General features: G+C 37.3%; 3 protein-coding genes across 3 annotated transcripts; all 3 read left to right on the forward strand.

Moving 5' to 3' along the window:
* The first annotated feature begins 13,777 nt into the window (after window positions 1–13,777).
* LOC133851209 (zinc finger CCCH domain-containing protein ZFN-like) lies at window positions 13,778–30,018 on the forward strand. Its single transcript, XM_062287538.1, has 7 exons — window positions 13,778–14,162; window positions 16,035–16,192; window positions 16,908–16,970; window positions 20,789–20,908; window positions 21,210–21,500; window positions 25,620–25,949; window positions 29,314–30,018. Exons 1-7 carry the CDS (start codon window positions 14,060–14,062, stop codon window positions 29,593–29,595), a joined length of 1,347 nt encoding a protein of 448 aa, XP_062143522.1. The 5' UTR covers window positions 13,778–14,059; the 3' UTR covers window positions 29,596–30,018.
* Window positions 30,019–45,779: 15,761 nt separating this feature from the next.
* LOC133852769 (uncharacterized) lies at window positions 45,780–46,873 on the forward strand. Its single transcript, XM_062289521.1, has 3 exons — window positions 45,780–45,855; window positions 45,956–46,511; window positions 46,648–46,873. The coding sequence occupies exons 2-3, from the start codon at window positions 45,962–45,964 to the stop codon at window positions 46,701–46,703; spliced, it is 606 nt and encodes a 201-aa protein (XP_062145505.1). The 5' UTR covers window positions 45,780–45,855; window positions 45,956–45,961; the 3' UTR covers window positions 46,704–46,873.
* Window positions 46,874–63,346: 16,473 nt separating this feature from the next.
* LOC133851938 (uncharacterized) lies at window positions 63,347–64,546 on the forward strand. The gene is made up of 2 exons (XM_062288569.1): window positions 63,347–63,767; window positions 63,891–64,546. Exons 1-2 carry the CDS (start codon window positions 63,678–63,680, stop codon window positions 64,146–64,148), a joined length of 348 nt encoding a protein of 115 aa, XP_062144553.1. The 5' UTR covers window positions 63,347–63,677; the 3' UTR covers window positions 64,149–64,546.
* Window positions 64,547–72,089: the final 7,543 nt, after the last annotated feature.

Genomic DNA, 72,089 nt, shown 5'->3' on the forward strand with positions numbered 1-72,089 from the left:
TTAGGACACACTAGTACGAGTAGATTTTGGTAAAGTTGAGAGTTGGGACATGAAAATGGCCCAAAATGGGTTATGAACATTAAGTGATTGTTAGCCTCAGCCAGTGATCAATCACTGCTGGATGAATGATTGATCGCTACTCGATGAGTGATCAATCATCATCTACCAATGATGTTGGGATTATGCATATCATATGCACAATAGAATAACCCCAAGAACACTTCAAGAGAACATGGATAGATCATGCACAAAACATAAATAAATAAATAGTTCAAGAAGAGACACTTATATAGAAAGTTTTGGCTATCTTCAGTTTCAGTGGCTGAATTTGATGTCTTCTTTCTTTCCAAGAGCACGACTTAGATGAGGGATTTAGAACTTCTAAGACTTCTCTTCAATAACTAAATATGACAAAGAGAGTGGGTTCTTAAATTGAGTGTGAATCTTAAGCCCACACAAGCTCTCTATTTATAGGCACATGTAGGCTTGTGGAAGATGTTAGAATACCGACTTTGGTGTTTGAGTTATTTTTTAAAGACTGGTTTTGTGCATAGGGCAGTGTTAGGAAGTCTATTTGAGACTTGGAACGTGCTAGATAGGTTAAAAGGTATGACCTTTTGAAGTTTTGGGGTTTTTATCTAGAAAACGTTCGTACAATCCCATTAATGATTGAATGGTGCCAGGGGACAGTGCAAATTCTTAAGGTTTAGGCATTAAGATAGGTTTTTTAGATGGTACATTTCTAATTAAAGAAATTATGTGACACAATTATAGGTTTAACGTAAAGACTTTGAAAGGATATATAAGGGAACGATCACAACAATAAGACGATACACAACAGTGAGAATAGAATGGGAAGTTTAAGTGATCGAGGTAAGCAAAATACCCTTGTGCTAGTATTTTTATGATTATTAACCTAACGCATTTTATATAAAATGTTATCCAAGGTTTTTAAAGAAAAGCTCGGATCACCTTTTTGAGCATCACGAAAAGTATGAAAATATTCTTGTGCATGCAGTATGTGACTTGGATTCATTTTATAAATGTTGCCTCAAATGATGCATGAAATGTTTGAAGGGCTATTTTGGTATATTAAAATGTGATGGCTATGCGGTATTACAAATGATGTTATCTATGATAAATGTCAAGAAACTTGACAGCACTAGTACCATGTATATTTTAATATTTGTGGAGGTAGTGCAATACACCATTGTAACGCCAAAGAAAATAATCTTTTAAAATTAGATTGCAACTCTCTCTCTCTCTCTCTCTCTCTCTCTCTATATATATATATATATATATATATTACAACCGAAATAAAAATAACCGGTTTAAGATGGCGATTGATCCCAGCTGACGCTCGATCCCCAAATTGTGGTGCTCAATCCAAGCTAGCATTCGATCCACAATATATGGCGCTCGATCCACATAGAATTGCAGGAAACAAAACACACGTAACATCTGTCTTTTGATTTTTATCAAAACAATCATTACCCAGTTGATATTTTTCCTCCATGCACGAACCTAGTTCGTTAGTATTTAGCTCTTAACTGTGATAAAGACAAAAACTAGTTTTATTAAATGGAATCTTAGATATAATTAGTTAGAGTGTTAGTTTCCTTAAGTTAGAAATTAACTACTAGTTACTTAAAGATAATAGATATTAAGCAAATTAATGATGGTTTTCCCTTATCAATAATGACTCACCGACCACCTGCAAGCACCCTAGCCCTTGATTGGTTTAACCCACAACAAATCCAACCATCAAAGCTTCTATAAAAGGAAGCATGCATCACGTTCACTCCATCTTCTTGAGAAAAAAATAGAAGCTCTTAAACTCTCTTTCTCTGTGACCTCTCTCAATTCTTTGTAAGCAAAACAGAGAAGGAAACTCCCAAAAACCCACAATATTTCTCTCGACCAGCATCTCAAACACAGGAAAGAAAAACTCTCAAAAATTCTCTCTTTCTCTCTCTCAGACAGCTCACTCTCTTTTAAAGAAAAATAAAAGAACTCCCTTTCAAACTCTCACTCACTCTTTCCCTCTTGGCCAGGCAGTGCGTGGAGTTCAATATTTCAGCTCTTTTTCTAGAAGCTCTCGTTAAAATCTCTAAGCTTGGTTTTAGTTTTTGTAATTTTAAGTTATTAGGTTTCTTAAAAAAATTAGATATATGTGCTTAAAGAGTTTTTTCAAAAATGGTATATTTATTGTGATGCCTAAATTATTTTAAATACACCGTTATGTTGTCCAAAGTTTGTAAAACACTTTTAGCATTAGTTATACTAATACCATTATTCTGCCCAAATTTTATAAGATTATAATATGAATTATCTATATTTATGCCGTTATGCCATCCGTCTATTTTTAAAAATATTATACCCACTATTTATACTAATGGGATTACTATATCAGTTTTTGTACAAAAATATATAGCTTTTAAGCATACTGATGCTATCATAATGCCTGCTTTAGTTAAAAGTATTTTAAGCAAAAAACTAAATAAATGTCGTAATAATGCCTACATGAAAATATTTAGTAATATTATATACTTAGTTTTATACGCCAACATAATGTTTAGAAAAACATTAGGAACTATAATAAATTATTTAGAAGTCAAAAGTGACAAAAATGATAAAATAATCTCTTATCATTTTGTACTAATTTATTATTGCATGAACAAAACTATATTGCAGTAATCAAGTGTGTGAAAACTCTTTGGAAGCGGAAAACTGTAAGTATAAATTATTTATTGAGCATGATATTGATTTCCATAACATAATGATTGCAGATTTGTTTAAATATATGCGTGTGAATGGAACATTGCATATTGTGTATACTATTGTGATTAATGAATGTGTTAATAACAAAGTTGGTGAGTTATGGCTACCAATGGACCAGGTGTGTTATGACTACCTATGCCAAAAACAATAATAAGTAAAAGGTTGGTGAGTTATGGTTGCCAATGTACTAGAAAGTTATGGCTACTAGTACGGAAAAGCTAATAAAACATGGTGAGGGAGCAATGGCTCCAAGAATATCCGTTAACCGAGTAATGGCTCTAAACGAGTGGAGTGAAGGAACGAAAATAAATAAGACTTTGCATATTAAACTGTCACTGTATCACATCATTGCATTATGTGCTTCTAACGAAATCAGTAACTATTATATTATTGAAACAGTTGACTCACTTATTTGCATATGTGATTATGGTAATATCCACAATTACAAAGATGATTGTGCAAGACTAGAAGAGGAAGACCAGGATAATCAGGATCTTTGTACTGATCCTGATATATATGGATGAGTCCATCTATTGCCTCATTAGCCCGATAGACTACCTTGTCTAGTCTATCTTTTATATATGTCTGACTCATCTTTTATATGTTTCCTTTAATATGTAATATTTTTCCTTGTGGTTTGTAATATATTAATACTATGGTTACATAGTACCAATGCCACATGTAGCACATATGTTACTGTTTTAGTATGTGTTTATTATGTAAGAACATCTTGGTTATATTTATTTATTTTGAGGTATTTTAGACAGGCTTTAGTGTATCACGTGAGAATTATCCTTCTCTTTTCTTTTTCTTTTTTTTAAAAAAAAAGAATATACGTATTTTTCACTGCGAGATTTTATCGTTTCTGGTGTAGTAATGTCACGTGGTTGATTAGATATAACCACTTACGCCTTTTTATAAAAGGTGGGGTGTTACAACCATTAGTTGGGTTGTGGGCTTACTAGCCGTTAGTCTTAAGTAAAAGGGGCTGGGCCGATAGGGTTATGCAGAGATGGGGTTGTACAAACAAGTCTTTGCTGAAGGTGATATGTAGGACAAGCACAACCTTGCTCTAGGGTTTTACAGAGTTAATGATGTTTATATGGATACTTTATGTAAAGCTAGTATGTATGAATGATGGAAGCTTGCCTCATATTTATGTAGTTTCATAGATGCATAAAATGACTTTCATTGAATCATGATACTTACAAAGGGCTTTGTTTTAAAAATGAGCTAGCTAGGAATTGAGTAAGAAGGACCTCGAGGCAGATATGGTCGTTTGGTGTAATAATATTGATCTGGTTATCGCTTAAGGATTCATTGCATGATTTCGCAAGTTGCTCATAGTAATTAGTATTTTTGGGTGACGCTGCAGACTTAGTGTTTTGAGATTTGTTTATGTATTAAATTTTAGTATATATATACTTTATAGTGATGATGTATATATATTAAAGCATAGAACAAGTCTAATGTTTATCAACAACTCAAAGAGTCCTAGTGGAACTCTTAATAGAGTATCTAGTTGCTAAGAAGATGTATTATGATAAGGTTCAATGTGATTAGAATACTATCTAGGTTGTGTATTAGATTAGTGTTACTTATCTAGCTATACCTAAATACTAGGGATTAAATCATTGTAATCATAGTTATCTTGTAAACTCTATTTATACTTCAATACACGCTCACTAGATGAGCAAGAGAGAATCTGAGTTAATTAGTGAAAGTATTGTGTGATTCTATATGGTATCAGAGCCCTCATAGACTAACGTTTTCTCCTTTTTTTTTTCCTCCCGTCACCATTTCTGGTTCCACTGCCTCATCCTCTGCTTCTTCCCCCACTTGTTTTGAGCAAACTCACCCTTACAATCCTTCCTCTTCCAATGTGGTTTTCACTGTTCCGAACATGAATCCCAACCTAAATATTAAGCTCTCCAACAGAAACTTCACCAGCTGGAGAACTTCAATTTAGGCCTACATCAAAGATCAAGATGCGTATGGTTTCTTGGATGGTACCTCTCAACCTCTAGCCCAGACCATCCCGAATTCTAGCACTGCTGCAGGTGCACCCGCAACCACGGCAAATCTGGAGTACCTTGCTTGGTATCAACAGGACCAGATGATTCTCAGCGTGTTGATCTCCACGCTTACCGAGCCACTCGTAGTCCACGTAGTTGGCTATCTCACTTCTCACAATCTCTGGACAACATTAGTCACTATGTTTGCTTCTCAAGCACGTTCCAGAGTTATGTAGAATCACTATCAGCTTGCCACAGCCAAGAAATGTAGTTCTTACATTACTAAATATTTTCAGTCCATCAAATCTATGAGTGACAACCTTGCTGCTGCTGGACAGCATCTCAACGATTTTTAGAGTGTCTCCTATCTCCTTGCTGGACTCGGATCCGATTATTGATGAGTGCCAAATATTGTGTATTTGGACCCCTCGATTTACATTAGTTAGACCTTTAGCCTTGTTATTTTCTGATGCTTTGGTTAGTTTTTGTGTTTTTATGTTTTGTAGGTCAATAAGTGAGGAATGACAAAATTCATGTGGAATTGCTTGGAAAATTCGGAAGTTCTAAAGAACTCGATCAATCGAACTTAAATTCGATCGATCGAATTTTGCCCGAAGTCGATCGATCGAAAATTTCCAGAACTTACTTTTGCAGAAGCGTGCCAGAACACCCAATCAGGAGCTTCTCCATGACAAAAAGCAGTTCTTCCTCTGATTTTCGCAGCAGAACACGCTGGTTTCGTGACCTTGGTTGTCTCTAGCAAGAGAGGAACCCTAGAGGGGGTTAGAGGAGTCATTTTACATGGGTTTCTAGCCCTAATTTCCTTCTATAAAAGCCATAGCCATGCCTCCTTGTTGGGGAGTTAAGAGAGCAGTAGATAGGTTTAATTTCGTGCATTTTGTAGTGTATTCCAGTAACTTTTGTTCTTAGACACTTTCTCTTTGTAAAGCTTTTCTTTTATTTCCATGTTTGTTCTTCATTTTCTTGTGGTGTTCTTAGTCATAGAAGGCTAGTAACCTCAACTAAGGTTGAGGATGAAACCTTTTCAGTGATGACATTCACACTCTTGTTATACTACTTGCACATTTAATGATATATCATATTTGTTGTTCAAATTCTATTCATTTAATGCTTCATCTTTTGCAATGAATGTGGTTGGTGGTAGATATAGGACATTTAACGTGTTTCAACCGATGGATACATTGTTTTATCGGTTTGAATGATGATATCCATTGTGATTTGTTCATTGAATGGATACATTGGATGATTTGATTTCAAATGGGTACTCTTTGTGATTTATCTTTGAGTTGGATTCATTTAATGGTTCTAGAGTTAGTGGTTAAGACATTTGAATGACATCCAAAGCTTAATGTTCTTTGGGTGTTCAAGTGGAAACCAAGAGTGTGAGTTGTTGGATTTGGTTTGGTAGATTCCTTAGCCTTAGTTTCTTTTAATTTGCATATTTCATTTCATCTCTTTTATTTAGTCTTTTGTTCTTGAATCAATCCTCAAACCTTTGGAACTAGATTAAAATGAGGTTGATTAAGCAAGACACCAATATTTGACCATTTCCCTGTGGATTCGACCTCGCACTTGCACACACTATATTGCAAACGATTTGTGCACTTGCGAGTACTCATTAAAACACACATCAAGTATGATCCGTTTGTTACCTCTGTAACTACTCGGTTGGACCCTCTTTCCTTAGATGAATTGTATGGTCATCTCCTTGCTCATGAGATGAGGATTGAGCATCATCTCTCCTCCACCAAGCCCACCCTGCCAGCGGCTAACTTTTCAGCTCAGGCTCCCATGCCTCGTGGCCGTGGAACTCGTGGACATGGTCGCACCTTCTATCGTGGTAGAGGACCTCCTTTTGGTGGCCGTGGTTGAGGCCCCTATTTCCAGCATGATCCAGTAGTAGCACCCTCCCGACCTATATGCCAACTTTGTGGAAAGATTGGCCATACTGCTCCTCTGTGTTACCAACGTCTGGATCCAGCCTTGGTTGGTCCTCCTCCTCAAGCATATTACTCTTCTCGATCACTGCCTTCTGAGGAAAATTGGTATCCGGATACATTTGACACACATCACCTAACAAATGATCTTCAGAATCTGAACCTCTCTTCCGAGGAGTATACTGGACAAGATCAAATTCGTATAGGCAACGGTAAATGTTTGTCTATTAAACATTCTAGTTCTGCATCTATTACTCTCTCTCATCATAAATTCCTTCTTAAACAGCTACTTCATGTTCCACATATATGCAGAAATCTTCTTTCAGTACATCAATTTCCACATAATTTTGTTTTCTTTGAATTTTATCCTTCTCATTTTGTTATCAAGGACTGTAAGACCGGGATTCAAATCCACCAAGGCCAGTTTCAAAATGGTCTTTATCAACTCTTTCCTTCGCATGTGCATCCATCAATCCCTCAAGCACTCGTTGGTGAGAGAACTTCTTCACAATGTTGGCATAAACGATTGGGACATCCAGCCCTTCGGATTATCAACCTTATTCTATCCAAGTTCCAACTTCCAATTTCCAATAACAAAGCACTCCACCCTGCACAGCCTGTCCTCAGGCCAAGGGGCATCAATTGCCATTTTCTCTTTCAACTACAAGTATTTGTAATCCTTTGGAATTACTTTATTCGGATATTTGGGGACCTTCCCCAACTCATTTCTTTAAATGACAATCGTTATTATGTTTCATTTATTGATGCTTTTAGTAGGTTTACTTGGGTTTATCCTATGCAATCTAAATCTGAAGTTATGCCTATTTTTCTCAAGTTTCAAACCATGATTGAGCGATTACTCAATGCCAAAATAAAAAGTGTACAAATTGATAAGGGTGGCGAGTATCGCCCCCTCAATAAATATTTTCTATCCAATGGCATTATTCATCGTGTTTCCTATCCACACACCCATCAACAACAAGTATGTGTTGAAAGGAAATATCGACATCTAATAGAGACTACACTAGCCTACTAGATGATAGTTCTCTCCCCAAAACCTTTTGGGATGAAGCTTGTTTTGCTTCTTGTTACTTGATCAACTGGATTCCCACTACTTTGTTGAAAAATATCTCCCATTTTGAAAAACTCTTCTCTCGAGTCCCGGATTATAAATTCCTTAAAGTTTTTGGGTTTGCTTGCTTTCCTAATCTTAGACCCTACAATTCCCATAAGTTTTCTCTCCGATCCAAACAATGTGTGTTCTTAGGATATAGTTCACACCATAAATGCTACAAATTCTATCATCTTGAATATGGCCGTATGTATATTTCTCGGGATGTAGTCTTTCATGAAGATGTTTTTCCTTTCCTTCAAACCTCATCAATGTCAGTTCAATCTCCTTCATCTTCACCTACTTCCAGTTTTTTCTCCCTTCCAATTAATAATATCACTGTCTTGATTCCAACTCTTCCATCTCCATCTTTGTTAAATACAAATTCCAGCAACACTCACTCTCCTATCAACTCTTCCTCAATTCATGTAGCGCCAAGTGTTACTACTGTCCAGTCACTGGACACAGCACCTCCTAGACTTCACCCTATGTGAATCAGATCTCAGAACAATGTTAGACAAATCCGGCAACTCACAAATGGTATGGTTAGACATCCTCTACCTCGAGCTTTACTCTCAGAAGCTGCACTACTTGAACCCACTTGCTTCTCCAATGTTGTCAAGGTCAGTGAATGGTGTAATGCAATGCAAGTTGAGTTCAATGCTTTCCTAAAAAACCGCACATGGTCCCTTGTTCCTCCACAGGCAGCCAAGAATGTTGTAGGTTGCAAATGAGTTTTTAAACTCAAGCGCAAGGCTGATGGCTCGGTTGAAAGCCATAAGGCATGGCTGGTTGCAAAGGGATTCCATCAACATGTGGGTTTAGACTATGGTGAGACCTTTAGTCCTGTGGTCAAACTGAATACAATAAGAACTATTTTGTCAATTGCATACTCTACAGGTTGGACCATCAAGCAAATTGACATTCAAAATGCTTTTCTGCATGGTATCTTGGATGAAGATGTCTATATAGCACAACCATCGAGATTTATTCATCTAACTCATCCTTAACATATTTGCAAATTGCATAAGGCAATTTATAGACTAAAGTAGGCCCCTAGGGCATGGTTCTCTCGCCTCAGTGGTCAGTTAATTCAGCTTGGTTTTCGTGGCTCCAAAGCCGATTCTTCATTATTCATCTATGCCATTGCTGATGTTACTATGTATCTCCTAATCTACGTTGATGATATTATCATCGTGTCCTTAGCTCCAAATGCCATTGATGAGTTATTACAATGTCTCTGCCTTGACTTTGTAGTTAAAGACTTGGGCACTCTACACTACTTCCTTGGAGTTGAAGTCCTTCTAGTAATGGATGATATCTTGCTCTCTCAACAACGATATATTAGGGATCTATTACTCAAAACCAACATGGAGGCTGCCAAACTAGTCACTACTCCAATGTCCTCATCCTCGGTTTTGTCAGCATTCACGGGTGATCCTATGGAGGACCCATCTTTATACTAAAGCATAGTTGGATCTCCCCAATACTTGTCCAGACTTGGCATTTGCTGTCAATCGTGTTTGCCAATTCATGCATAGATCGATAAAACTTCATTGGCAAGTTGTTAAGAGGATCCTTTGGTATCTCAAGAATACCATCACTCACAGGCTGCTATTGCAGAAGACTTCCTCGAATTCTCTTCAAGCTTTTTCAGATGTAGATTGGGCAGGTTGCCCTGATGGCCGATGCTCTACAGGTGTTTATTGCGTTTTCCTTGGATCCAATTTAATCTCTTGGAGTTCAAGAAAGCAGCCCACAGTCTCTCGATCATCCACAGAAGTTGAATACAAATCAGTTGTCAACACTGGAGCTGAATTACTCTGGATACAATCCCTTCTACGGGATCTCGGCCTGCAACTTCATTATCCACCTAAACTTTGGTATGATAACATAGGTGCCACCTATTTGTCTGTCAATCCTATTTTCCATGTAAGAACAAAGCATGTGGAAATTGATTTCCACTTTGTTCAGGAACTAATTGCTGCCAAGTTGTTAAAAATTCTCTTCATTCAAACTTCTGATCAACTAGCTGATGTGTTGACCAAGCCTCTAGTCTCTAAACGGTTTCATCTTCTTTCTTCCAAGCTCAACGTGTGTTTACCCCCGCTGAACTTGCGGGAGGGTATTAAAGCACATAACAAGTCTAATGTTTATCAACAACTCAAAGAGTCCTAGTGGAACTCTTATAGAGTATCCGGTTGCTAAGAAGATGTATTATGATAAGATTCGATCAATATAATTAGAATACTATCTAGGTTGTGTATTAGATTAGTGTTACTTATCTAGCTATACCTAAATACTAGGGATTAAATCATTTTAATCATAGTTATCTTGTAAACTCTATTTATACTTCAATACACATTCACTAGATGAGCAAGAGAGAAACTGAGTTAATTAGCCAAAGTATTGTGTGATTCTATAGTATAATGTAATATTTTCAGTTAATGTGATGATTATTAGTAAATGCTCTGGTTGTAATGATTATTTCAATAGAATAAAATAAAAAATGTATTCCCGCTGCTTAATATTTTCTTTTCGAGGAGTTGAGGTAATCCCTTCGGCTTATTTCCTTAGCAAATAAGTTTAGGGAGATACTTAAAGTTAATTATCAGTTACTTAATTTCGAGAGTATTGCAAAAATAAAAACAATTGAGTCATAAATCTTTTAAGCCACAAAAACAAATAAGCACACATCAAAGATTTTGAAATGAAGAAGCATGGATCACAAATCTAACAAGCACAAATCGAACCACCATAAAAAAATAAAAATCATATTTATGCTTGTTAGTGCTAGCACACCATGAAATAACCACCTTCTAACCTTCATCTTCAGGCCACAAATTAGAAGTGAGAAGAAAGACAAAAACAGAAAATCTTTGATGGTGTACTAGCGCTAACAAATATAGATCGAAACAAAACAAACACCTTTTCAATTCTCACTAACAAATATAGAGTGAAGATTTGAGAATGTTAGAACTTAGAGGCCCTTTAGGTCTTTTCTTCAGTTTTCAGCAGCCCATAGGGTTGATTGAAGAATGATCATGAAATGAAAGGGAAAGTGGAAGGGTTTATAGGATAACATTTTCACTTTCTAAAACGGCGTCGTTTTGTTTTATAGATAACTATAACTAGATGGGTAGCGGGTGGATGGATATTATCCGCCATCCGCTACCCATATTCCGCTATCCGCCTCAACTATGGGTAGATAGTAGAGCGATTATCCACCGGTCCAGGGTCAAGGCAAAAATCCTATGTTATTATACTAGTGGCTTCTATAAGCTAGTGGCTTAGATACACGTTTCACATAATTAAAAAGAATGTGTAAGATGAGTGAAGAATGATTGAAAAAAAAAAGGAGGGGTTCATCAATTAAAAAAGATTGATTTTCTTGTATACACATGGATTTTGAGGTCAAAATAATATATAATTCTTATTAAAAAGAGAAAAAAGTAGAAGAAGGAAAAAGAATTTGGACTTTGCACCCAAGTGGTCCCCTTTATAACAGAAAACAAATAAAAATAAAAAAAATAAAAAAAAAGAAAGTGGTCCCCTTTCAATATGCAAGTCCAGTGACTTTGTGCTCTTGGAATAAACGTAAATGTATGGTACAAAATTGAAGGTATCCATTTGTACTTTCAACTACACAGATGAGTTGGGCAATTTTGACGAGCCTCGAAATTTACATTATGCTTTCTACTAACTAGATTTGCTCGTTCAGAACATTTGGTGGAACATACCTGCTTTTTTATGCTTCCTTTGGACAATGCTGTTATTTTGGACAACTTACTATTTTTGGATTTACTGTATATTTTTATTATGCAATTTTTTTTTAACAGTTCACGTTTTTAATTTCAATTTTTTCATTAAAAAAAGAAGTTAAATTTAGTTCGGTTGAAAAAACTATTGCACATATAATTTTTTTACCATACCTAAACGAAATCCATTATTTTTAATTCCAACATTACTACCGAATCCAAGATATTACATTTCTTTTAAAAATTCGAAAAATGGTGGTGGTTCAGTGGCGTCAAAAAAAATTTCAGAAAGAAATGTCACTCTGTATTTTTTTGTCATTTTTCGCTGATGTAGCATTGTCAATTCACCATTTTTTTTTTTTTTTTTTAATGGAGATTGATATGAAGGAATAATGATAATGCCACGTCAGTAGATAAGGATAGGAGAAGAACAAGAGAATATCAAATAGCATAGGTCAAAATGGTATGTACTAAGATGAGAGTTTTGACTCCTGAAATGAGAATCCTCAATTCTATTTCTATTAGCCATCTTAGGTTTTATCGGTGATCTGAGATGGAGTTGAGTCAGACTGTGACTCAGTCGAACTTGAGGGAGTGCCTTTAGTTCCTACTGTTTAAGCTCCTTTTGTGCCACTCTCATTGTGCAGGTGCTACTATTGTCATACCTAGATAGAATTATATTTGATTTCTCCCCCCCCCCCCCCACTGTTTTGCTTTTTTATTTTTTTAAAAAAAACTTACAAAAAAAAAAAAAAGAAAAGAAAAGAAAAAAAAGAGTTTCAAGAGCTTGAAGGGTAAAATTGTCATATTGCTGGACTGGTAAGTTAGTGGGACCCAGCTCATATCTTGAATTCAATCCACCAAAACGAAGTCGTTATCTAATAAACGGATTAAGTACATCCAGTAAGTAAATTTAACAGGATCTAAAAAAAGAAGTAGTAAATTTAATAGGATGAAGGATAATAATGACGTTTTAAATCTTAAATTGATGTTTATTTAATTATGAGTTTTTTGAATCTTGCCTACAGCCAAGGTATGAGAGTACAAAGAGAGCTTTTGTAGCCACCCATTTCCGATAATCTTATTTTTACTTTTTATTTATTTAATTTTAATTTTAATTTTTTTTGCTTTTGCTTTTGCTTTTTTTTTTTTTTTTTTTTTTTTTTTTTTTTTAAAATTTTTTAGCAATATGAATAAAAGCAAACAAGCTGGAACTTAAAATTTTGGATTCTCCTTCATTTGTTAAATTAAAACAAATCCTTCATTTATACACTATATTAAAATTTGAATTCATTACACCACCTCTATGCTATAACTTTAAAAATCATATTTTATAGTTCGTGCTCGCTCACTCTTCAATACTGGACAAGGATTCTTTTTATTTTTTTAAAATAAATAGTATTTATTTTATGATCACAATTTAAAGTTGATACATCTATTATCTAATATTATATTTCTTTCATTTTTGTTTATTCTTCATTGAAATATATTTGGGTAATACCCAACACCATCACCATATAGTGCTAATTCAAACCATCAGCCTCTCTCATCATTTAAAGATGAAAAGGGTTAGTTTTAAAATTATCCAAAATTTTAAATTAAAACAAAAAAAAAAAAAGAAGAAAGAACTTTTTAAAATATTCATTTTTTATTGTCAAAACCTTTGATGATCGTTAAAACATTTTCACGGGATTACATATATGCTCTAAAATGTTGTATATCTTTTTTCTTAAAAAAAAAAAGAAAAAAAGAAAAAAAAGAAAAAAAAAGAAAAAAGAAGAAAGAAAGAGAGAGAATAGAATAATAGTAGAGTATCTGGATTAATGTATAAAATAAAAAACCGGAAATAGTAAAAGCAGTTATGAGAAGCGGTCCGAGTTTCTGGTATCCGGTACCGCCACACGCTCACTCCCAGCCGTTTCAAAACCTCAACACTCGCGTTTTGAATCGGCCACGTGGCGGAGTCCCTATTCTGTCAATTCTAAAAGTCAAGCGAAAAATGAATAAAATAGCCGCAATTATCAGAACCAGTCATCGATTTGGCAAACGTGGCAAGTAGAAGAGCGAGTAGAGGTAGATCCGGGAGTGGGGGAGTTTTTCTTAGTCTCAAAAACGCGGGTGAAAAAGCGAGGAAGAGATGAATAGGGGGGCTTTTGTCTGGTTGGATGGTTGGTTTTTATTCTTCGTTTTTGTGGAGAGGAGAAGAGAACGCTCCTCTCTCTCTCTCTCTAAGCCCTCTCTCTCTCTCTCCCCTCCCCTCTCTCTCTCTCTCTCTCTCTCTCTAACGAAATTCTTGTTTGGTTTGGGTTTGTGATTGGTTTTGGTTGATCGGAGCGTTGGAGTGGTGGAGGGAGGGAATAGGGAGAGTGATTGGGTTGGGGGTAATGGGAGTGGTGGTGGGGAGTGGTAGACTGAGACCGCGGTGGTGATGGAGCGATGGAGTTCGACGCCGGAATTCCGATGTCCCGAGCGGCGGCAGCGGCAGCGGCGGTGACTATGACCGAGGGAGCCTCGCTGTCACCGTCGTCCTTGAACGAAGGTCTCCCTGCATGTGCATGCGTTGCAACTCCTACTTTCTTTTTGTTTTTTGTTGCCGTTCTATCCTGTAATGCAATTCCGAGGTGCCGGTTGTGTTTCTGGTTCATTTGCGCTTGGAAATGCTCTACATTGGTTGTTGTTGGGATTGATGGTTGTCTCGTGATGGTTAATTGTCGGTTTCGCCCTTTTCCCCTGTTGCATTTGGATTGGATCAGTGTGGAAACTTCATTCTTTTTTCTATATTTTGGTTTTCAAAAGTGAAAGAAAACAAAAAAAATATCAATTCCTATATTACTTTTATTTTTTATTTTTCTATCTCTGTGTTCCTTTTGTTTACTTTTGATATTGTTTTCATGTTTTCCGATTCTTCTTTTCCTTAAATGCAATTGAGTTGCTTTAATTGTTGATATGTTTTTTGTTTTGTTGTTTAATTTGTTTGTTACACACGGATATTCAATTTATGGTGTAAATTATGATGGTTTTTATTCATGCCTTAAATAGTGTAAAACGTCCTTTCTGCCAGTTTTGTGATTGATGGTAAACTTAAATTATTCTAGAGTATTTTTGTGCGAGGATTACAGAGTAGTATAGCAGAATCATGATTACAGAGACGAACTTCAATCAATTTTGACATTTGTGTTGCTATTTGTTATGCAATTCTCTACTTTTTGTGTATCTTCTTGTTATGTTTCAATTTGCACAAGGTTTGTTGTGATTCCTTTAAATGTTTCTAGTTTGCTGTCGTTCTATTTTTTATTCTTTTAAGAATAAGTTTGAGATTTACTAATATGGAATTTTGAGTTATTTTTTTTCTCCTTCTTTTTGATTGATATGAGTAAAATTTAAGAGTTATTTATTTGAGTAATCATGTACAGTTTGTGGATATATATTATTATATTGTTCACTCGGTTGGGATTGCAATTGATGAAAGGCAAAGATATAAGTGTTTTTTTTTTTTTTTTTTTTTTTTTTAACTTGTTGATCAATAAGGTTCATTGTTTGTTTTAGATATTCAAGTGGCAATGATAAGAAGTGTTTCTTCAATCATATATATTACGAAAGATTTGATTATCTTCCTCTTACTTAAGTAAAAATTTGAGTCTCTGAATACAGTAAATAATCATTTAGGGAAAAAGTCACGATTACCCTATAGGCATCTACAAATGTGACTGCTAGGAAAAATGAAGAAGAGAATTAGAATTTAGAATATCATGACTTATGTTGTTTGTGTGATCAGAAAACGAAAAGTTCATAATAATAAAGCTAAATGGTTGTGGATGTGCCTTAGTCTAGTGGTAATTGTTGAAGCCCAGTGTTCTAAATAGTGAAAATTTAAGATTTTCTTTTCTTTAACACTCTTTTCTTTACAATCGAATGAAGCATATTTATCTGCAGTGTTGTGTATATTCTTCTTTTTCCCCTCTCTCTCTCTAGAGCAATTAAATGAAATTTCTTCTCTTCTTCTCTATAGAGCCAAGTGGTACTTCTTCCCTTTTTCACAGGGCACATAGAGATTTAACCATAAATGCATATGGGAAAGATACACAAAGGATTTTTTTGGGAGTTAGGGATGCAAATAGGAAAGGTAGAAAAGAAGGCTTTTACTTGTCTTTTTTTCTTCCTTTTTTTTTTTTTTGGGGGGGGGGGGGGGGGGGGGGGGGGGGAGGGGAGGTTATGTTAAAATTGCTTTCTTCATAATGAAATTGAAGTGATCATTTATCTTTAAGGTAGACAAATATGCCAAACAAAGGTTTGGAGATTACAGGAAGATTGATTTTGGATGAATGAATGCTGTGAAACTATTTTCCCCTTTCTTTTTGTCCGCTAGTTCTCACGGTATATGTTATGAACTTATTTGTCACTGTTTTTTCAGATGCGATGTGGCAAATGAACTTGATATCAAGTGAACCAATGGAACCTGGGCTGTATCCTGAGCGTCCTGGAGAGTCAGATTGTTCGTATTACATAAGAACAGGCCTCTGTAGATTTGGGGCGACTTGTAGATTTAATCATCCTCCTAACAGGAAGCTGGTATGAGCTGCAGCATAGTTGGAAAAATTCTTGTGAACTTAATAATATATAAGTGAAATAACTTTAATATATTGCTTTTGAGATTCTTAGGTTATCCATTTTGACGCCTTTTAGTTATCATCATAGAATCTCTTAAGGTAGTTAAAGTGCATTGAGATATAGAGTCAGGAATCATTGCCCTCTATGGTCCTTGCTATCAAATGAGTTTGTTCTTCGATTCTTGTTTATCTCTTATCATCTTGTTTCTTATTGCCAATAGCTTTATAATAGTTTCTTGTCTAGCTCTAGATTATGATCAGGACAGTTAATATACTTGGTGCAAGTAGATTGTTTGGTTATACTTTTAGGCACACACAAATCCAGAGGGTTAGGAAAAAAGAGGAACGTTATTGCTTGCTCTGCTAGTATTCTTCCTGCACATACTCAAACCAGTGTGTTTAGATGCTGACTTTGAGTTTGAAGAACGTTTCTTTATATGTGGAAGATTACAAAAACACGCAGTTACATGCTCCTCTGGCTTTAGTGTACTTCATGTAAGCTTTTGCTCAGCTAGTAAACTTCTTGTACATTTTTGCTCAGTTAGTATGCTTCTTATACTAGTGTAGTTTGTTGTTGAATCCGTGCCATGAGATGATTGAGTCTCATGTTATAATATTTTTCGTTGAACTGATTTTTGCTTTTGGAACTTAACTAACTACAGTATATTTTATTCTAGGCTATTGCCACTGCGAGGATGAAGGGGGAGTTTCCCGAAAGAATGGGGCAACCAGAATGTCAGGCATGTATTCCCATAAGATTGACATAAGTGCTTGTTTCATATGTATGCTCTACATACTTAGTATTGACATGAAATAATCTACTTCAGTGTAAAATTAGTTCTAAAATTTGGCCCAGTTGTATATGTAAGCAATAAATTCTTGGCAAGAAAACTAGAAAATTGGTACTTTGGATAACCTTAGAAAAAGACACGTCATAGTGATGGATTGATGCTGCATGTGCAAGAAGAGCGAGGAGACCATAGATCATCTTCTGCTCCATTGTGAAGTGGCTAGATTTTTTGTCTTTTTAGATTAGAGTGGGTCATGCCCCCAAGGGTGGTGGAGTTGTTGGCTAGTTGGAGAGGTCGATTTAGAAGCCTGAAGGTTGGATCCTCTATGCTTAATGTGGTATATTTGGAGAGAGAAAATGCTCGGAGCTTCGAAGATTGTGAGAGATCGGTATTAGAGTTAAAAACTATTATGCTCAAATCTCTTAATGTTTTGGCGGCAGCGGTTCACAACAGTCCTCATTTTTCCAATTTTTTAAAATTTATGGATTTGTGTTTCTACTTCTCCTTAATTGGGGGTCTTTCTTGTATACTTCTTGTGTACTTGGATTGTGCCCTTTTGGGGGTCTCTCTTGAGTTTCTTTGTTGATATTCCTTGTAGGATTCTTTCTTCTTCTTCTTTTATTTATTTATTTAAGAAAGAAAGTAATATGTTCATGAGAAATAAAAACGGGCAAAATAGTCACTTCCCTGGATTTAGGTTAAAATGCATTGGCCTCTCTTGTATTTTCCGGAATTACACTTTCGTATGTGTGAGTGGATTCTATCAACAGGAAATGTAATTGATGATGTTGACCTTTTTTTATTTTTTTGACAAAAGAATTGGAATTATGGATCACTTTTAGATAAAATTGTAATATAATGTACATATATGGGGTAGATGATATGGATACGAGAGTGTTGGAGTAGAGGAAAAGTTTATGGTAATCTTATAATAACGAAACTAAGGTTATTTCTAGAATTTTACATGATTTGAATGTGCCATTAATTTGTGTGCGCGCGCGCGCGTATACAATTAATATTTTATGAGAAAACTCATTGATTTTGACATGAAGTCATGAACATGCTTATACATCTTTTCAATTAGGAAAAATTGGTGGCAATTGGTTAGGAATGGGGATCTAAGTTTGTTGTATGAAACATGTCTGTTTTAATTTCTAAGACCATATGAGTGATGAACAATTATTTTTAATATTGAATAAGAATTTGTTAGTCAGACTAGTGCATGCTACGTATAAGTCAAAGTGAATATTTTTCAAGCCTCACCACATTATGGATTGTGATGGTAACAGGTAATATGGCAGATTTGGTGCCAGTTGGATGTTCTGATTTTGGTTACTCTTTGAGATGACGTACTTGTTATCACTCTGGTTATGTCTTGGCATCTTAATCTTGTATTGCTGAACAGGAACTTTTTTTATAGAATACAAGACTGTCCTGGTTGTTGAGTTGATTGGTTGATGTTATTTACAATGTTTTTTTATAAGTAAATCAATCTTATTGAAAGCATAGCGGGGCCTAATCCGAGTACGCAGAAAGTATTTAAGAGAGACCCCCAATTAGGGAGAAAAAGAACACAAGTCCAAAAATTTAGAAAAATTAGAAAAGTGAGGACTTTTGTATGCTGCCAACCAAGCATTAAGGGATTTGAACATAAAGGTCTATAGCCCTGCCACCGAAATCTCACAATTTACAAAGCTCCTCGCATTCCACCCTCTCTAGATGCACCACTTTTGTATGCTGCCTTCAGGGGATGGTCCCCACAACACAAATAATGCCGAAACTTGATCTTAGACCTATCTCCTACCTCAAATCTGACAAATCTAGAAAAAGCTCCCCACCCCCTCCTAATGTTTTTCCACACCCCCCACTCCAAAAGGCCTCACTACGTCATTGGAACACCAACTCCCCCCTCCTCTCCCTCGTGCTATCATATTTATTTTCCACTACCGATCTCCACAAAGACTCCCTCTCTATAGAATAACGCCCAAACCATCGGAGTACGTTGGAGAACAAATCTTCAACCAATTGACTAAATTGAACCTGAACTCGTCACCAACTGGCCCCACGAGAAATCCCTTGAAGTTTCTCATTCCAGGTAGCAAAACTTACAGGGAAAGGAAATGGGATAGATAATAAGTAGGCAGATTAGAGAGTGTGCTTTTAATCAGTGTCAACCTATCACCCTTAGAGAAATAAAACCTCTTCCAACCAACAAAATAGTGTTCTATTTTCTTAACAATACCATTCCATATTGATTTAGTCTTATATGAAGCTCTCAAAGGAAGACCCAAATACGTCATTGGCAAAGAGGCCACCCTATAAACCAAGGATACGAGTTAAACCTCCTACATCATCCACATTGCCAATGGAGACTAACTTTGATTTAGATAAGTGAATCTTTAACCCCAAAACTGCTTCAAAACATAAGAAGAGATAACGTAGATGACAAACATGTTCGTGATTTGCCTCATAAAAGATCAAAAGGTATTATCCGCAAATAAAAGATGAGACACTAGAAGCTCATCATTATTCCTTGACCCCACTTAAAAACCTGATAAGAGCTCCCTATCTACTGTGGCAAACATTATCCTATTCAAAGCCTCCATGACAACCACAAACAACTGAGGAGATAAAGGATCCCTTGGCTCAGGCCACGATAACTACTAAAGAAACTAGAGGAAGATCCATAAACAAGAATGGAGAAACACACCATCGAAATACAGTGAACTATCCAAGCTCTCCATTTTTCCCCAAAGCCACATCTCCCCATTAAATACAACTTGAACTCCCATTTAACATGATCATAAGACTTCTCTAGGTCCAATTTACAAAGCACATCGGGTTCCCCTGATCTAATTCAGCTATCAAGACATTCATTAGCTACCAGAACTGAATCTGAAACTTGTTTCTCCCCTGATGAATTTATTCTGAAACCTGGAAATAATATTCTCCAACGCCGTTTTTAGCTTGTTTGTTAGGACTTTAGAGATGATTTTATAAACACCACTCACAAGACTAATTGACTTTCCAAATTAATGTAGATAAATTTTTGGATGCCTAGTTCTTGTGCTTCATGGATTCATTGATTGGAGTGCTTAGTCCACCAGTTTTAATTGTGATTTCTAATCAAGTGTGGATTTTGAATTTCTTGGCCACTTTTGATTGAAAATTTTTAGTCATCTCGGTTAATGTGTGGTGATACTCATCTGGATGGATAAGTTGTTTATGATGAAGTCAAGGGTTATTATCTTTTTTTTTTTTTTTTTTTTTTTTTTTTTTTTTTTTTTTTATATATTTCTTCCATTTTGCATATAATTAGCTAAAAAGATATGATGAACTAGGGTTGCCTTCTAGCAGGATTAAAAAGATATTTTTCCTGCTGGATGTTGGACACTAAGTGAGATTTATCTGGTAAGGCTAAATGAAATTCTGTTCACACGCCAATGCTAATGGTGAAAACTGTACATGGCAAAAGTATTTTGTTACTTCCTATATTACTTTTTCATTTACTTTAGCCCAGAACTTCTTTTGAAATAGTACCTTGATTGTTGTCCAAGACATTTAACTTACTTTACACCCATGTTTAAATATTAGGAGACTCAGGCTTGTATATCAAACAGTTCTGTATAGGAGACCAATTGTACTCCAAATCTCAGTTGGGTTAGATAGTTGATAATTTATGCAATTTCTCTAGATTTTGTTTGCAGTATTTGCCCTATCCATGTGAGTCTTGTGGCTCTAATATTCTGCTTTGTTATGTTCTATAGTACTACTTGAAGACAGGAACTTGTAAGTTTGGAGCCACATGCAAGTTTCATCATCCTAGAGACAAGGCTGGGGTTGCTGGAAGAGTTTCCTTAAATATTTTAGGCTATCCACTTCGCCCGGTAAACTTAATATCTTCTTTTCACTCATTTAAGTATGACTTTGTACAATTAGTTACTCAGCTTCTGCCTCATTGTTGTTTATACCATCTGTATTGAGTCCACATCTGCTTCGTAACTGACTCATTACTGGAAAATTTATTCTGAAGTTCACATATTTTGGCCTTTTATGTCAAGCATGTTTTAGCCCTGCAAGTATCCATCACATGTCTGAAATGGGAATCACTCTTTTCTAGTTATATCTCTGCTTCTTAGTGGATGAACTTTATATTCTTATTTCTTCTTATGTGTTTTCTGCATGCAGAATGAGGCTCCATGTGCATATTATATAAGAACTGGACAATGCAAGTTTGGAAGCACTTGTAAATTCCACCATCCTCAACCAACTAATATGATGGTTTCGTTAAGTGGTTCTCCTGTTTATCCAACTGTTCAGTCTCCAACTACTCCTGGTCAGCAGTCATACCCTGGAGGAGTTACAAACTGGTCAAGAGCATCTTTTATTCCTAGTCCACGCTGGCAAGGACCTTCGAGTTATGCACCGTTGATTCTACCTCAGGGAGTGGTGTCAGTTCCTGGGTGGAATGCGTACAGCGTAAGCATTTCTGCACCCTTTCCTACAAAATGCTATGATTCATGTTTTGAATACTCCTTTACATTTACAACTAAACTATGTAACCCGATTGGGGTGGGAAGGTAAAAGATTGAAGGGGGGACGGGGGGAGGGAAAAAGATTTTTCCTAGGGTTTTGGTTATTAAATGGAAAATGGAGAGAAATGATTTATATGGTGGGCCTTTACAGTTAAATATTCTCTCTCCAATTGGGAGGAAAGGAAATTGTTGCTGGAACTCAAGTCTTTATGTTGCATCTGGGTTGGTGCTGCATCTGAATCCTAAAGTAAGTTGGTTGTGGTGGGGTGACAGCAACTGTGGTGGTGGATTTGTTGTTTGTTGCAAGGAGGTGCTGTTGGTGGTATTTGGTGGCAGCGATGGTGGAAGTTGTGAGATGCTGCTCATCAGATGGAGGTTACGGGAATGAAGGATACAATTGAGTCCTGAAAGCGTGTAATTTCCATGTCAATTATATTATTTTATTCAAGGGAAAGGCTACTTTTAAATTGTATTTTTGGCATTAAATTTTTTTATCAATGTTACTTACACACTTGGATACTAAATGTTAAATCACCATTTGTCTTAAAAGCTTAAGTTAATAGGAAGTAATGAATTGAAGCATTTAATTTAGATTCTAAATCAAAAAAATCTCTCTCTCTCTCTCTCTCTCTCTCTCTCACACACACACACACACACACAGCCAAAAGCTCTATCTCTTGGTTCCTCTCCATCTTTTTCTGGGAAGCTTGCGTCTCTCCGGATTTCAGCCATGTGAGGCGTGGCGGTGGGGCTGTTGCGAACCCCTTTGGGGGTTGTAGTGTGAGGTAGGGCATGGAGAACCGGTTCTTTGTGGAGGCTAAGTCCTTCATCTTCTCGGTGGTGGAAGGGTCGTTTGAGTTGAGGGTGGCGGAGAAGAGGAAAGGCTTCTTAGGGTGGATTCGGCTGGGCACGGAATGCGTTGCTTGGTTATTGTAGATGGTGGAAGAGGTGCTGCAAAATCCGAGCTTCGAGAATTTTGTTAAATCTTTCAGAGAGGGCTCGAAGGTGATCATCGTTTGGAGAGGTGGGAATAGCTCCGGCCGGTTCTTGGAGGTGGCGGTGTACGCTGTGGGTGGCCGGAGAGGGATGATTGTATTTCCTGAAGGGCGTGACGGGCGGGGTTGGGGGCGAGTTTTTGGGGAGTTGAGCAAGGTGCTGGCTTTCTTTGGGACCTCGGTGGTGTCGTCTTCTTCTAGTGGTGTCCTGGTGGAGAAGAGTTTGGGCAAGGTCGCGGGTGTTTTGTCGTTCGCAGAGGTGGTGGGCTCGCTGGTTGTTGGCGAGCCTCTGGCTCAGAAGGTGGCGGTGGTTTGGTGCGAGGCAGAGAAGATCTATTCATTGGGTCGGGAGCAGGAGCCCTTCCGGCAGGCGGTGGATTGTTACGACTTGGAGTGGTCCTCCTCCGATCCTCTGGGTAAAGGCCTTGCGGTCGACTGCTATGCTCTGGAGAGATCCTCTGCCAGTCCTCTAGGTAAGGACCTTCTTGCGTGTTCCAAGAAGCGGGATGCAGTTGATTTTGCTGAGGCTGTAGGTGACGTTGCAGTGCAGGAGTTGGGGATATTCAGGAAGCTTCTTGATTTTTTTGAAAAGTGGCTTCTTTGGGCTTGTGCGCATAGGTCTCATTTGGGCTGGGTTTCCTCTGATGGGCTGAAGCAGAGCATGGGCAGGACTAAGTGTTGCCTTGGGTTGGGCAGAATGCGTTTTAGGGCTAGGTCCAGAAGGGTGGGCTGTAGGTCTTTTTCTAAAAAGACCTCTAAGTCGGGTCTTAGAAGAGTGGATTACATTAAGAAGGCTAAGAAATGTGGGTTAGCTCCGGTTCATGGTCCTGATGCGGGTATGGGTTCTGTTCCTTCAGGCTTGGGTGCCCCGGGGCCGGAAGTTGTGGGTTTTTCATCAGCCTCTTTTCCGGCGTTAAAAGAGCGTTCCTCTCCCTATCCTCCGTTTTTTCTGCCACGGAGATGCTCGTGGAAAAGTCCTCTTCTCCGTCCAGTTTTGAAGCTTCTAACGTGTCGTCGACGGCCGATACTTCTGTTTCCGGGGGCTTTGGTGTCCTTTCAAGGGCCACGATGTGGGTGTTCGACCGATAGTCTTTGCTTTGGTGAGGTCAGCTCTGGGTGGGGATCCTCCTTTGCCGCCTTCGTCTGAGACGGCTCCTTCTCCGGCTATTGTTGGGTTTGATCCAGCTCTCGGTGACTGCTCTTCAGGCTGGACGCTCTAGGTGAAAGACTGCGTTACTCTCTCCCTGTGATGTCGGACGCGCCTATTTACTTGTTAGAATCCAAGTCGGTGCTTAAATTCTCTCGGAAGAACAAGGTTGGCAAATTGGATAAGCATCTGCTTGCGGAGGCTCTTGAGACTACCTTCGGCGTGGCTTCCTTCTCCCAAGAGACACGGCTCTTCCTCCGTCAGAAGTGGGTGTGGTTCCACTATCTTCGGTCCAGTCTGTGCTTGGGTGCCCGCCTTTTATGTCTTTCTTAGAGGTGAGTGAATCTTCGCGGGGAGGTGGTTTTGAAGAGATTGGTGGTCCTCCCGAGGTGGCGATTGATCTTGACTTTTGTTTTAATACTTTGGGGGTCTCCCACGAGGGGAATGTGAAGGGCTTTTTAGACTTCATGACTCTAATTGATGCGGAGCATCGTCTAGAGGCCCCTGTTTCCTCTTATAAGTTTGAAGGGAGTCGTGAAGTGAAGAACCTAGAGTGCTCGATTAATTATGATGCCAGAGGTTTTGGTTCTAGCTGGGGCAAGGCAAAGCAGCCTAATGTAATGTATTAGTCTCTGGGTTTTGTGGGCTGGTTTTGTAAGGGTTTTTTGGGTTTCCTTCTGGTTGGGTTTTTCGGGTGTTTTTTTTCCTTTCTCCTCTCTTTCCTGTTTTGGTGTTCCTTTGTATACTTCATGTATGCTTAGGGGCGCCTTTACGCTTTTTATAAAATTCTCTACTTATCAAAAAAAATTTAGATTCTAATACTTCCCCTCACGTATGGACTCAAACTCCTTTTTAATAAGTGGAATATTTAATTGAAATTGAAAATAAATGATGGAAACAAGATTCGAACTTAAGGCCTTGCTTTGATACCATGTTAAATTACCACTTGTCCTAAAAGTTTAAGCTAATACGAAGTGATGAATTTAATCATTTAATTTATATTCTAATATTGCCGAAGTTGTTAGGCTTTGCTTTGTTAGAAGAGTTTGTTGGGATTTTGTTATATGGGTATATTGGTCAGTAAATGGGTATTTTAGTTAGTTTGATATATTTTTAATTGTGGGGTAGGGCTACGTATCATTGAAACTAGCCTCCTTTTTCTCTCCATATTTTCTCAGCAAACCGATTCACACATGCTTCAATGTGGTCCTGATCAAAAGGAAAATGAACTTCTAAAGTTTTGTGAAACAACCAAAGTATATGAACCCACATGTGGTGAATTCACAATCCAGTACCTTGATCCTATGGCTAACTGCACGCCTATACTATGTGCTACAAATTACAACGTTTTCAATTGATATTATTCATCAAATAAATGTTCTGGTAAGATAAAATGCAAAAGAGGCAGGAAATATATCGAACCCTTCATTTTGTAATTTGAAGTAAACTAAGAACTTAAAGTGCTAGAAATTTAGGCCACCCTAAAAGTTGAAAACTTTACTTCATCAGAAGTTTCTGTTGGATACTCTTAGTTGAACCACCAACAAATCTTTTATTATCTTATGGATCCGGTAGAAGTTAATGTACCAGGACATAAGCACAAATGATTTTTATGAAGTATTAGTATTCAATTTTTTTTCTGAATTGTTCCAATCATTAAAGATGAGTCATTTCATTTAGTTAAACTTCTAGGTGTTATTTTATTTAGGGATTGATCCAAGACATGTTGGTGGTCATTAGGTTAATTTGTGTTAATAGCTGCAGTGGCCTATGACAGCTAAGTTACATTTCCGCGACGTCCCTTAGATGATTATTTATTAGCTTTTGGTAGGATTTTTTTTTGAGTTGAGGTTATATGTGCTCTATGAAACTTGTGAGCGCTGCCTATTTCCAACATGGTTATGGGATGGTATCTTTCCAGGGTCAGGTTGGATCAGTTTCATCTTCAGAGACCCAGCAGCAAACGGTGGGAAACAGTCAGATTTATGGAGCCTCGCGCCAGGGTGAACCAGCTAATGCAGGATCTCAAGGGACATTTTCTCCATTTCGTTCGGGCTCTGTCCCTGTAGGGTTCTATACAATGCAGAGGGAGAATGTATTTCCTGAGAGACCTGGCCAGCCTGAATGCCAGTTTTACATGAAGACTGGTGATTGTAAGTTTGGTGCAGTTTGTCGGTTCCATCATCCTAGAGAAAGACTAATTCCTGCTCCAGACTGTGTCTTGAGTGCCATAGGCCTTCCTTTACGTCCCGTGAGTTATACTATCAGTGCACTCTTCTATCTTCTATTTCATTATCAATATTTTTAGAGTATGCCAAGCGTTTCAGTCTTTGTTTATTGTTTACTTCTGAAGTTTCCTTGAAGATGCAACAGATATTTGACTTTCATGAGGCCTTGAAAGTGGCATGGAATTGGCTTCTTGGTTGTTTTAGCGTTTAAACCTTATTCGATTCGAATTGTTATGGCATCTTTGCTTCATTTTCTTTGAATTAATAAAATCCATATTTGGAAATCACAAACACAACAATTTGGAGATAATTCTAACCCTCATGTTAGGCAATTACTAGTTGGGCTTTGCAATATGAATATGCTGTGTTTGAGGCTGTAGTCCAGCCTTCGCATGATTGTATGATGGATGTACTTTGTTGTGAAGTCCAGCAGCTTAACTTTGTTGCAGTTTATCTCTTGCATTACACCCATGCTTAAAGCCTTATACCTGAATGTATAACACTCATAATGTTTTAAGCATTCACAAATTTTGAAACAGCTCTTCAATCCTTTTCACCATGTCTAAAGCCTTGTAATATTTTTTAAAAGTTGCAATCATATATATATATATAATAGGGGAATCAATAGGAGGAGAGTTATGATAAATGTGATAATAATATAAAGAAAAGTAAAATCATTGCAGCTATTCTAATGATTTTCTCAGTATTCCTGATTGTCTTATAATTTTAACCCCTTAAACATGACATCGCAAAGCTAGGCACTTTGGCTTGTTTGATTTATTAAATCCTTCAAAACATTCTACTTATTTTATATCCACATTCTTTCTGTTCTTAAACTCCTAGATTGGCTATTGGCGATTAAATGTACTAAGGAACCTCCACTTGAGTATATGCACTTGACCAGTTAATTTATTTATAATTGTTAGATGGCCTGATTATGATAAGTATATGACGAGGATATACACTGGTCTATTATATTTTTTTCCAGTATATAGGCAATAGTGAGAGGTTGACTAGAGAATTTTTACGCACCAATTTTCTTTCCCAATTCTTTTTCTTTTTCTCTCTAAAATATTTCTAAACCCTAATATTTTTGTGATGTTAGAGGAAGGTTGCTAGTCTTTTCCCCAGTATAATTTTTTTTTTCCTTTTCTTTCTTCTCCTTTGCCATAGAACCTCTGTACAAAGTATCATTATGCAAAGATTGAGTCAATTCACACTTGGTTCCGCATTGTCATCATGGAGGTTGTGATGCTTTCGTTGTCATTCTTGGTTTTGTGCATTTTCCACCCAGTTCAAGCCAGTTTGTGTATTTACCACACTGTTCAGATCTGATCCAAGTTGATTCTTTTTTGTTTTCATCCTTACTCGGTATTTGTGTAGTGATTTGTTGCTGGTTGGGTTGATTTGAGTACTATTTTGGCTCTAATGGCTTCGAAATTGTGGTCTGAATCTGTTGAAGTGTTTTTGAAGGCCAAGGACTTCATAGTCGCTCAACAGATGATGAGTCCCAAGAAACTGCTACTAAATATGGTTAATAGGAATAAGAAGATGCCCAAATTTTGTCCCTCTTGATTAGCATTGTACCCAATATCTACTTTACTTTATCTTGACCTAGCTAAAGAAGTATGGGAGCATCTTCAACATATGTTTTTGGGTACTGGGAATATTAATTGTATTTGTGAGGTGTGCAAAAAGTACTTTGGCCTAAAACAGGGCGCTCAGCGATTAGAAGAATGCTTCTTTCAAGTCATGGGTATATGTGAGGAGTTGAACATGTATCAACCTATTACTTTTGATATTCCACTTATGCAGCAACAGCGAGAATACTTCAATGTTGTTCACTTCCTTATTGGCTTGAAGCTAGAGCATGAGCATCTTTCCCAAATTTTGAGTAGTCCTAAGCTTACATCACTTCTTTATGTGTTCTTTAGACTGTAGCATGCCATGTTGTCTGGGAGTGGTTCTTAGTTGAGATTATAGCACAGTGATGATATTTCAGCTTTAGTTGCCTCTCACTGGAGTTCTACTGTTTCCCACGGAGGATGTGGAGATCGTGGGTGGTCATACTTGAGGCTGTGCATCTTGTAAATGCCCTCAGTGTGGTTGCAGTAATCATTTTGTGGATCACTGTTGGGATTTGCAAGGTAAACCATCAGGATTGGAAAATTAAGGTGTCCATCAGGATGATGCCTCTACATCTTATAGATCATCTTCCAATTCTGACTAGCCTTTAGATTCAGAACTTATCACTATATTGAGGGATCAGTATGGTCAATTTTTATCTCATAAATGGGCCTCTTCCTCTCCCACAACTACTCTTAGTCAAGTACTGCATCCACATGTCTCCTCTCATCCACCTGCAACATATGGATCATGGAATCTGGAGTCAGTAAACATGCAACTGGTTTATCTAGTACCTTGTCTGATTTACATCCGCTAGAATGTCCTCAAAGTGTAAGTTTTACTAATCGTTCCGGTTGCAGGCTTGAGACCCACCCATCTTAGTGATTCCATGCCCTTATATAGTTCTGGGATTTCCTTATAGTTTATTGTCAATTAGCGAGAGTACTAAAACCGTTCAATGCTCAGTGAGTTGTCCTTCTTAATGTATATTTCAGAATCTCAAGGCGAGGAAAAAGATTGGTTTGGGGCATGAAGTTGGTGGCTTGTACTATCTTGACTTTGAGCTTTTACTCCTTTGAGTCTTCACATCTTCATTATCACTCTTTTAGCGACATTGCCATCTTGGTCATTCATCTATATTTGCTTTGTAGCGTCAAGTTATGAGTCTTGGTCATGTGTAGTCTTTATGTTGTGAAGCGTGTCAACTTAGCAAACACCATTGTGTCTTTTAAACCTCAAGTTGATATTCGTGCTTCAAGTCCTTTTGAATTGATTCATCTTGTTGTTCTAGGACCAATTACCCTTGAATGTAATAAATTTCATTATTTTGTGATATTTCTGGACGATCATTTGTATGGCATGGCTTTTTTTAATGAAAGCACAATCTGAGCTATTTTTCATATTTTAAATGTTCCATAATAGAAGTAAAACCCAAATTTGGATGCAAAATTTGGATTCTATTTTTGATGATGCCAGAGAATATAACTCTGCTTCTCTTGCTACTTATCTTAGTGATAAAGTCATTGTCCATCAAACCTCATGTGCTCACACCCCACAACAAAATGGTATGGTTGAACACAAAAATCATCATTTGTTGGAAGTGGCTCAAGTTCTTTTATTTCACATGTATGTTCCTAACCAGTTTTAGAGTGACCCTGTCCTTATTGATACGTGTTGTCTCAGACATGGTTGTCTGTGCTGTAGTACAACTTTGATTATTTTAATGCTTATTGATGGGAGCCACTCTTTCATTTCTAACAGGGAGAGCCTTTATGCATCTTCTATTCTCGTTATGGAATCTGCAAATTTGGTCCAAGTTGTAAGTTTGATCACCCTATGGGAATTTTCACATACAATCTGTCTGCATCATCTTCAGCTGATGCCCCTGTCCGGCGTTTGCTGGGTTCATCATCTGGAACTGCTGCATTAAATTTGTCATCAGAAGCACTTGTTGAAGCAGGCTCAGCAAAGCCCAGGCGACTTTCACTGTCAGAGACTAGACAGATGCCTTCTGGAGACGATAATATTGACACAGAAGGCTGAAGACACGAGTCATTTACTTTTTACAATCTTTTGGAGGCTAAGCAAGAGTTATCTGTAAATTCATTTCCCATTGCTGGAGATGTACAGAGTTCATGTCAAGTTGATTTTGTTCTTCTGAAAATGGATTCAAGTTGACAGATTTGACTCTCCTGAACTGCATTGTATAAAATGTGCAAATATTGTCACATATGGTAAATTCCAATGTGAACATTTCATCTGCCCGAAAGCTGATCTTTCTGATTTTAATGTGTTATTTTTTTTCCCTGTACTTTATGTAAAACATTTTTTTTTTTTTCCAAGTTTTGATAGCCTCATTCTGGCTTTCCCGTGAATCTTCTTCGGTGTTGTCACCCAGGTTTGAAATGTATGCATGTCCTGCTTTCGCATAATGCTTAAATTTCTGCTGCCTGTTTTGCATGGATATTTACGTCATTGTAATCATTATCATCATCGCTTCCCAATCTTCAGCTTCTTGATGATACTGGTACTATTTAAATGAATTCTGCAAGAGTCCCTTAATATCGACTTTAGGTCTTCTCACACACAATAATGATTCCTATTGTAGTAAGTATTTTATTTTCCTTCTTATTAGCTTTTTAATATATGTAGGATCATCTTTATATGTTTTATCCCCTTAATTACGCTGCTGGATAGGTTTCATCTTGCAGAAATCAATGAGGCCAACTTTTGGTTTGAACTTCAGAATTGGAGACAGAAGAATGAATCGGAAGATGTCGCTCATGTCCTCACCAGATGACTTCTTCAAAGTTTGCAAGCCTCAAGCTTCCTCTTTCTCCTTGTCTCCCAAGTTCAATCCGCAAGTTGCATTCTGCAATTAATACTGGATTTAAATTATTGCTGCTTAGGAGTTTTGTTCTGCAGTATTTGTGGCACAAAGTCAAGGATTTGACTTATTGTCCTTGCAGGAGGCTCTTTGAAATAGCAAATCTGTCATAGAAGATACAGATCAATCTCGTAGCCACACCAGTCTAATACTTAATCCCTGAACAAATTGTACCAGGTAGAAGTTGAACACTAGAATTTGGTGCTTAGACTTTTATTTAGAAATAATACACTTTTTTTTTTCTTCCTGAAATTGTGGATTATACTGTGGGTGGGTTCTGCATTATCACTGCCTGCCCAATTAACTTCTAGTGTTTCTAAAAATGTGCTTTATGCTACTTTATATTTTATATTTTATATTTTTTATTCGGAATATCAGTTTTCAATCATGAGCTAATTAAACCTTGACATTACTTGTATTAAACTTTTCTGGACAAAAATCTGGCTTCTTGCTGTCTGACTTGTGCGAATTGTCGATGCACATTATTTGTCTACAGAATTTTTCATTTAGAGTTTAGTTGACTCATTGGATGTATCAATGTTGTATGGTGTTTTGTTGCTAATCTATCTTCTTTGATTTATTTTTGTTTTGGCCTTTTTAATCAAATATAATCATCCAGAAGAAGGGTTGAGAACAACCCATACATCTCTCTCTGCTTCATTGCTGTTTTTTTGCCTGTTTTGGTTTTGGTTACATGGATTGCTTTTGCATTTCAGCAATGAGTTGAGATTTTGTTTATGCACCAGAAACACGAAACATTGGTTATTACTTTTTTCAATCATGCTTTTTCTGCATCATTTTATAGGCTATCAGGGCTTCGCTTCACTCTAGGTGGTGTTGGAATCTTGTTTAAATGATGTAGGACAAAAATTTCATCTTGTTTCCGAGACGCTCTTATTACCGAGGGGGCTCGTTTTGACATTGAGATTGTCAACAAACGGACTTATTCAGGAACAATCTTACCGTCGAATAAAGAGATTTGCCGAAGAGTTATTAGCAAAACAGGACGAAAAGGTTTTACTGTTAGAACCAAACAATAGGATCTGACGAGCAAACTACTTTAAGCGGGACATTTTGTATCGTCGGCACCAAGTGGACATGAGGACAATTAATATCCAGTAGTGAAAGTACAAAAAAAAAAAAAAAAAAAAAAAGGGCCACCGGCTAGGTCGATGAAGAGTGAGAAACGACCGACGGGCATAAGTGGGAAATTACTGTCGAGACTTTTAGTACCGCCAAGAATTAATTAATTGGTCTATGATGTGGCTATGAGATCGATTATTTTACATCCATAACAAATATTATATTAATATACTAAATCAATAAGATTTAAGCAAGAAAGAAAATGGACAACTACCAGATGTCGTTTAAGAAGGAAATATGAGACTATTGACAAACTGTGATTTGGAAGATATTCTACATAATAACTTTTACTAAATTTTTTTATTACCCTTCTAGAAGATTCTGATATTTAGATTGACGTAATCATCAAGAATTATCTTAGTTATTATATTTTTCCATTCGTTGTTTATTTCATTTCTTAGAAGATTTTACTCTTTTACTGCTTTAAGATCTTTCTATATTTCGACTTATGTAGCCACCAAGTATTTTCATATAAACATGTTTTATTTCCATTGCTAGAATATTATCATTTTGTAGTTTTAGGGTTTCATTATAAATTAGGAGCAATTGTACTAGAATAAACAGTTCAGTTTTTGCCATCAATAATATTATCAATTTTCTTTATCAACGTGTATGTTGATTTTGTGCATTCTATTGCTTTTTGCTACATTAATTGGTATCAGAGCCTTGACTATCCTAGTCTGATGGCAAACGACGAAAACATAAGCAACCACTCCGACGACGAAGAGCGTGGAGTGCAGGCCCTTTGGGCAGCCATCCGTACTCATGATCAGCGGTTTGATTGTATTGAACACGAGTTGCAGGAGATACAACAAAACGTGACTCAGCTTGGGCTCGGTGGCAAAAGGCATCACTATTACAATCGGAATTACGTCGACGAGATGGCTCGTGGTCGATTGGTTGTCGGTCATGGTCCTACACCACAAGCTATTAATTCTACCATGAAGGAGTTGCGATTGGGTCATAAATTCACGCCGTCACAATCATCTGGTTCGGCAATGAGGCCAGTAGCAGCCCATTCAGCACCACTATAGCGACAATTATCGCCTACGAATTGAGTTTCGGGAGGCAAAAGTAGTAGCTAGTTCCCAACCTACCCAATTGAACCACCTCAAAGCAAGAGCACTGACGACGATAGCCCCACCTGGTAACAATGGAGGAGGTAGTGCTTCCCATTAAAGATAACGGAAAAATTAAAGAAAGCCGACAAGGAGAAAATTTTGGAGGAAGCGTCGCAGAAGGAGGCAAGGAGGACAAAATGCAAAAGGGCACCGTCATCATAATTGTGACAAAAGAGAATGCAGATCCGTTTGGAGAAGATAATGGGATTCACACTAAAAATCATGGTGACTATATTGGAGGTCAGTTTTCCAAATCTAATAAAGATGATCATGTCACTTGTGTTTTGCAGCAATTGTCACTCGCACCACAATAGCGAGACAAAGCACAAACTATATGGTCCTTAGCCACACATGGTTTACCAATGATGCGAAGGAGGCGAGCTTCCATTAAACCCTCACTTTGCTGATATGAGGGTTAAATGGAAGCAGAAAAAGACGTTGCAGATGCGGTCCAATTATGAACTCGTCAAGGCTAACGTCCATTTGAAAAGTAACACAATGCTTATATAGAGGCACAAATTTCATTTCCCAATTGAAGCCAACAGTAGATTGAAGTGGAACAAGTGTTTTACAGTTTCGATGGACAAAGAAGATCAACATTGGCGAATTGCTCAAGTCCCCATCCTCCGGATAAACCCCTATACATGAACGGAAACTCGTGGACGAGCTTTTTTGAAGTGGGAGAGAAGAATGGACGACTAAAGGCGCAATACTTTCTTTTCATGATTGATGTGGGCATTGTCGTGAGATATTGAAAATCACAACATGTGCAACCGCAACCTTGTGAGCCATCTACCAAGCCAATTGAGGATTATCAACCACCTCTTGAACAATATGCACAGTTGGTGCAAATCACTAAGGCAACAAAGGAACATGGTGAATATCTTTTCAAGAATCAACTTTCGGAGGAACAGCCATATTCCAAAGAAAACTCGAGGACGAGTTTTGTATTAGTGGGGGTGACTGATGTAGGACAAGAATTTCATCTTGTTCTCGAGATGCTCTTATTACCAAGGGGGCTCGTCTTGACATCGGGATTGTTAACAAACGGGCTTATTCAGGAACAATCTTACTGTCGCACAAAGAGCTTTGCCGAAGAGGTATAAGCAAGCCAGGACGAAAATGTTTTACTGTTGGAACCAAACAATAGGTTCTGACGAGTAAACTACTTTAAACGGGACATTTTGTATCGTCGACACCAAGTGGACATGAGGACAACTAATATGCAGCAGTAGAAGTACAAAAGGAAAAAGGCTCCTGGCTAGGTCGATGAAGAGTGAGAAACGACCGACGAGCATAAGTGGGAAATTATCGATGGGACTTTTAGTACCGGCAAGAATTAATTAATTGGTCTATGATGTGATGACGAGATTGATTCTTTTACATCCATAACAAATATCGTATTAATATACCAAATCAAGAAGATTTAAGCAAGAAAGGATAGGAACAACTACCAAATGTCGCTCAAGAAGAAAAGAAGAGACTATTGACCAATTGTGATTTGGAAGATATTTTGCAAAATAACATTTACTAAATTTTCTGATTCCCCTTCTAGAAGATTTTGATATTTAGATTAACGTAATCGTCAAGAATTATCTTAGTTATTATATTTTCCCTTCATTGTTTATTTCATTTCTTTGAAGATTTTACTCTTAAGTAGCTTTAGAATCTTTCCATATTTCAACTTATGTAGCCACCAAGCATTTTCATAGTTTTGTTTCTTTGTTTTATTTCCATTCGTAGAATATTTTATCATTTTGTAGGTTTAGGGTTTCATTATAAAGTAGGAGCAATTGTAATGGAATAAATAGTTCAGTTTTTGCCATCAATAATATTATCAATTTCTCTATCAACATATGTTGATTTTGTACATTAAGAACACAGTTTCTCTTTCGGAGATATAAAAATTGGGAACCAATTCAAAGTTATTTGTGTTCAAGAGAGAAATGGATGTGAGTTGGTGGATTTTGAAGTGGACATATTGAGAAGTGGATGTGAATAGACTACACTCATTGTGATGCATTTGGAACCGATTTAGAGTGGAAAGAAGATGAAAAAACCAATGGAGAATAATTCTTAGAAGTAGATATAATTTCCCAATGAACAAAAGATGCTTTGCAAGAGTTCTGGTCAACACCTTTACAACATTGCATTCTCAAAAGACATTATTATGCACAAAGGTTCATCATACTTACCACATATGATATGGACATTATCTCCACATCATTGTTTTTGGAAACTTCTGTCTTGTAACACCCCATCAATCCCTTCTATGAGACATCCATTTCTCCCAAAAATAACCCTAATTTTCAGATTCTGCCTTCAGAAAATCATATGTTTCCTTTGATATACTTCATTTTCTATCATTATTTCTTCAGTCATAGCTCCTAACTACTCAGATTGATGGCGAATGAAGACCAAACTCATCAATTTAGGAGGAAGGCATGCCGTGGCAAGAGGCTCAAAGTAGAACTTTTAATTAGGTCTCGACAAATGGAACAGTTATAATTGTCACATAATAGCTAACCGCATAATCACTTTTAAAGGCGGTTATAAAAAATTGCTAACCGCCAGTAGGAGTACGCGGTTATTAATAGCTAACCGCCTATCCTTATATATAAATAATATAAATTTTTATATTATATATTTAATATAAAAAATAACATTAAAATGAAGTCGTTTTATGTAGGTTTTACACAACATTTACTACACAAAATAGGGTTTCATTTCATCATATTTGCTCAATCTCATTCTCTTCTTCGCTACGTGACGTCATCCATCCAACTTCATCTCTCTCTCTCTCTCGTCCCTCCTACTTGATGACAGTCAATGGTAGAGAAAATCAGAAAGCCAGGAAAATTTGTGCTTACAAAGCTTGGACTCATCGAAGAGGGACCTTGAGGGACGCAACAAAGGGCCACTGGTGCACATCCCGTGACAGCTGAGCACTAAGCCACCACCTATTCTCTTGTTCTGTCTCGCTATCCCATTCTCTCACTAATTTTTCTCTCACACAGAAGAAAACAAATGCGCTCTCTCTTTAGCTCTTTCTTTCCATTTGACCGCAATTCATTAAATACTACCAAATATGATTAGCTATACAATGATCTTTCAGAGAGTATTATGTTTTTGGATTTGAAATGTTGGTGTTTTTTGGATTGATTTTAGATTTGTAATGTTTTGAATTTTCTAACGTTGGAATTTATTTGAATTTGGCTTGCTACAAGTTGGATTTGTCATTTGAAATGATGGTGTTTTTTAGATTGATTTTAGATTTGTAATGTTTTCGATTTGTATTTGGATTTCCTAATGTTGAATTTTGGTGTTTATTTGGATTTGGCTTCCTGGAATTTAGTTTCAGGAAATGGTTTGATTTTTCCAACCTTATTTCTAGTATACTGACCCTTGTTGCATGATGTAATTCGAAGGGGCCTATCCCAATGACTTGGCTAAGTAAACCCTATTTTATTTCCATATAGATGATTATTTTTCAAATCTTGCTATTAACGGATCGTTGATGTAGCAAATATGATATCACTTCCCATCAAAGATCAAATTGGGGATTATTGAGGTGTGTGACTGTGACAAGCAAATTGTAAAGAATTCTAATCATTATAAGAATAGTCAACATCATGTATTATCTTGGTCGTGCTTCACCCGTGCACTATGAGCAAGAGTCTAGAGAAAAAGAAAGGGAGAGGGTATAGGCTTTCTTTTCACTTATTTGGATACAAGGAAAACACCAAACAAGAAAATCAAAGAAAATATTGATAACAAAAAAGGTAGACAGAAAACATAGAAATAGTGCAAGTAGAGAAAACATAACCATGAGCTTCATCAGGCAAAACGAGAATCAAGCCCAACCCATCATGCCACCATTAAGACAATCACACCATAATTGAGTGCCATGCATTAAAATACATATACTCTCACTGGAATTGTATCAAAATTATTAAAATACCCAAAATATATATAAAAATAAAATATTAATAATTGTTGATGCAGTTTTTTTTTGTCTTGGGTAGCACTTCGTGGATTGGATCAAGATTCACCTGCAAAAGCCTAGAATTAGAGTGCACCGAAGATGATCCGGCCAGGGATGGTCTAGCCGGGGTAACTCCGATACTTAAGTTAGATTCTTTGTTTGAAGGATAACCTTAAAAAAAGCGTAAGTATTTTAGAATGTATGAATTTAGAGTATTTCTTCTGTCCCCTCTTTATCTTTCTCTTTCCCATCATATCAAGCAGTTGATTTTTTAGTGAAGTCTTTCTCTCAACTTCCCAGATCATGATATCTAACAAACCACTGAAATCATGGTTTGTTAGGATGTGGATCTTGTAGATTGTTGACTAATGGGTTTATTATGAGGGTTGTGCTGTCTTGTGGGCTGTATTGTATCATATAGGCTTTCTTTTAATTGTTGGGTAGGCCCGATACCTAATAGTTAGCCCACAATTCCCTTACCCGAATTATTGTTGAGAGTATTGGGAATTTACTGAGTTCTAGATATGACTTGGTATTTAGGGCGTTTGGTATCTGTTACAATTCAAATTTGTAGTTTGAAGCATGGTGATATGTGTCGGCCACACAGTGAACCGGGACTTTACTTGTAGATCCTCTTTGAACACGTGGCCTTTTGTTTTCTCTGGATTTTGAAATTTTAACCGTACTCTCTTGGTACATGTAGCATTTATGAGATCTGATGATAGGCGCACACCTTTTGAAGCGGAACTTTATCTATCATCTGCGCCGCATCTAAGCGTCTTTTCCTTGTCTTCTCCGTTTCTCATCTTCTTTCTCAAGACGTCCCCTTTTCTCCTTTTATACAATTTTTTTTTCCTCTTCCGTTCGAATCTACTGTACCCTACCTCCGTTTCGGATTTTGCGGCTTTAGGTGTCGAATATCCATTGAGCTATGGGTTTGGGCGGTGGTTCCTGTTCTTCTGACAAATCTAATGGTAGACCCTTGTCTTCTGATGGTGAGGATGTTTTTAACCCATCTCCTTCAAATGCCTTTCATGCAAATTATTGGAGATTGATGATGAAGTCTCGGGAAGAGCCTTGCTTGAGGAGGGCTTATGCTATTCCAAGCTCGGTTGTCCTTCGATTCGCTAATCCTGGCAAAGGTGTCGGTGTCATTGACAAATTTCATGAGGTTTGTGTTTATGAAAATATGTTCAAGGCAAGTTTGAGGCTGCCTTTCCATCCTTTAGTTCGGGATTTTTTTGTTCTACTTCAATCTGGCTCCCAGTCGGATTAAGCCAAACGGGTGGAGGTATTACATATCCTGCTACATCTTGTGGCCCTTAGTGTTGGGAGAGGGCACTGTTCTAACCATAAGAGAATTTCTTGCGGTGTATCGCCCCGTTAAGTATGACTGGCTTTTTTCCTTCAAGGTTCAAAAGAAGTCCACCGTCGACAAAGATTTTGAAGTGATACGTTTGAAAAAAATCCTACTATAATAATAAAAAGTGGGAGACTTTCTTCTTCTTTGTCTTGGGGAACTGGAAATTTCCCCTTTTGAGGGTATGGCACCCAGTAAGAGAGTTCCTTGTATATGGTTGGAACTGGGTGATCGCTATAAGTTATTCCCTTTCTTTTTCTCTTGGTCAGGATCATTATAATTTTTGTTCTAGTTTATGTACCTGTTTTTTGCTTGTTGTTTTGCAGAGCAAAATGTTCCCACTTTGACAACTCCAGAGCAAGAGCGGGTTAACAAGACTATGGCCTTTGCGGAGAATAAGTACAACGCGGAATTTCTTGATTCCGATTTTCTGGCCTCCAATGAGCATTTGGAGAAGTATATTGGCTTTCTGCAGCCCGAGAAAAGGATGAAGTCAATGGCCAGTAGGAGGGGTGTCTAGGCTCAGTTAAAGGTCATCCCTGATAAAGGCAAAGGAGATCTTGTCTTGAATAAAGGCAAGGGGAAACTTGTTTCCGACAAAGGCAAGGGAGTAGAGATAGGGTAGTCCCAAACTCCTTAGTGCGTCTATGCAAGCTTATATGGGAGTTGCGGGTGCGAATCCACCCCACAAAGTTGTTGGGCCCTGACCCACTCCCAACACTACAAAAAATAGGACATTTAATGGCGTGTCTGCAGTAAATTAATTTTTGACACCTCACTAATTAGTGGCGTGTTGAATTAAAACACCTCACTAAAATTATTAGTGGCGTGTTTGATTTAGCACGCCAGTAAAATTGTGGCGTGTCAGTCAGACACGCCACAAAATTGTGGCGTGTTGGTCAGACACGCCACTAAGTTTCCTAGAACCGCGCAGTCCCGCGCGGTTCTTCCCCTCTCCTTTGTTTCTTCCCTCTCTCACTGTACTCTCTCTCTCTCTCCTGTGTCCCTTTCTCACTCTACTCTCTCTCTCTCTCTGTGTCGTCTCTCTATCGCCGGACACCGGCCACTTCAGCTCCGACTAGTATGCATCTCCTTCTCTCTCTCTCTCTCTCTCTCTCTCTCTCTCTCTATAGCTATCTCTTTTGCTCTCTCTCTCTTTAGCTTTCTCTCTCTCTAGCTCTCTCTCAAGCTCTCTCTCTCATCTGTAGCTCTCTGGCCAGCTCAGACGCCGGCCACCAGCAACCCCTGCCGCCCCCGACCTCCGACGCCGGCCACCAGCAACCCATCCGCCCCCGACCTCCGACGCCGTGTAAGGTAAAATCATTTTCCTATTTTTTTCTACAATTATTTATTTATTGATAAAATTTAAAAATAAATAAATAATTGAACTTGAGAAATGAAATAGACAAATTTGTGTAGAATTTCGATTTGAGGCTGCCTAAAAATTTCAATAAGACAGAAATATTATCAATATTTTTGCATTAGTTCCAGTTTAGCTTGTTTGTTGGTTTTGGTGTTTTTGTTTCTTTTGTTCTGTTGGTTTTGTTGCTATTGAGATATAGCTAGCTTTGGTTGTATTGTTGTTACTTTGTTCACTTTTGGTGATTCGTAGTTGTTAATAATATTGCTTACTTATTCATAAAAAAAAAATAAAAAAAAAATTCAATAAGACAGAAATATTATCAATATTTTTGCTACTTTATAGCAAATATCATCAATATTTTTGAATTTGTGAATTTTAAATTTGTGAATTCCAAATATCATCAATATTTTTGCTACTTTTATAGCACATGCATCAGCATAAATATATATATATATATATATATATATATATATATATATATATATATATATATATATATATATATATATATGTATATGCTTTGGAAGTAATTGCGTTGCTTCTGCCTTGGGAATAAATAAATTCAAGTTATTTGATTATATGTCAATGTGTGTTTATTTTGGTTCTCTTTCTGAGTTGTGTTCGTTTCGAGTGACGAGTGGCTAAAAAAATTAAGATTTAGTTTTTGGGAGCAAAATGGAAAGTTTGAGGAAAAAGAAGCAGAAAATTGTTTAGGATTTGTGGGAAAAAGACATCTGTTAGGTTTTTTTTTGGGTAAGAGAAAATACAATTCTTCACTTAGGTAAGAACACCACAATTCTCCCTACAACATAGGGTAGGAAAACACTGCAATTTCTCTAATTCGCCTTTCATTTAAATGATCAAATGGTCTTTTAAATAGAAATACAAATAGATAATACCTAAAATGATAACATAGGTAAGTTTGAATATTCAAATTCAAATATGCTATAATCGTAAATATTAAATAAGCTAATCCTAATAAGTTGGATTTCCATTCCAACTCAACTATTAAACCTATCTAACTCTTTCATGGAGTTAGTTTCAACCAACTAAAACCAATAAAAAAATAAAATAAAATTTAGTTAAAGAGCTTGATATTTGGACAAATATTTGGTGCTTGTGAAAAGTAGTTAGATATAATAACAAAAACAAATTTTTTATTGAAAATTTATATGTTGTTTACTTTATTTTGTTACTATTTTGTATTGTACGTAGAGAAGAAGATGGACAAGACTTGGATGACAAAGTCTAGGGGTACGAGGGAATATAGAGATGGGTGTAGATTGTTTGTTAACTTCGCAGTTAGTAACTGTAGAATCCCCAGTGGAAATATACACTGCCCTTGTAAGTCGTGTCGAAATAACCAGTGTCGAAATAACCAGTGTCACCAGCCCGATGTCATACTTGCCCACTTGACAGGGGGTAAGGGAATAATGACTACATACACTACATGGTTTTGGCACGGTGAGAAGCATGTTCGGGATCCTGTTGCAGGTTCTTACTTGAATCGCTCAGCCGCAGATGTGGCTAGTGGAAGCACAGAACAGGGTGGCGACATGCACTCAATGTTGCGTGATGCATTCGGCATGCACGAAGTTAGAGAAGAAAATTGTGAGCCTGAGGTCGTGGCTCAGGGAGGTGAAAAAATTAGGTGGAATGGAGAATCAGCTGAAGGAAACGCTCAGAAATACTACGACATGCTCAAAAAGTCAGAGAAACCACTTCATGGGGGTACTAAACATAGAAAGCTGAGTGCTACTGTACATTTGTACAACTTGAAATGCGTTGGTGGACTTAGCAACAAGATTTTCTCAGATTTCCTTGAGTTCATCATCCAGTTGCTGCCTGCATGTGATGACACTTTGCCAGCTAATACATATGAGGCGAAAAAATTTCTTAGTGACATAGGGCTTGGTTATGAGAAGATTCTTGCATGTCGTAATGATTGTATGTTATTCTGGAAGAACAATCAAGAATTAGAATCATGCATCGTTTGTGGAGAATCTAAGTGGAAGGATGAAATTCATTTGGACGAGGATGGTCAACCCATATCGTCGAGAAAGAAACGTCCGGTGAAAGTATTGCGGTGGTTTCCACTCATCCCCCGGCTACAGCGGCTTTTTATGTCGGAACATACAGTGCCCCACATGAGATGGCATGTAGAAGGCCGCACTAAAGATGGCGTGCTGAGGCATCCGGCTGACGGTGAAGCATGGAAATCATTCGATCTCTTACATCCAGAATTTTCGGCCGACAGCAGGAACATCAGACTTGGTCTAACCTCAGATGGATTTAATCCATTTGGGAACATGAGCACTTCCCATAGCACTTGGCCAGTACTGCTTGTTTCATACAACTTGCCTCCTTGGATGTGCATGAAACAAACATCATTCATATTATCTCTGATTATCCCGGGCCCAAGTTCACCTGGAATGGATATAGATGTCTACCTTCAGCCATTGATTGAGGAGTTACAAGAACTCTGGAATGTAGGGGTACGCACATTTGATGTCTCGAAGAAAAATAATTTTGTGATGCGAGCGCAGTTGATGTGGACAATAAATGACTTCCCGGCGTACGCAGATTTGTCCGGATGGCCTAACAAGGGTGAGTATGCATGTCCTTGCTGTATGCATTCAATACGGTCTAAACGGTTAAAACACGGTAAAAAACATTGTTATATGGGACATATACGATACTTGCCCATGGATCATCCGTGGAGGCGAAACAAAAAAACATTTGACGGAACCCAAGAATTAGAATGTGCCCCCCATGTGCAAAGTGGAGAAGAAATTCTTGGACAATTATAGGGTATGGTATTTGGGGATGAGAGCGCGGGCATGGCAAACAAGGATAAAAAGAAAAAAAGAAATAAGCGAAAGAAGGGAGAAACATCGACTGAAAATGTAATTTGGAAGAAGAAAAGTATTTTTTTTAGGTTGCCGTACTGGAAAGATAATTTATTGCGGCACAACCTTAATGTTATGCACATAGAGAAAAATGTGATGGACAATATACTTGGCACAATTCTTGACATCCCAGGTAAGACAAAGGATGACCTCGCAGCCCACACAGACTTGATGGAAATGGGTTTGAGACATAAACTCCATCCGTTCACGGCCGATAATGGTAGAACCTATAAGCCCGCAGCATGCCACACGATGTCCAGAGATGATAAAACTCATTTTTTGAAAGTGATTTGAAATGTGAGGGTGCCCGACGGATATGCTTCTAACGTTTCTCGTTGTGTAAAACTTAAAGAATGTACAATATCGGGCTTAAAGAGTCATGACAGCCATATATTGATGCAACAACTTCTCCCTATTGCATTGCGCGGATCACTGCCAAATAACGTAGTTAGACCTCTTGTTGAGATGTCTGCATTCTTCAGGGGGATATGCTCTACAAACTTAACACAAGAGGATATGGACCGACTAGAGGGTGACGTCTGTGTCACTTTGTGCAAGCTGGAACAGATATTCCCCCCCGGTTTTTTTACTAGCATGGTTCACGTGGTCGTGCATCTTGTCCGTGAATGTCGACTTGGGGGACCTGTACAGTATAGGTGGATGTATCCAGCAGAGAGGTAATATTTGTGCATGCTTAATAATTATTTTAATTTTTACGATATTAGAATACAATTGCTAACTAGCACTACTTGAATGGTGTTCCTATGTAGGAGCCTTGGGGGGTTTAAATCTAGTGTACGCAATAAAGCAGCTCCTGAGGGCTGCATTGCGGAAGGCTATATAGAGACCGAGTTGATGACGTTTTGCTCGAGGTATCTAGATAACGTACCAACATTTCACAACAAAATCCAAAGAAATCCTGATGGTTCAAAGGGGGCGGGAACACGAGTCATCCTCGACCGTATCACATTGACACAGATTCATCGATATATTACGAAGAACTCTGACGAGTTCCTTCAACTTCGAGCGTAAGTTGTGTTACATCAATATGTATGTTTAATTATGTTATAGCCTTAGGGTGAATAATAATGCGACTAATTTCCAATTGTAGGATGCACATGGATACGCTTAGGCGATCACATAATAGGGGGTGAACTACAGATGATCAATTAGAAGCTCAACATCATGAACAGTTCTGCGATTGGTACCGTGAATATGTACGAATTATCATCATGTTTAATTATTAAATGTTGAACTTATACATCATATAAACTAACCAAACTAACTTTGTGCGTTTTACATTGTACGTAATATACTCGTAGGTCGATCGATTGGACGATCGAGGTAGGAAGGAAATAGGTGACAAATTGGTGATGCATTGTAGAGGGCCGAAAGAGACAGCTATAAGATATAATAGATATGTTGTAAATGGCAAACTGTTTCGCACTCGAGCACATGATGCGGGAAAGAGGACTCAGAATAGAGGTGTGTGTGTGCCGACCGTTGATGGCGAAATGTACTACGGGAAGTTAACAGAAATAATTGAGGTCGAGTACTACGATAGGACCAAGTACGTTTTGTTCAAATGTGATTGGGCGGACACCACGAGGGACATAGGGTACAAGGTGAATGAGTATGGGCTAGTGCTTGTCAATTTCAAAAAACTTGTACACACGGGAAAGTTGATCACCGATGAGCCGTACGTGCTAACCACACAAGTTGACCAAGTTTTTTACGTTGAAGATGAACGGGACCCAGGTTGGGCTTGCGCTGTAAGAACTAAACCTAGGAACGTATATGATGTTGGTGATGAAGGGCATGATGATGCATGTGCTAACTACCATGAGTGCGAGCCGCTCCTATTGACCAGTAATAATGATCATGATCTACGAGATGACTTCGATCACATCCGACCTGACTTAGATCCGGTCCTAGTGTATGTGTAAAAAAAAAAAAATCTATTTGATATTTTAAAATATTTATTTCTACATTGATTGATTGTTAAATATGTGACTCATTTAAATACTGTGGTGCATATAGTTGATATATATTTGTATAAATACGTGATTTATTTTGCAGAGTACAATGAGTTATAGAATCCCATATGTTATGAAGCGGAATAAGGGCCAAGGATCGAGATCTAGCGAGCCTACGCACACAGAGAGCGACCCTACGCATACAGAGGCAGGGTATAGACCAGTATTCGCAGATGATCACTCAGGATACCAATACAACATCGAAGATAATACATTTGGTCATCTACCTCAAATGCAGCAGACAGTGAGCCAATTAGAGGCGTGTTCCCCTGGTCACGTGGCGCGGCTGTTCGACTACAGCATGTCGGGTTCTCATGATACTGAGACACATCTTTCAGACTATAATGAGACACAAGCTCCGGAGGGCCTACATGATGCACAGTCCGCGGAGGGCCTACATGATGCACAGCCTGAGGATGAGCTTGCTACACGAGTGCTGAACGTGAATCAGATCCAGACGATAAGTAAGTACATATTTTTATAAATTTAAAGGATATATAAGTATTTATTGTTTTGCATTTTATATTCGTTTCGAAATAATTAACATCAATATCTATTAATGTTATAGGTACTAATCCGGATGGCAGCACTTGTTTTGAAGTTATGACCATTATGGACCTGCACAAGGCATGGGAGATCCCCGCGGGAAAAAGGGTCATGATGGATTATAATCCAGGCTGGCAACCCGTAGGATTTAGCCCCAATAAATTTAGACGGCAAACCGGGAAGCTAATAAGGAGCAGAAACTATGTGCATTTACGGGACGATTGGGCGCATGTACCGGCTCGTACAAAGGAGGATATATGGGAAGCCCTGATGGTAAGTAGACTTTTACGTACCGTCAAACTTTTTTTTTTAAAAATTTTTATTTATCATCTTCCAACTTGTGTAGGTGGACTTTTACATCCCACCAAATTATGATTTACAAAAAGTAAAACGAGATGCGTTTCGGGATATGGGTGTAAAGCTCAAGAATTGGAGACACAGCACAAAAGTTAAATTAGGCATTCAACGGGGCGATACTCCTGAGACGGTACGAGCAAGAGTAGGGGCAAGAAGACTCTCCAACTACCGCCCTGAGGACGTGGATGCGTTGTTGAATAAATGGTGTGACGAAGAGTATCAGGTTAGTCATGAATTATGTTACTATTTGGTGTAGTTTCATTAATTTCATTTAGTTGTGTTAGTGTTTACATAATAAGAATGTTAATTGTGTAGGAGTATGCTAACCATATGAAGCAATTACGAGCATTGCAAAATACTCCTCATTGCACGGGGACCAAAAGCTATACGAGGTTGTCACACGAAGAAGTATGTGCATCAATTTATTCCATACATATAAATGTAAACATTTTATATATATAAACATGTGTTATAATGATTTATTCTTTTGGCAGACTATCAAGGATGGCACTCCTCCTACGCGAGCACAAGCGTACATAAAAACTCACAAGAAGAAGGATGGAAGCTATCCAAATGATATAGTAAAAGAGAGATGTGTATGTTATTCATCTTTCATATATTGTTTTACTTATATGTGTAATTATTTATTTACGATGCACATTAGTTTGACGCACCAACATTTAATACTACATGCAGGAAAGGATGGCGATGCTAATGCCAACCGACTCTGCCGAATCGTCAAGCGTAACACAAGGAACGGTACGTTGGAGACATGACGATGCGTATGCCCAGGCGCTTGGCAACAAGCCGGAGTACGCCGGCAGAGTTAGGCAGGTTGGACCAAATATTTGGCCTATGCGAGGGTCCATACGCTCTTACCATACACCATCACAGCCGCATTCACAAAATCAAGGGCACGCCGTCTTTTCGCAAGAAATGTTTGTTTCTGAGATGGAGAGAGCACTCGAGGTTGAGAGGGCACGACACAGTTCTGAGATGGAGAGAGCACTCGAGGCTGAGCGGGCAAGACAAGCTTCTGAGATCGAGAGAGTACTTGAGGGTGAGCGGGCACGACACAAGTTACAAATGGATGAGGTGTTGGCAGCACAATCTCAGATTATGTCCCGTTTTAGCCAAATGGAGTCATTGTGGCGCCAATCAGTATCCGTGCCTGGAGTCTCTCATGATAATATAGTGCCAGACAAAAATTCTGCACATCATATGAATGTGTCATCTGTTGATAGCAGATCAGGTAATAATTAATGGGTTTTTTTTTTTTCGTGGTATGATTACGTTTGTTTAAATTCACACTTTGTTAAATGCTTAGGACTTTATATAATTTGATCATATTGTTTGCTAACATACTACATTTGTTTTATCATTCACAGATCCTACGGAAAATGCTATGCAGTTACCCGATCATGAAAATCTTGCCAACGATTGATATTGGGTAACATTTAGGTTTATTTTAGTTGGCAAATATGTACTTGCCTTTTTTTGTTCCGGTTTTGTTATCAATCTATGACAAAGATTGATTATATATTTTGTTTATTGAAACCTTTGTTTTGATTGTTATGAATTTATGACATATTTTTATTGAAACTTTTGGAATGACTTTTTGGGATTAATTTAGGACAAAGATTGATAATATTGTATATTTTGTTTGTTGTAAGTTTTAGTTTGAGTATTATGAATCTATGTTATGTATATATGTTTAGTGAAACTTTTGGAATAATTTTTTTTTTAGTTGTGATTGTTGATAAAAATTCAAATTGTTGCAATTGTGTTGATTATGGATTGATAGAATTGTTGTAAGCCAATACCAAATTTCGGATTACAGGATTTTAGGTTTTTTGGATTGCAGGATTTTAGGTTTTTTTTTTTAAAAAATACCACAATTAGTGGCGTGTCAGAGGGACACGCCACTATAATATATAGTGGCGTGTGCCTCTGACACGCCACAAATTAGTGGCGTGTCAGATGGACACGCCACTATAATATATAGTGGCGTGTCCCACTGACACGCCACAAATTTATGGCGTGTCATTGGCTAACACGCCACAAAGTCAGAAATACTGACTGACTCATTTGTGGCCTTCTAAAAACGTCACTAACCCTATGTCACTAATGTTTAGTGGCCTTTCAGGGTGCCTGAAAGGCCACTAAACATTGGTCACAAATTACTTAAATTTTTCTAGTGCAAAATTGGGAAGCCTTAACATTTTCGCCAAGTTGCTGAGCCTCAAACCCCCAGGCATAAATCCTGAGTTGCTAAGAAGCGCAAGGATCCTCCCTTGGGTAAGTCTCCTCTCAACCTTACTTCAAAGAAGTCAAAGGTGGACTTGTAGAGGTACTTTGACAGCTTGATCGAGGACGTGCGGTTTCAGTCTCTAGTTCCTAAGTCTTATGGGAAAACCGCCGTTGAACCGGATAACTTGGCGGATGTTGTGCAAATTATAATACTCGCAAGTGCACGAATCGTTTGCAATATAGTGTTATGCAAGTGCGAGGTCGATCCCACAGGGAATTGTGTTGCAAAAATTAATCTCTATTCAAACTAATCCTATGTTAACCTAGTTCCAAATTTAGTGATTTTTAACAAAAGAAAACATAAACAAAAATAATGAAAATAAAGGGGTCTAGGGTTTAGGAATCCACACCCACCAAATCACAACAACATAGTCTCATGCTCATCACACATATTTCGAATTCTCTTATTCAAATCTTAGGTATGCTCTACTTTGCTTCAAAAGTTGTTTAAATCATTCGATGAATCCATACTTGCACAAATCACAAAAGATATCTAGTTTTGACTAAATCATCAAATGTATCCATGGAATGAAACACAACGAATATCCAACATTTTGATAAATGAAAACCCAAGCCATCAATTTAATGAAACCATATCAAATCATTACTTGTATCCGGAAATCACAAGAGATATCCAACAATAATCTCAATAATTGAAGTAGAACAATGAGAAATCAAAACCCATAAACTCAAATAGCATAAACAAGCATGGAAACTCAATTTCTCTTCAATGGTGAGGTTTCATCCTCAACCCTAGACGAAATTTCAGCTACACATAACTAAAGAAAGCATAAATAAACAACAATAATGCATTAAAATCAAAGAAACTTACAAAGGATTGAAGTTCTAGGTCAAAATCAACCCAAAAGCCCTAAACTACAGTGAGAACGGTGCCTAGGGCGCTCCCAAGCGGCCTTTCTTAAAAATGAGAAAAGAATGGTATTTATAGAGTTAGCTAGGGTTTCTGAAATTCCAGTTCTGCATAAATTCGATCGATCGATTTTATAATCGATCGATCGACTTCGGGCAATTTTCGATCGATCGACTTGAGATTCAATCGATCGATTTCCCAGCAATTCCAAATTTTCAGCTTTTTATGTATTTTCACTTGAAAATTACCATTTTTCTCTTAGTGTCCTGCAAAAACACGAAAACTAACCAAAACATCAGAAAATAACAAAGCTAAAGGTTTAACTAATGTAAATTAAGGGGTCCAAATATACAATATTTGGCACTCATCAAATACCCCCAACTTACATTTTGCTAGTCCTTTAGCAAAACAAAATGAAAAACAAAATCAAAGCAAGAAAGATAAATCCTCTTTCGTGGGAAAGACGATTGCATTTAGTGTATGCAACAAGCCTTTTAAACCCCTAGGACTCCCTAGTGGACGAGTGAAGTCTCGTGAGGGTTTTGCCAGAAATGATATCCACAAACATTGAAACACTATGTTGTCAATAAGAAAGAATTTTTACGCAAACCATGGTTCATACGTCATTGGCATGCTTAAAAAGACAAACCCCATCATCAACATCAACAGGGGATCCAACATCAAATCACTCATAAATGGACAATTAAGACATTACATTTTCTCAAAAGTGTAGAGTGAAATTAACATGCAATCATGAGGTTTCATTTTAATCTCAAGATAAGTACTTCAAAAATGACTGGACTCCCTATCAAATGAAACAACCAAGGCAAGATTTGCAAATTATTTTATTTATATATTTTTTGTCTTTTTTGTCTTTTTTTTTTTTTTTTTTTTTTTTTTTTTTTTTTTTTGTGTAGGCTGTGCAATGCTCGGCTCCCTTAAGCTTTCTAATTGACCCATGTAACGAGTGTTGGACCAGTGCCTCCCAAACCAGATGGTCTTAGGGCATTAGATGTAGAAACATCCCTAAGGGCTTAAATACTCAAGTCAAAAAGGCTACGAAGCCAAACTGGCCAAACAATTAACCAAATTGAGATTCTCACATTTTGATGCGAACACTCAATGCTTTGTGAGGCAAGAGGCCCGGTTACTCATTGAAAAACTCAAAATGATCTTATTTTATTTCTTTTTCTCTCTTTATATATATATATATATATATATATATATATATATATATATATCTTGCAAGCCAAGGTTATTTATCAATAGGTTATCCAACAACACTCAAAATACACAATTAAACACAAATTCATACCCCACAGATTACATGCTAATGTGCTCGTGATAATTCAACTCAATTGAAAAGTACCTGCGTTTTGGGTAAAAGATCACATTTTTTTTTTTGGAGATCACTTTATATAGGTTTTTAGGATGTGAATCCTGCAACCTTCGTTTTCTCGAGATTGTGCTTTACGATAAAATATCACATTTTCCTGAGACAGGTGAGTTTCTCGGAAATGCGCTTTTGGATAAAAGATCATATTTTTTTGAGATCATATTTCTTAGGTTTTCAGGATGTGAATCCTGCAACCTTCTTTTTCTCAGGAATGTGTTTTTGGATGAAAGATCACATTTTTTCAAGATTATAGGTGAGTTTCTCGTAAATGCGCTTTGGGATAAAAGGTCACATTTTTCTGAGATCATATTTCTTAAGTTTTTAGGATGTGAATCCTGCAACCTTCGTTTTCTCGGAAATGTACTTTTGGATAAAAGATCACGTTTTCTCGAGAGGTGGAGTATGTTCGAAACAAGTGGGAACAACATCAAAGTTTTTTATTGGATGGGGTAATGATACAATTAAAAATAATATTTTTTGAGGTGTTCGGCATTCCAAGGATGTGGCAGTTGCTTTCCTTCGTGGTTCTCAAGGTGGTTTGCTCCGATTCGGTTCGTGCCAATGACTCGGTATGGTCCTTCCCGTGTTGGGGCTAATTTTCCTTCTGTTGAGTTTTGTGTCGCTAGAGTTACCTCCCGGAGCACCCAATCTCCTACCTTGAACCGCCTATGTTTCACTCGTTTGTTGAAGTATTGTGTTGTCTTTCCTTGGTACACTGCCATCGTCTTTGGGCCTTGTCGTGTCTTTCTTGTATTAGATCCAAACATTGTATCATCCCTTCATAATTAATTCCCGGATTGTAGTGTGTTACTTGGAAGCTAAGTGAACCAATTTTAACTAGGACTACCACTTCTTCTCCGGAAGCTAAGGCAAATGGAGTTTCTTTCGTTGGACTTCGTTTTGTCGTTCGATATGCCCATAGTACCTTGGGAAGTTCTTTCACCCATATTCCCTTCTTTCCTCTGAGTTTTTTCTTCAGAATTTTGAATATTGTCTTGTTTGTGACCTTGACCTGCCCGTTTGCTTGAGGGTGAATTGGCATTGAGAAGTAACGCCTGCTATTTAGCTTTGAGCACCATTCTCGGAAAGGTTCACAATCAAACTGCTTTCCGTTGTCCGTTACCAGGGCATGGGGTATACCATTTCGGTAGACCACTGATTTCCACCCATTTCATGTAGTAATCCACAACTACTACAACAAACTTTGCCCTTCCTTTTCCCCATGGCAACGGGCCGACAAGGTCAACTCCCCACTGGGCAAAGGGCCACGAAGAGGAGATGGTGCTCAGCTCCTTTGGTGGGCTTCTCATATTGTTAGCAAACCTCCGACAATTGTCACAGCGTTTTACCATCTCCAATGAATCGGATTGCATGTTAGGCCAATAATACCCTGCTCTTACTGCCTTGTGAGCTAGCAGGCGCCTTCCTGAGTGACTTCCGCATACTCCTTCATGTATTTCTTACAAGATATATTATGCTTCTTGCTTGGATACGTATTTTAGGAGGGGTAAGGTATATGCTTTCTTATATAAGGTGCCGCCAATGACAGTGTACCTAGCTGATTGCATTTTAGTTCTTCGTGCTTGTTTTTTGTCTTCCGGTAAAGTTCCTAATGATAAAAATGAGATGATATTCTTTGCCCATTTGGGACTTTCTTCTATTTGGCCTACTTCATTTGCCTTTTTAATGGCTAGCTCAACTAGGGAATAGAGGAACTCGCTGGTAGCTACTAACTCTCTCAGTATCTTTTCAATCACAATTGTGTTAAAGTGATTCCGAGACTCATTTACCTTTTTCATATATCTTTTCATTCTGTCTCCCTTAGCTTCTATTTGCCCAGCTACCACCTGGGAGTCTCTCTTTATTTTTACACTGCTAGCTCCTGCCTCCCAGTCAATGGCTAGTCTTGCTAGGACTACTTTATACTATGCTTCGTTGTTAGTGGCTTTGAAGTCCATTTGGATGGTATACCCTATTTCTTTTCTTCTTGGGGTCTTCACCACAACTCCTGCTCTGCTGTTCTTTTTGTTGGTGGATCCGTTACATATACTGTCCATGTCTCTTTTGCAGGCAGTGCATTTGTCTCAAGGAAATTGGTGAATTCTACCATAAAATCCGCTTGTGCTTGCCCTTTGATGGCCATTCTTGGTAGGTATTCAATATCGAATTCGCTAAGCTCCATTTGCCAATTTACTAGTCTTCCCGATTTATTGGGTTTGTAAAAAAGTGTTCTCTTTAGTGGGTGCTCGGTAAGAACTCATATCACATGAGCTTGGAAGTATGGTAGTAGTCTTCTGGCTGAAATTACCAAGGCGGACGCTAGCTTCTCAATCCTAGGATCCCTTTCCTCGGCTCCCTTGAGAGCTCTGCTGGTGAAATAGATTGGTTTCTACACTTCTCTCTCTTCTCATATTAGGGCTAAGCTTATAGATGTGGGGGAGATTGCTAGGTAGAGGAACATTGGTTCTCCTTCCTTTGCTCTACTGAACAGTGGAGGGTTAGATAAATATATTTTTAGCTATAGAAAAGCCTCCTCGCACTTGTCGTTCCATTCAAATGCCTTTCTCGGAATTATGAAAAATGGCAAACACTTGCAGTTGATCGGGATATGAACTGATTAAGAGCAGTGACCCTCCTGGTTAGGCACTGTAACTGCTTTATGTTCTTCAGGGGTTGCATTTCCAAGATAGTTGATACCTTCTCAGGATTTGCTTCTATCCCTCATTGGGAAACCATAAATCCCAGAAAATTCCTTGACGACACCCGAAGGCACACTTGGTCGAATTGAGCTTCATTCTGTACTTCCTCAAGGTTTGGAAAGAAATATGGAGGTATACGTAGGGTTGGCAATTTTTGACACGACCCGTGAACCCGACACGAACACGACACGGGAAAATAGGGTTAGGGTTTACTGTAATCGGGTTCGGGTCATAATCGGGTCAACCCGATTATGACCCGATTATAATCGTGTCTGGCGGGTCAACCCAATGTGACCCGATTAGGATTATGAAAAAAAAAAAAAAAAAAAAACTAGTCTAACGGTAAGTTGTCTAACCCGGCTAACCCGACTAACCCGACTAACCCGAAAGTGAGAAAATCTCAAAATCAGATGATATTCTGATTTCTGAAATGAGTGAAATCTGAAGACTGAAGTCAGTGAAGTGAGATTGTGAGAATCAGAAAGATAGAAACTCGAAAGTTCGAAACCCAAACCGACGAAACGGTGGAACTGGAACCCTAGCCGGCCCGCACTCCGCCCGCCCGCCCATCGGCCACCGCACTCCGCACGCCCGCCTACCGGCCACCGCACTCCGCACGCCAGATCGGCGCGACTGCCAAGTGCCAACCATCCGGGCCATCCGGCCAAACCGGCCTTTTCCGTTTTCCAACTTTTCCCCCTGTTTGGCTCTTTCTAGTTTCTACGCCATCCCCACCATCTCCGCCAAGGTCTGGTTTCTGCTTTCGCCCCTCCCTTTATTTTTCAATTTTTCTTTAGCTTACATTGTGGATCACTTAGGGTTTCGGTTGCTTCGGCTGCATGCAATGCCATGTCTACGTTTGCTTCCTGAGAATACTGGGAATATTAATTTTGGAATTTCTACCTGTTATTTTCTTCATTAGAATAAAGGAAATATTAACTTTGGCTAAATTTGTTAGTCTACATCATGTCTACCACTGAGTTTCTATTTTGGTGTTGGTCTTTCATTTAATTGAAACATTTGCTATGACAAATTTATTTAACAATCAACTAGTAACTTGACTCTATTAAGTATAGATTGGGTAGAAAAATTTATTATTATCATCAAATATTGTTGTTGACAATGACCAAAGCTTGTAAAAGATGTACTTACCCAGACCTAGATCCTGATTTCCTGTAGCTGGCTTCAGATGCAGTATTCCTTATTCTCTTTCGAGCTCTGTGTAAGATAATATCTTTTGTTTAACATCGGACAATACTTTCTTCCTCCCCTTCTGAACCTGCATTCTTTTAGGCATTCCTTTGACTTCGTTGCATAACTTGAATCAATCTTTTTTGCCGGTACAGTCATTGGTTCTAGTTGCATGTGACTATATCAATTTAGAGAATTTGTTTTTCAAATTTACCTTCAAATGCTACCCTTAGTGCCTTACATTCACGTGTACACTTTCATTTGATCTTTCTTGGATTACTTTTGTTTGGTTTAACATCTTCACATCTCTTATCCTTATATTTTGACCATGGGTTTGTTGGGTTGCCAGTATTATGTCCCTTAAGATTTGATCTGGGTCTACAGCTCTGATAATTTTCTCTAATATGAATGTTATTTGATTACAGAAGAGTCAGATTGTACTTCTTAACTATTTTCATCCAGCTTTTAGACTGTAAATTAAAATTTAGGGATCATCCTTTTACCAGAGTATGGAAGTCTGAATATACCATAATTAAATGTGATAATGTGGGAAAATTCTGACGTCCAGGCTTTCAAAGTGGTAATTGAATTGGATGATCCAGATTTTTTTATGCAAAGTTACTTTGTCGGTTACCAGTGTTATTTTATTTTCGGTATTTTGCTGAACTATTACATTGGTATTAACAGATCTCTCCTCTTTTCTTGACTAGATGGTATGCACTCTTCACATAGATATATGAGTCTGTGGCGCACTAACCATGACCTTGGTATTTGATGAAATTTTTGGCAGGTTTCAAGTCTCTTTGTACTTCTTTCGATCGCTAGCTTATAGATGGTCATCTATTGTATGATTTGTGTCCAATCATGAATCAAGATCAAGAGCAGCCTGAGCAGGTAAAATTATTAGCCTTTTAAGTTTCAAGTTGTCTTTGTGAGCTAGATTTTATATACTATCTAATTTGGATTGAAGAACTAATTTACTAATAATGATATTTGCAGATGAGTAATGAAGTACTTGGTGATGATGATATTGTTGGAGACTTTGAAGATGATGTGATTGAATTGACTACGAGAGAAGAAGAAAACGACTCTGTTTATGTGGAGAAGGAGAAAGGGAAAAATTTGAAAAAAGGCCAGAAGCGTAGAAAGACTTCAGCTGTTTGGGATCATTTTGATGCCATTCATGGTAAGGAGGGTGAGAAGTTAAAGGCAAAATGCAAGTTGTGTGGTGCTGTGTACTTGGCTCCAAGTACTTATGGAACTGGAAATTTGAAGCGCCACATAGAAAATTGTCCGAGGAGAAGCACTCGTGATGTTGGGCAGATGCTCTTATCTAAAAGTCAGGGATCTCTGTCTGTAAGTAACTCTAAATTTTGTCCCAAAAAATTTAGAGAACTGTTGGTTGCTTTGGTTATTAAGCATGATTTGCCTTTTCGATTTGTTGAGTATGATGGTTGGAGAGAGATGATAAAAGACTTGCATCCTGATGCACCTCTTATCTCTAGGAATACCCTTAAGGCTGATTTGAAAAATTTGCATATGAGGGAGAAGCAAAAAGTTAAAGTTATGTTGAATGGTTGTCCTGGTAGGATTTGTTTAACATCTGATTTGTGGACTTCTTTGACTATTAATGGATATATGTGTCTCACAGCACATTTTATTGACAAGAATTAGGTTTTAACTAAAAGGGTGTTAAACTTTTCATTCATGCCCCCACCACATAATGGTATATCTTTGTGTGAAAAGACGTATAATTTGCTAGAAGAGTGGGGGATTGAGACCAAGGTTTTCAGTATAACATTGGATAATGCTTCTTCTAATGATGTTTGTGTTGGTTTATTAAGAAATCAATTGAACATAAAGAAAGCCCTTGTTTGTGAAGGCGGGTTTTTTCACATTCGTTGTTGTGCACACATTCTTAATTTGATAGTTCAAGATGGTTTGAAAGAGATTAATAGTGCACTTCAAAAGATCCGTGACAGTGTGAAGTATGTTAGAGGATCACAAATTAGAAAACAAAATTTCCTTTTGGCTGTGAATAAAATGTCATTGGATAGTAGAAAGGGGCTAAAACAAGATGTGCCAACCAGATGGAATTCTACATATCTTATGCTTGAGACTGCTATTCATTATCGGAGTGCTTTTAGTTATTTAGAGATGATTAATTCAAACTATCAGCATTGCCCTACTGCACCTGAGTGGGAACAAGCTACTCATATATGTAGTTTTTTGGCTCCTTTTTACCATGCTACATGTGAGTTTTCTGGTACCAAGTATCCCACAGCCAACCTCTACTTTCCTGTGATCTTTGACATTTATGTAACCTTGAAGGAAGAAGTTGAGAGCGAAGATGAATATAAGAGATTAATGTCAGCACAAATGCTCTCTAAATTTGAGAAATATTGGTCAGAATTTAGTGTAGTATTGGCTATTGCAATTGCGTTGGATCCTCGTTACAAGCTTGAACTTGTAAATTTCTGTTATACGAGGCTTTATGGAGTTAATAATTGTAGAGAGTATTGTCATGTTCGTGACAAAATGATCTATCTTTTTTTGGAGTACGGTGGTTCCTCATCTACATCTTCAAGCGCCATATCTCTTGATACAAGAAATGTTAATTCCCAAGCATCCCAACCACAAGTCAAGGCTGTCAAGCGGACTTCCGAAACGATGAAGGTAAAATTATATGTTTATGTTGTGATTTATGTGTTATTGTTAGTAACTTAGAATATAATATATATACTTTTAACTCCTTAGTAAATTATGTTCACGTTATCTTTTTAATTGTAGGCGTTTTTTAATTCTGGCGGGAATAATGCTCATGCAAATAAGAGTCAATTAGAAATTTATTTCGATGAACCCAGACTGATAATTGCTGAGGGTGGAGATTTTGACATTCTTTCCTATTGGAAAGGAAATGAATGTCGTTATCCTATTGTAGTTGCAATGGCTCGTGATATTTTGTGCATTCCTATTTCCACGGTTGCTTCAGAATCTACATTTAGTGTTGGTGGACGTGTAATTGATCAATATAGGAGTTTGCTCAAACCTGATATTGTTGAGACACTAATATGCACTCGGGATTGGTTATTTGAAGAGGAAGGTAATATTTGTTATTTGTATATTTATTTTTTTCATTAACTTATATTATTATTTTTTATTACACTAATTCCTCTTATCTTTTGATGTAGAATTGACACAAATGAATGTTGAAGAGCTTGAAGAAGATATTTTGACTTTGAATCTCAATTCCAATGATGTTTCGGTTCCAAGTTCATCAAGAACAGCTTCTATTAATATTCCTTGACATTGGCTTATATGTGGATGCGTTCTTTTTATAGGGTTTGTTTTAATTATGGGTTTTGTTTTGCCCTTACGAACTGAAACTGAATTATGTAACTTATGTCTTGCCCTTAGTAGTTAGTAGTTGTAAAAATTTTAGTTATATTTAGTTAACTTAAGTTTAACTTGAGAGGAATAGCTTAGCATTTTTCTTTTTGTATTCCTCTTAAATTTTAACAGAATATAGATAATTAAATATTAAATATTTGATAAAGAAGCTTAAATATGGTTGATGAACTTGATGGAGATATAACCGATTATTAACTCAGAATTGGCCCCCCTAGTTGGTAGATTCACTACCTAATATTAGTAAAAGAAAATGCAATTAAGTAGAGTAGGTTTCAAATTTTTTTCATTTTTTGGTACTTGGTCACTTTCACAAGGCATGCAGAAATTTGGTAAGATAAATAAATATGACAACTTATGCGTTATATTTTGTGTAAACCATATACTACAATTCTCGTAATATTCTAACACTATGGGTTGCTTGAGAAAAATTGATTAATTTGTTGGACAATTGAAGTAATGGAAATAATGTTGATTTAATTTGCACTTACCAAGAGCCAATGTAATTGTCAAAAATTACTGCAATTTAACCAACAAGATGAATTTACAAAAATTTAAAAAAAGAAGAAGAAATAAGATGGGACCAGTACGCCAATAAGTTGGTAACAAAGATGAGGAAAAGGTAAGAAGACTATTAAATCAATTAGAAAGATATGAAGAGGCGCCATATCAATTTCCAAATCTGATTATAATAGAATATTAATTAAAAAGTTTTGTTTTACACTTTTACTAGTTCTAAATTCTAATACCTTAAGACTTAAGAGTTGTGTTATTATTAATTAACCAACAGATTTGCCATTTGCAGAATTTAATTGTTTAGCACTTTAGTTACCTCAGTTTTTATTTTTTATTTTTTTTTTATTTGTACCTTTTAATAACGTGGTGGTGGAACACTGGAATTATATATATATATATATATATTCCACCTAACTACACTCAAATTTTCTAGGACTTGTTTGGTAAAAGTCTTTGAGTTTTGTTTTTGAATATTGAAATTACTACCACCAACTTCTCTAAATCTTATTATCTTCTCTACGTGTAAGAAAAGCTTTTAAAAAAGTACTTGAAGTTGAATTAGATTCTCTTATTGTTATAAACTAAAGAAACACCGAAGAAACTAAAAGTTGTATCCTACACATCTGAGGAAGTAAGAATTAATGGTTCCCTTAGCATTATTTTAATATAAAAAACTTTATTTTTCTCCACTCATTCGTCTATCATTTATTTAAAATTAACGATATTAAATAATTTCTCTTTCATCTATCTATCTCTTAGCATTTAATTTAAATAATATTTAAATGATAAAGGAAGCTAGAGTGCATTTTTTTAAATGAGAAAACAAAAGGTGGTTTACTTCTCTAAATTGGGAAAAAGTTTAATGAAAGCTCTTGCTAGTACTCTAATAAGAGGTAATTGATGTGATATAAAGATGAAAAATTTGTATGAAAAACTGAAAAATGTTTTGTTTTGAATCAATAAAAATGAAAAATGTTAAAATGTTTGGAAATTGATTTTTTTTTTCTTAAAAAAAAAAAATAAAATTGAAGGTGGAGACAAACTTGAAAAACTTAGAAATATCAAATGAGAAATGTTACAACTTTTTCTAATGTCCTCTTGTGATCATTCTGTATTAACATATAATCCTGTTTTTAATAAAGAAAAACTACAACTTGATTTATCTTTTTTATTTTCATTAAAAATCACAGGATATTTTAATAATTTTATCAATATAAAAAGACAAAAAAAAAAGTAAATGAAGAGTCAAATAGGCCCCCAGAAACAAAGAAAATGACATAAAGCAACAAATTAGCCAATTAGGGACCGGAAGCCATTAAATGCTCGAGTGTTTTTAGTCTTTTTGCTAACCAAATTTCAATTTAGGAAATTTTTAATCGGGTCGTGTCGGGTAAACGGGTGACACGTTTATTAGTCGGGTTTGTCGTGTCGGGTTCGGGTCACCCGATTATTAATCGGGTCGTGTTCGGGTCGCGTGTCACAACCCGATGAATAATCGGGTCGGGTTCGGGTTGACACGTTTATATAGTCGGGTCAGTCGGGTTGACCCGAACCCGACCCGTGAACCCGATTTGCCAACCCTAGGTATACGTGGATGATATGTTAGTGAAGAGTGCCAAATCTACAACCACATTGCTGAATTTTCTGGTAGAATTCTCTTCACTAACATATCACCCACGTATACCTCCATATTTATTTCGATTTGGTCTTTAAACATCATGTTTACCAATCGTTGGTAGGTTGCTCCAGCATTTTTCAGTCTGAATGGCATGACCTTATAGCAATATAGGCCTCTATCGGTTATGAAAGCTGTCTTTTCTTGATCCATATTGTGCATACAGATTTGGTTGTATCTCGAGAAGGCATCCATAAAGGTTAACAAGCGTGCCCAGATTTGGTTGTATTTTGAGGCAATGGGAAGCTGTCTTTTGGGCATGACTTATTTAAGTCGGTAAAGTCTACACACATTCTCCACTTACCGTTAGATTTCTTCACAAGTACTATATTTGTCAACCACTCTGGATAATGTACTTCTCGAATAAAGTTGGCTTGGAGTAGCTTCTCTATTTCATCGGCAGCAGCCTGGTTACGTTCAGCGGCAAAGCTTCTTTGTTTTTGCTTAATTGGTTTTGCCTTTTCATCCACATTGAGCTGGTAGACGATTATTGAAGGATCAATTCCAGGCATGTTCTCGTGAGTCCAAGCAAACACATTCGAGTTATTTCTAAGAAAACTTAGAAGTTCTTCTTGGATAACTATGGGCAATTCTGGCCCAATATTAACACTCTTCCTTGGTTCCTTCACCGAGATCTCTATCAACTCTTCTATTGGCTTTCCCTGTTGGAGTGTTACTTCATCTCAGAAGTCTATCCCGATTGACAAGGTCTCCTTATTGTTGGGTGCTTTCAGAGATGTATTATAAAATTTCCGAGCTACCAGTTGATCTCCTTGGACTTCTTTGACTCCATTATTTGTCGGGAACTTCATCTTTAGATGATGGGTAGAAGTTATTGCTTTAAGCTTGTTCAGGGTTGGTCTCCCTATGATAGTTTTATAGGCAGATGGCCAATCTTTTATTAGAAAGTTTGCCATAACTATGGGTTGTTGTGGTGAGGTGCCAGCAATTTCCAGGAGTGTAATGACACCCATTGGTTGAACTCTCTACCCCGTGAAATTGACTAATGGAGAGTGAATCGGTTTCATGATGTCTCGGTTGATCTTCATTTGTTGGAGCACTGGCCAATACAATATATTTGCTGAGCTTCCGTTGTCCGCCAGGATTTGATGCACATCATTGTTTGCCACAGTCAGTGTTATAACTAGACCATCATCGTGGGGTAATGATATGCCCATGTCATCTTCTTCCGACAATGTTAGTACAATAGACTCATTTCTTGAAGTTTTAATGAGTCTTTCCAGGGCAAAGACTTCACTCCAGGATCCTATTTGTCGCACATGGGCTTTTCTTTTCGGCACGGATTCTCCTCCTCCAGCGAATCCACCTGATATGGTATGAATCTCGGCTATAGGCTCTTGATTTCTTAGGGGATTTTGCCTCGGGGCAAGCTGTCTCTCCCTTTGTTCATACTGGTGACCCTCATTGTTTCTCAGAGGAGAGCAATCTCGCGGTGGATTCTGTTCTTGTCGAGGCCTTTGTTGTTGTTGATTGGTAAGGAAGCGGGTTAATTTCCCATTCTTTATCATCTTTTCTATCTCAAAACATAGGGCAACACACACTTCCGTGTCATGGCTATGATCATTGTGGGATTCACAGTATCGATTCTGAGACTTCCTGTTGGCAGGAGTTAGCATTTTTTGGTGGCCAAGTTAACTCTGGATCTTCTCTGATTTCCATAAGGATCTGAGCCATGTTAGCATTCAACCGATTATAAACCGGTTCTCTCTAAGGTGCTATCATTCTTAGGGGAGCTGTGGTCTCCATCTTCTTAGCGACTTTAGTTTTTTTTCTCTCTTCTTCTCGATTGTCCTTCCGCTTTCCTTAGGATTCTGTATTGGGAACCTGCCTGGATTCCAGCAAGGCTTTCATTGTCTCTTCCGCATTGATAAACTCTTCTATCTTATCCATGAGTTCTGAGAGCAAGGCGGGAGTTCTTTGGGCTAAATCTCTCATTAATGGTCCTCCGGCTAGGATCCCATTTAAGAGTGCAACAAAGACTAGATCCTCCTTAGGGTCATCAACGGTCAACTTTTTGTGGTTAAATCGAATGATATAATCCTCGAGAGATTCAGCTTGTCTCTGTTTCACGGTGAAAAGATAAGTTGAAGAATTCTTACATTTGCGACCCGCAATGAATTGTGATAGGAACTCTTTCACGAGACTATCGAAGTTATTTATGGAATTAGGGGGCAACCTCCCAAACCAATCACTGGCGTTGTCTTTGAAGCCCAACATGCTATTTTGTCTGGGGTTCCATGGAGGCTTAAATGTGCTTGATATGTCTCGAGATGCTCTATTGGATCACTATTGCCATCGAATAGCAGCATATGGGGGACTTTGAACTTCTCTGGGAGAGGGAAGTTTGTGATGTGCTCGGTGAAAGGAAAGACGGTGTTTCGGAACAAGTCTTCCACAACTAACCTCTTTCTCGGCATTTTATGCGCCATCTCCTGGATCATTCGATCATATTTTGCTTCTAAGTCTTTCACTTTGTTAGTTAGGTCTTGGTTGGGATCCTACTGCCTGTCTCTGGAATTGGCGGGATAGGAGCCACGTTCCTTTTCCTGATTCAGTATTCTACTGGTTTTCATCTTGGTTCTTCCCTTGGTTATCCCTTTAGGGTGGATTGTTCTGGTTTTCTTCTAGAGGTGGATTGCTTCCTCTATTGTCCCTGGGGATTTGTAGTAGGATCCACTCATTTTGAGCCACTAGAGTTTTCCTGTTTTTGGACATTTGCTGCATTTGCTTTTCTAATGAAGCTATTCGCCCTTGAGGATCTGTAGAGGTCGCTCCTGTATTTCTCCCTCACGGAAGGTTTGTAGGTTGAGGTGGGGGTGCTACCGATGGCATTTCTAGACGGATACTTATTGATCTCGTGCTCACCATGACGAATTTATATTTGGAATTTTGTACTCGTTCCCACAGACATCGCTAAACTGTTGATGCCTTTTTTCTTTTTTTTTTTTTTTCTTTTTTTTTCTTTTTTTTTTGTCTTGGGTAGCATTTCGTGCATTGGATCAAGATTCACCTGCAAAAGCCAGAATCAGAGTGCGTCGGGGATGGTCTGGCTAGGGTAACTCTGATACTTAAGTTAGATTCTTCGTTTGAAGGATAACCTTAAAAAAAGCGTTAGTATTTTAGAATGTATGAATTTAGAGTAATTTTTTTGCCCCCTATTTACCTAGACCTTTTTCCCTTTTATAGGGAAAGTCTCTTATGTATCTTTCTCTTTCCCATGATATCAAGTGGTTGATTTTTTGGTGGAGTCTTTCTCTCAACTTCCCAAATCATGATATCTAATAGACTACTGAAATCGTGGTATGTTAGGATGTGGATCTTGGAGATTATTAACTGATGGGTTTATTCTGAGGGTCGTGTTGTCTTGTAGGCCGTATTGTATCATATGGGCTTTCTTTTAACAGTTGGACTGGCCCAATACTTAACAATAATATATATATATATATATATATATATATAAACAACAACAAATCTCAAACTTGATCCTATAGCTGCTTGTATCTACCATGGTTCCACTTGGAAAACCACCAAAACCAAATTATTTGAATAAGAATAAACCAAATGATCTTCTACAAAAGAGCCAAGTGTACATTGTATGATCCTTTAGCTTCTTGGCTTGCTCTAAAATCCAAATTGCCTTCTTTACAAAACCCATGAAACAAATGTGTATACGCAATCAACGATAAAAGTTTGCATGATGCGAGACTCACCTGTCTAGCTGGAGTAAGTGGGCTCCGCAACTTGAATTTCTATCAAATTCGAACAATGTAATTAGTGGGGATCTCAAACCATGATTCAAGGTTGTTTGGTAAGGGGGGAAATTTGTTGAAAAGGGAAGGATCTCATACAAAACCAATGAAATAACAATTAGGGTTGATTTTTTATTTTTTATTTTTTTAAAAAAACAAACTAGGTTTGGGCCTCTATGTACTAAAAGGTTGTACCCGATCCAAACGCGACTTTGGTGAAAAAAGTGTGAGACAGCCGTCACAACCGTACTATGGAACCACCAAAAACCCTTCCGTACCAACGCATCTCATGGTGCCACAGGGAGATGAGAAGGGTGTATCCACACTCACTCTACATGTCCTTGTTCAGACACCAACTAACCACAATGCCAATGTGCAACCAACCAAAACCAACAAACCCTCTCTTCAAAAATTCCCCTAAACCCATTTTCCATCCCTCAATTTAATACCACCTAAAAGCAGGTCATCAGAACCCATTCAAACATATTTATGATACATCAAATTAAAAGCCTGTCTTGAGAAGATCAAGATCCATCTCTCACTCCTTCCAAATACAAATCCAACAAGAGCTTCTCAAGAACCATGATGTATGCTTATGGTGTCACATTCTCTCTCATATTGCTGCTCTTTTTAGCCAATATGGTCAAATACAATGAAGCAAGACTGGCCCAAGTGAGTGTTCTTTCCGTCAAAAAAACAACTTTGATTTCACAGATCCCTTTAGTTTTCTTGTCAGATTGGTCATAATTTTTTGTGGGTATTTTGTGGATTGAATGTTTGTTTCTTGATTTGGAGGCAAATGGGACGGAGGCTGAGATGGTGCCTTTGATGGAGGAAGGGAAGATGGAGAAGATGATGATGGTGATGAATGAGAGCAGGAGGAGGCTGGGGAGCTTCCAGATATGTGCACTGTGCACTTGCTGTGGTGGGGCCAAAGGCCTCTGCTTGCCATCTCCTTGTTGCTATGCCATCAATTGCAACATTCCCAATAGACCTTTCGGCTTCTGTTCTTTCACTCCCAAGACCTGTAATTGCTTTGGATGCCATCTCTGACTCCCTCTCTATAATTTAAAATTTTCATTTCTTTAATTTATGGGTCAAGTTGATGCTGTTGGGAAGAATATCTGTTCTTCATTTGTTTGTCTATAATTTTTTAGAATATGTTAGTATTGGGGTTTGGCTATATCCAGGTTAGATTCTTGCTAGTTCTAGTGAGATTTGTCCATGGTTTGTCAGGAAGCAGCAATGCCTGAAAGATAGCACTCTGCCATATTTAGTATTCGAGGAAATATATTGGGGTTTATGATAATTTTTGTTATTTGTTAAAGAATATATTATGTAAGTGCTCAGTAGGGCTGGTGTATTAGCCTAGATATATAAGTTTTGTCCATTATTTTATAGTACTTTGTACTGCTTGTTCAATTATATATTTATTGTACTAGTGGGCGTAATACATAGTGCAACATGCATGGCAATTTTTAAATCAATATGCTTAGTGTTACTTCCACTAATGTTTTTTGTTTCTTCCACTATCCTCTCCCTTGACCTGTTATGGTTGCTTCCTCTGCATTTTATCGAACATTTCACTGGTTCTATTTTATTTTTTTAACTTCAAAAGAAGAAAAAGGAATAAATGAAAAAAAATGACTAATAAGCTTTGGGAATATGGTTCTTTTCATTCAATTGAATTAGCAGAAGTCATGCAGACAGGTTAGAACTCACTAATTTTCCACATTGTAATCCTGCCAAACTTCCAGCAGATCTTGCATTGATATGGGTGGTCCTATGAGAGAGAGTTAGCTCATGAATGAATTACCTTAAATAAATCAGAGTGCTAAATATTGATGGAAAAGCCATATGGAAGAAGTATGGAGTTTTAATTGTTGGGAGATAAGATGGATGCTATATATTAATGCATGCAGGTGTAGCCAGCCTAAAATATTAAGGTGGGTGGGAGTTGGGTAGGGGCAATTAAGCCTTAGCTACTAACTTGCTACAGGTGTAGCTGTGTAAGGTGGTGGTTTTATTGTTCATGGAAGACGATTAATGCATACTTTTACACTTGATTAATGCCAGACACCTTTTTATTCTTCAAAAGTTGATGTGGCTTTTAAAATTATCATTGGATCAAAATCGAATAGTCATCCATCCTAAATCCAATAGCAATTTTAAAAGCCATATTAACTTTAGAAGGATAAAAAGATGGTCCCTAACATTACTCATTTACACTTAACACGATTTCTATGCTTTTCACTGCATTATTTACTCATCTTTCTTTGATACTTATAGCATGAAATACTTGCTAGATAATGTGAGCAAAAAGCAGTGTAATTTCTGAAGAGTGATTCAAGTAATGTTTTTATGTCATGAGGAGAGTGTTGACCCAAGATATTGAGGTGGGTGGCAGTTGGGTAGAGGCAATTAAGCCTTAGCCACTAACTTGCAATAGTTCTAAGGTGGTGGTGGTTTTATTGTTCTTGAGAGACTCTTTAATGCATGCCTTTGTGCTCACGGTATTCCATTATTATTATTATTATTATTTTGTCTTTTTAATCGTTTTATTTGCTCATATTTTGTGTTGATTTCTATAGCATGAAATTGTTGCTAGACTGGATGAGCAAAAACTTGTCTAGTTTGTTGTGATCCTTTAAAGTAGCATTTTGTACGGTAAGCTACTAAGCTTGTGGGGCTCTGTGGGGATAAACATGGCAGTATGGGGCTTAGAACCACATCTGAATTCGGTGTGTCGAGAAGAGTGTTAATAAGGGAATCTGATTGACCTCAATCTGTGATGCCCAATGTGCAACAACCCATGTGCTGTTCCAAGGACAAATAACAATCAGATGGTGGCCGATTTTCTGTCATGCCCTTCAATTCTTGTCAACTTATCTGGCTGGTCTGGCCGGCTGGGTGAGGTCATCCATCCGAGGGGTGCTACACATGCACTCCTCATCCACCCTTCATCCTCCATTTACAATAAAAAAATTGATTTTAAGCAAAAAGGTGTCTCTGATGTGACATCAGAGACACCTTTTTGCTTAAAATCAATTTTTTTAAGCAAAAGAGGTGGACAAAGGGAGGATGAGGGGAGGATTTTTAGCATTTCCCCATCCATAATTATTGAGTTTTTTTAACTCGTAGAATCTACAATTTCTTTAGAATTCGTAGAGGATCATCATCCTTCCAATTGTGCCACACATGCACAGACAATGATCATCTAATAATTAAAATTTAAAGTTAGTATATCTAACGGTATACATATAGTCAATATTAGCACGTCTTTTAAAATTTTTGAATAATGTATCATTATGTACACAGATTAAGATCTTTTCAAATTATTTACCCGAATATAAGAGGACTCGGGTAAGTGATTGTGAGATCTACTTATGAGACCCACCTAACCGAATTATTTCAAATTTTGACAAATAATTTAAAAGAATCCTAATCCATGTATACCATTAGATGCACTGACTTTAACTTTTGACTTTTTGCATGCCATATTTGATTTAAGTTTGCGTGCTATTATATTTCACATTTATTAATTTATTTTTCTCTAGGAGTAAAATTGCATTTTTTATTTTTTTTCTCATATAGAATTGCAACAGAGACTTTGGTGCAGGCTGTTGTACGAAATTTGGGGCATGTTTTGTGGTCCAGCATCTTCCATGAGATTGATAGTTTGTATCTATCTGCTATTTAGGGAGGGCATGACCGGGCCACAATGGAACGAGTTTAGGGATGCATGAATGGGGGGGAATGCATTTTGTTGAACATGATTTTAGTTTTTGTTATGTTCAATTACTTCTGTGTTATTTTATTAGAGACACACTTGTTTAGATCCTTGGGTAATTGTTGAAACACAGATTTGAGTTGTAGTTCCTGGCCCAGACTCAATCCTTTGACATCCCTAATTATTATTTCTAATTGATAACGGGAAAGAGTTACAAAGGAGGTCCTTCCCACTCCCTTTAAAATCCCTAATTGTTTTCATATAAGCTAAATAACATATTTTTGTTTCTACTCTGATGTTATCCTCCTTTTCTCTACTATTTCAAATCAAAGTTTGATCCTAAGCCTCCATTTTATAGAGGGAAGAATAGCACAGATGTTCAAACAGTCAAGATTAATAATATTTAAATATATAAGCTTACTAGTGGTGGGACTCATGAGGAAGAAACGTTTGACATTTCTTGACCTCCTTCAACATATTTAGATTCCCCCCACCCACCCCACCCCACCCCACCCCCCTTTCTTTTTCTTTTTTTCTTTTTTTTTTTTAACCATCTTAAACATGTGCAATGAAGAACCAACAACAGAACCAAGAGCCTAATCAAGCTTTCCTAACAGTAAAGGTGGAAAATGAAGAAAATGGTTCTGGAAAAGACAAGCTTTGAAAGTGAAAAGCTTATCCATATCCTGTGAATCCGTTGAAGAATCATATAAGAACAAAAAGGAAAAGAATAGGAAGGTGTGAAAATTAGATGGGTAATGTCATATCTATCACAGTTCTTTATTTGTGCGGAGTGGTTGTCACGGGGAGTCTAGAGCTCCCACAAATGCCGAACCTATTGGGAAAATCCATACCATTGGTGGGGTTTGCCGGGGGTGGAACTTCCAACACTTGTAGGAAGTCCTACACGTGGCGTGCTCGAGCCGAGGAGGGATATGCCCTCAAACACCTGCCCAAGGAACCCAAAACCGAGCAATAACTCATCATCTTCACGATGGAAAAGTATGGGTGAAAATTTGGTTACGGTTCCTGGTTGGTATCCAGTTATCCGAATCGGCAACTAAAATTTTAAAAAATTGGGTCTTTTTGGCCTAATTTCGGTATTGTGCCTACTTTATGGGTTTAATTTAGACTCTTTTAGCCATTTAAAAAAACATTTCAATCTTTTTGGCCAAATATGTTAGCCTAAGTTGGAATGGAAGTAAAAGTCTAAATTTTATTATTTTAGTTTTTTAAATAAATAAACACATACACACACATATATATAAATATCCGGTTACCGATTATAACCGATTTTAATATTTTTTAAAACCAATAACCACTCCGGTAGGGCCAAGTTATAACCGGCTGGCTTTACATTAGTAGGAAGCGGCCAGAGAGGTGCAACATCCATATGACGATGCTCTAGTGGTGTGGATGATTATGGCAAACAACACCACCTAGAGGATATTAATAAATAATGGTAGCTATGTGGACGTCCTATTCATGCCTGTGTTTGAGCAGACGAAGCTCCCTCGTGAGAAGTTGCAACTGTCGAAGTCTCCTTTGGTAGGATTTGCGGGGGATAAAGTCTATCTCTTTAGTGCTATTATCTTGCTCGTGACTACGGGATCTGCACCTAAACATGTCATTGTTGTTGGAAGTTTTAAATTACTCGCAAGCACACGAATCGTTTTTAATATAGTGTATGTATAAGTGCGAGGTCAAATCCACATGAAATTGTGTTGCAAAAATTAATTTCTATTTAAACTAATTATATTTTAACTTAGTTCCAAACTTTTGGGATTGTTTTTATGCAAAATAATAAACTAAATAAAATTGAATAAAAAATAATAGATACAAAAAAAAAAAAATTAAGTTTTTCAAAATCCACCTCGTCAAATCATAGCATATATTTTCATGTTTGTTCACACGTCCTATGTGTGTTCTAATTTTCATAAAATTACCTATTGAAAGATTCAATAAATCCATCATTTCTACAAATCACAATGAGTATCCAATTTAATTCAAAATCATCAAATTTATCCGTTTGATTAACAAATCACAATGAATATCCAAATTAAATCAAAAGATTCAATGTATTCGTTGGATGAAACACATTGAATATCCAACGTTTGCATATATACTAATCGAAACAACCAATTAAAAAAAGTTTTAATCATTTAATTGAATTGAAATGAACATACATTTGGATTGTACGAACAAAACATGAAAATACGAAATCTAATAAATGGCGAGGCTTCATCTTCAACCTTAGTTGAAGAATTAGCCTCTCATGACTAAAAAGAAAATACTAAATTTTATTAAGAACATCAAAATCAAAATTGAGAGACTTACAAAGGAGAAAATTGCAGGAAAAATGATACAAATGAAGCCAGCTGCCGCCATGTACAAAAAAAGAGGCTTCTTCCCAACAGGGTCGTGTCTTTTGCTTTTATATTCAACTGCTAGGTTTAGAAAAAACTTTGAAAAGTTGCCTCTACCCTCCGTCTATTTTTGATCAGCTGCGCGGCACAACATGCTGTTTTAAAGTTTTAAAACAACAAATCTCTCCCAAGGCGCCTTCGTGGTTACAAAGGAAAAGAAAAGATAAAATAAATACTAATTAAAGAACAAAGGTGCCCACACATGCAATTCGGTCCTAGTTTTTTTTCAAAAAGGTGCCTCCTTGGTCCTTTTCTTTATGTCTATTAGGTACACGTCTCTCTTGCCTTCCTCTTTTCTTCATCTTTTATTTTCCTGCCCTCCTTTTTGTGCTTCTTATCTAACACCAACCAGCTGCTGGACCTTAGGGACAAACACAAAATTAAATTGTCTTTCTATATATATATATATATATATATATATATATATATATATATATATATATATATATATATATATTGCAATTCCACAAAAAATACAGTCATTTTATCTCAATGTCCTACAAAACACTAGAACTAACCAAAACATTAGAAAATAACAAAGCTAAAGGTTTAATAAATGCAAATTAAAGTGTCCAAATATACAATATTTAGTGCTCATCAATCGTCACGGTGAATTTTTTAGCGGTTGAACATGATAGCCATAATTGGCAGGGATACATTGAATAACATGAAAGCCATCACCTCCACTTACCAGCTCATGATGAAGTTTCCAACTGAGGCTAGTGTAGGGGATGTAAAAGGGAGTCTGGTAGCGGTTTAGAAGGTGCTATACATCAACGCTTAAAGATCAAGCCTCGAAAGAAATGATGGCAGTAAAAGTAGTGGAAGTACTAGATGAAAAGTGTTAGAGAATATATTCTCAATATATTAGGAGATTTGATTTCAGAGACTTATTGTAATTATTTGATGGTAATCAACTCAATCAAATCACATTCATTGATTTGTTTGTAATCAGATTTGATAGTAATCAAATCACATTGATTGATTACCATTGATTAATTTGTTTGAATCAGATTTGATGGTAATCAAATCAATCAAATCACATTGATTGATTACCATAATTATCTACCCAAACTCTTCTATTAATAGGAGTCTAATGTATTGAGAAAACATCAAGCAATAAGAGTATAATGTAGCCTTAGGTCTTTATCTTGTGGATGTAGATCATAGACTGAACCACGTAAAATTTCTTCTCTCCATTTTGTTATTTCTGCTGTTATCTTTTTTTCATATGTGTTTATCTTTTCTTTCATGGTATCAGAGCAATAGGCTAACGCCAATGTTCGATCCAATGGTCCTGTGAATTTTTCGTTTTCTTTTATCTCTGTTTATTTTTTTATTTTTTTTTCTCTATGTTTTTGATCCAAAATTGTCTTGTATAATTTTCTTTTCATTTTTGTTATATTATTTTCCCTACATTTTCAAGCTTGTCATCTCTATCCTAGATCCTTCGTTTTTTATTTTTCACCATCATTGTTTTCTTTATTTCCTTATGCTTCTCTTTTTCTCTCATGATTTTGTCTATGATTTTCCCATTATATCATACGGCAATGCAATATGCTTTATTTTCTATTTCTTTATCTTTCTTTCATGCCTTTGTCCATGATTTTACCCATTATATCATACGGCAAGACAATATGAAAGAGTCTGTTCTCTTCTTTTCTTTTGAGAATCTTTGACAATACCATAAGATACATTTGTTGTGAACAAACATCTAGAATTTGTAATTGCAGATCGTTAACTTTCTCTTATTCTCAGTTTTGTTTCTCTGAATTTTCGCATGCTTGTGGCATACTTCTACCTTGTATTCCCAGTTATGATTGGAAAAGAGAGAGAGAGAGAGAGAGAGAGAGAGAGAGAGAAGAAGAAGAAGAAGAAGAAGAAGAAGAAAAGAAAAGAAAAGAATGAGATATCTTTGCAGTTTTTGGTGATGGTGTAATGGTTCAGAAACTTCTTTTTGTTTTGTTTATTGTGTATACTCAGATGATGCTGGACAAGAAAAAGAAAAAGAAAAACAACAGAGGCCAAGTTGCCCATAGATCCATCCACCTTCATCAAGCTACCATCCCGGCTGTGTACATCGTCTGACTCCACCAGCAAAAAAAGAAAGGAAGAAGAAGAAGAAGAAGATTTTGGGTTATACCCAACCCAGGAACCAAAAATAAAAAATAAAATTAAAAGAGTCCAAGTTGCTCACCTTTTAGCATTTGAGGTAGTACCTAAAACTCATGCCTATTTCAGCCCAACATGAGCACTAGTGGCGTCGAGTCAACCTCAATCCCTTCGGAGGGTCACCATCTAACAGTCCTCCAGCCTGAAGGGTGCATTACAAGAAACTTGTAGGCCTTACAACATTACCATCACAACAAACAATAGGACCACTTTGACAACTTCTTGTGAAGGGGAATATTTGTTGGCCATTACCTGTGTCACAACAACCACGTCCATCGCATGCTAGTACAGGGAAGTCCATACTGACACGATGCTCCCCAAACAAATGGTGTCACGTAGCCGAGGTTGTTATACCATCTCCCTTATAACTAGAAGACCAGTGTAGCAAGTGCGATTCTAAACTCATTTTCCTTACTTTTTCACTTTCCATTTTCTCCTCTAAGAATTCCCCATTGACTTAGGCATTGGAGTGCCCCTTTCCAATAACTTCGCCAATTCACCTCTGCCTGTTTTTTGTCTCTTTGCAAGTCTCCTTGATTGGACTACCGGGGTGCAGTAAATTGTACTAACAGATGATGATGATTTTATGATTGATTTAATATGTGTAAACTATATTTTCCATTGTGAATGGTTTATAGTTTGATACTTAGAAGACAATTTTGGATT

Source organism: Alnus glutinosa, chromosome 12 (assembly GCF_958979055.1).
Source record: "Alnus glutinosa chromosome 12, dhAlnGlut1.1, whole genome shotgun sequence".
Taxonomy (NCBI): Eukaryota; Viridiplantae; Streptophyta; class Magnoliopsida; order Fagales; family Betulaceae; genus Alnus; species Alnus glutinosa.

What these genes read in the sequence shown, in the direction of transcription:
- LOC133851209 (XM_062287538.1), top strand. Translation starts at nt 14,060, where the DNA reads ATGGAGTTCGACGCCGGAATTCCGATGTCCCGAGCGGCGGCAGCGGCA. An exon ending in ATCCTCCTAACAGGAAGCTG is followed by an intron (nt 16,193 to 16,907) that starts GTATGAGCTGCA and finishes ATTTTATTCTAG; the next exon opens with GCTATTGCCACTGCGAGGAT. An exon ending in TAGGCTATCCACTTCGCCCG is followed by an intron (nt 20,909 to 21,209) that starts GTAAACTTAATA and finishes TTCTGCATGCAG; the next exon opens with AATGAGGCTCCATGTGCATA.
- LOC133851938 (XM_062288569.1), top strand. Translation starts at nt 63,678, where the DNA reads ATGATGTATGCTTATGGTGTCACATTCTCTCTCATATTGCTGCTCTTT. An exon ending in ATGAAGCAAGACTGGCCCAA is followed by an intron (nt 63,768 to 63,890) that starts GTGAGTGTTCTT and finishes CTTGATTTGGAG; the next exon opens with GCAAATGGGACGGAGGCTGA.
- LOC133852769 (XM_062289521.1), top strand. Translation starts at nt 45,962, where the DNA reads ATGGCGATGCTAATGCCAACCGACTCTGCCGAATCGTCAAGCGTAACA. An exon ending in ATCTGTTGATAGCAGATCAG is followed by an intron (nt 46,512 to 46,647) that starts GTAATAATTAAT and finishes TATCATTCACAG; the next exon opens with ATCCTACGGAAAATGCTATG.